Source organism: Engystomops pustulosus, chromosome 4, assembly GCF_040894005.1.
Source record: "Engystomops pustulosus chromosome 4, aEngPut4.maternal, whole genome shotgun sequence".
Lineage (NCBI taxonomy): Eukaryota > Metazoa > Chordata > Amphibia > Anura > Leptodactylidae > Engystomops > Engystomops pustulosus.
In genome coordinates this window covers 212,748,813-212,820,901 of record NC_092414.1, presented here as the reverse complement: position 1 = coordinate 212,820,901, position 72,089 = coordinate 212,748,813, and the positions used below count along the sequence as shown (strand labels likewise).

Below are 72,089 nucleotides of genomic sequence, written 5' to 3'. Positions count from 1 at the left end.
GAGCTACAGCCACAGTACACATCCATACATGGAGCTACAGCCACAGTACACAGCCATACATGGAACTACAGCCACAGTACACAGCCATACATGGAGCTACAGTTGTAGTACAAAGCCATACATGGAGCTACAGCCACAGTACACAGCCATACATGGAGCTACAGCCGCAGTACACAGCCATGAATGGAGCTACAGCCGCAGTAAACAGCCATACATGGAGCTACATCCACAGTACACAGCCATACATGGAGCTACAGCCACAGTACACAGCCATGAATGGAGCTACAGCCGCAGTACACAGCCATACATGGAGCTACATCCACAGTACACAGCCATACATGGAGCTACAGCAGCAGTACACAGCCATACATGGGGCTACAGCCACAGTATACAGTCATACATGGAGCTACAGCCACAGTACACAGCTATACATGGAGCTACAGCCACAGTACACAGCCATATATGGAGCTACAGCCACAGTACACTATCATACATGGAGTACAGGGGCAGAACACAGCCATACATGGAGCTACTGCCACAGTACACAGCCATACATGGAGCTACAGCCATAGTACACAGCCATACATTTAGCTACAGCAGCAATACACAGCTATACATGGAGCTACAGCAGCAGTACACAGCTATACATGGAGCTACAGCCACAGTACACAGCCATATATGGAGCTACAGCCACAGTACACAATCATACATGGAGTACAGGGGCAGAACACAGCCATACATGGAGCTACTGCCACAGTACACAGCCATACATGGATCTACAGTCACAGTACACAGCCATACATGGATCTACAGCCACAGTATACAGCCATACATGGAGCTACAGCTTGAGTACACAGCCATACATGGAGCTACAGCCATAGTACACAGCCATACATGGAGCTACAGCCATAGTACACAGCCATACATGGAGCTACAGCCGCAGTACACAGCCATACATGGAGCTACAGCCCCAGTACACAGCCATACCTGGAGCTACAGCAGCAGTACACAGCCATACATGGAGCTACAGCCGCAGTACACACTCATACATGGAGTACAGGGGCAGAACACAGCCATACCTGGAGCTACAGCCACAGTACACAGCCATACATGGAGCTACAGCCACAGTACACAGCCAGACATGGAGCTACTGCCACAGTACACAGCCATACATGGAGCTACAGCCACAGTACACAGCCATACATGGAGCTACAGCAACAGTACACAGCCATACACGGAGCTACAGCCGCAGTACACAGCCATACATGGAGCTACAGGCACAGTACACAGCCATACATGGAGCTACAGCCACAGTACGCAGCCATACATGGAGCTACAGCAACAGTACACAGCCATACATGGAGCTACAGCCACAGTACGCAGCCATATATGGAGCTACAGCCACAGTACACAATCATACATGGAGCTACACCCGCAGTACACAGCCATACATGGAGCTACTGCCACAGTACACAGCCATACATGGAGCTACAGCCGCAGTACACAGCCATACATGGAGCTACAGCCCCAGTACACAGCCATACCTGGAGCTACAGCAGCAGTACACAGCCATACATGGAGCTACAGCCACAGTACACAGCCAGACATGGAGCTACTGCCACAGTACACAGCCATACATGGAGCTACAGCCACAGTACACAGCCATACATGGAGCTACAGCAACAGTACACAGCCATACATGGAGCTACAGCCACAGTACACAGCCATACATGGAGCTACAGCCACAGTACGCAGCCATACATGGAGCTACAGCAACAGTACACAGCCATACATGGAGCTACAGCCACAGTACGCAGCCATATATGGAGCTACAGCCACAGTACACAATCATACATGGAGCTACACCCGCAGTACACAGCCATACATGGAGCTACTGCCACAGTACACAGCAATACATGGAGCTACAGCAGCAGTACACAGCCATACATGGGGCTACAGCAGCAGTACACAGCTATACATGGAGCTACAGCAGCAGTACACAGCTATACATGGAGCTACAGCCATAATACACAATCATACATGGAGTACAGGGGCAGAACACAGCCATACATGGAGCTACTGCCACAGTACACAGCCATACATGGAGCTACAACCACAGTACACAGCCATACATGGAGCTACTGCCACAGTACACAGCCATACATGGAGCTACAACCACAGTACACAGCCATACATGGAGCTACAGCCACAGTACACTGTCATACATGGAGCTACAGCCACAGTACACAGCCATACATGGATCTACAGCCACAGTACACAGCCATACATGGAGCTACAGCCATAGTAGACAGCCATACATGGGGCTACAACCACAGTACACAGCCATACATGGAGCTACAGCCACAGTACACAGCCATACATGGAGCTACAGCAGCAGTACACATCCATACATGGGGCTACAACCACAGTATACAGCCACACATGGAGCTACAGCCACAGTACACAGCCATACATGAAGCTCCAGCCACAGTGCACAGCCAAAGATGGAGCTACAGCTTGAGTACACAGCCATACATGGAGCTACATCCGCAGTACACAGCCATACATGGAGCTACAGCCGCAGTACACAGCCATACATGGAGCTACAGCCGCAGTACACAGCTATACATGGAGCTACAGCCATAGTACACAGCCATACATGGAGCTACAGCCGCAGAACACAGCCATACATGGAGCTACAGCCATAGTATACAGCTATACATGGAGCTACAGCCATAGTACACAGCCATACATGGAGCTACAGCCAAAATACACAGCCATACACCGTTCGCTTTTGGACAAAATCACCGGTGCGCCTGAGGTTGGACTTTGTCCTGATAGACCCTGAAATTTTTTTCACATATATTTTATGGCCTGGGGTTATAAGAGAAATGGGGTTGTTGCTTGTTAAGGTTCCCATAGAGCCCTATTACCTGACTGACACCCTTCTTTTAGCTAAAATTGTTTTCCTTGTTTACTGAAACAGGAACAGACGTGAAAATAATGGCTGTGCCTTATCTCTCCTATGTCAGGACATGTACAGACATACACAGCGCATGCTCTATGGTTCTGGTACCAAATCTATCTAGTAAGCTTGGTTCAGGTGCTGTTTTTATGTTAAGAAAGTAAAGAAATAAATGATACATCTCAACATCAAATAGTTTCCCTTGATATTACCAAAAAAAGCTTTTTGTCCACTTTGTGTAACTTTAACATTTGTTAATTTTGAACATTTTTTAACAATTCCAAGGCAACGCACAAAAAAAAAGTTGTGGCCTTCAAACCACCACGTCTGCAGATTTTCTAAAAATGCCGGGTTTTTATTATCTCAGTAACTGGTTTCAATTTGGTTTTTCTGTATTTACAAGTATAAAAGTGCGTAGGAGCTAGTCTGATGTATGGGGTATGTGTCAGGGTTGGTGGGAATGTGGACCCTCTGGACCACCGCGGGAGATGGTACTAGCTGACACCTGGGACCAGAGTCTAAGTAGCACCGGGTCTTCACAAAAGCCCACTGAAAAGTGGGATGGTCTTGCTGCGGTGGGGTGCCACAAGGTCGTTCCACAGGTGCAACTAGGCCATGGTGGCAACGAAGGTAGTGATGCAGGAGACAGTCCGAGCCTGGGATGACAGAGGGAGAACAGGGCTGGAAGGTACACTGGAACTCACGTCAGGAAAACAGGAGCTGGCACACGGAACAGGAACGGGAACACTGGAGACACAGGAGGGCTTTCACTTCACAAGAAATGGCTGAAGATCTGGTGGGGCAAGAAGGGAGCCACCGGATTATATAGCAGAACCGGATTGACCAGTGCAAATCAGCCGGACACTGGGCCTTTAAATCCTGAAGAGCCAGCGCGTGCGCGCCCTAGGGAGCATGGTGTCGCGCGCGCGGCCCAGTCGGATCCGGAGCAGGAGCGTGGAGAGGTAACTCCGGGCCCTGGGAGGGAGCAGCGGGGACAGCCGGAGAGGGGCACTGCGATCCGCGACATGGATGGCAGGGGCACCCGTGACAGTATGTACGTGGGAGTGTATGATAACACAAGTATATGGTACCTTGTAATCTATAAGTACAATATGTGTTGTATATTTCTTCTGTTTTATCTGCACTGGAGATTGTACCGTCGCTGTTTACAGATCTTTAGCGATGACTTGTTTTCCGGGGAACGATGGATATCATGACCTGTTGGACCTTGTTATAAGATAATGGACTTCGCCATAACGTGTTGATGTAAATCAGGCAATTATTCGTTATGTTGCAGGATTGTATATCTGCTGTGCTACATATTAATTAACGAGAGGGGGGGGGGGGCTACCTATTACTGTATATATGGTGGAACCTAAATGACATGAAAACTTTTTTATCTGTGTTAATACGTACACAGTGATACCAAACTCATACCTTGTGCAACATTGCCTTCTAGGAGTCATAACTTTACAATCTTTTTGTTAATTAAAGGGATCGCCCACTTTTTGTCCAGATTTCTGTCCACTAGAAGTAAACAGAGAAGCCTTCTATAGCAGGACAGCAAGCAGAGATCTAGAAAACCAAGAGGAAATGACACAGAAAGTATATTGGAAAATTCTATCATTTTTTCCCTACATTAACCATATCAAATATTTGCTGAAAGTGGAAAACCCCTTTAAGTTGTGTTGGGCTTGTTATTTGAATAAAGACTGTAGTTTTCATTTGCACAATCCTAGGAGTCCTGAAGATTTTTGATTTTGTTTGAAATATTTTTTTTTCGTGTGATGCGGATGAATATGTTTGTAGTTTCCTAGACTGAGTCAATATGGGTGTGTAAATACCAAAAAGTATGTTTATTTCTTTTTTGTGAGGGGAAAGGGGGAGGCATTTTTTGCTTATTAGTGGTTTTTTGGGGGGATTTTTATGACAAGGGGATACTGGCATAAGATGACTTGATCTCTTGTATAATACACTGCACTACACATATAGGGGCTCATTAACTAAGGGTCCCCGGACCACACAAATGTCAGCTATCCCGCCGATTACCGTTTTGCACCACATTTAAAAGGGGATTGTGGCGCACGCGATCAGATTTTGACACAGATATCGGGGGGCTGGTCTTGGGACGATCCGAAGGATTCGGTCTGAGTGCGGGATTTAACGTTTGAATTTGTGTTGCAAGGCATGCACTTACATGCACTGGGAAGAAGAAGGTGAACTCTTCAGGCGGACCTGATCGGGGAAGCGACACAAGCAGGAAATCGGGCGCATGATCTCGGTGAATCTCGGTGGAATCCATGATCATTGGACAACGCACAGCGGGGATCGCACAAGGGACGGGTAAGTAAGTGTGCCCCACAGTGCAGTGTATTATGCTATCAGTTGCTGACAGGTATTCTATTCAAAATATACCACAGGCAGCCCTGAGGTTCTTCCGAAGGACCCCCCAGCTGCTGTGCAATGTCATGGGCACCCTGAAATAGCAGCCATACACTCTGATCCACTTAGACATTGCGATCAATGTTTGACCACGTGTGTGTAAGGGGTTAAATACCCAGGATTTGAGCTTTTCCAATTCAGAGTGTAAGTGCCTGTCCTAAGAGGTGATAACATAACCCAGATCCAGTTCGTGCATCATCCAAGGTCCTGCAAAGTTCTTCTGAGGATTCACAGATGATGACAGCAGGTCTGTAGCAGAAGAACTGGACTGTGCCATCTGCCTGTAGAAAGATATAACCTGAGAGAAAACTAAGGCCAACGTGGCCAAAATGGAATTATCCCAATAGTTTCTCGTCTGGGAAACACATACACTAAATTAAATTCCTGTATTAGTTGATGGTCACTGGGTGATGTAGTGGGGACAATGAGCAGAATGGGGGTCATTTACTAAGGGCCCGAATCGCGCGATTCCGTCAGGTATCCCGGCGATTTCCGATTTACGCCGAATTCCGCCGGGATTTTGGCGTACATGATCGGATTTCCGTGCAATCGCGCCAGGTTGCAAATGACGGAAATTGGGGGCGTGGCCGTCGAAGAACCCAACAGATTCGGAAAAACCATGGAATGTAAAAAAAAAGTGTTGCTTGACACGCGCTTACCTGCACCAAGTAATAAAAGGTGAACTCCGACGGACTTCAGCGGACCTCGGCGCAACAGCGACACCTGGTGGATATAGGCGCACGGACCTTAGTGAATACCAGCCAGACCCGAATCAGGGTCGGAGAACCCGCCGCTGGATCGCGACTGGACCGGGTAAGTAAATCTGCCCCAATATCTCCTTCTTCCTATTGATTGTGGACTCCATCACATCCAGAGCTGATTCATCCCATTTGAGAGTAAACTTCTGGAGAATCTCCGGGTTCGGACTCCATTCTGACAAATTACGTAAATAATGATTTGCTTTATTTGAAGAACAGTGATGTTCTGGGGATTTTCCTCTAAGTATTTCAGCATTCTCTGGATAGAAGACTTTGGATACCACCCAATGTCGCTGTCAGTGCCACTAGGACTATGTTAATGTTCTTAGAATGGAGCTGTAGCCTAATGGTAGACACAGTAGACTAATAATGGAGGACTCTCGAATGAGTCTGAATCACTTTTCTGAGATGCTTGGCAATATGGGTACGTAAAGATACGAATCCATCCTATGGAGGTCATCAAGGTGTTCTGTTGGAGAATGGATTTTTTCCATCTTGAATTTCTTCTTTAAAAGAAATCTTGAGGAATCTGAGATCTTCAGAAATCATCATTTTTTTCTCTGGTTGGGGGACAGAAATATTTTTGAATAGACACCTTCCAATTGTTGGGTCTGAGGGACTTGTTAAGTATCCCCCTTGTCTCCTGAACTAAGTGCAGAAGAATTGAACTGTAATAATAAATGGCATACTTCTCTAAAGGTAAAACTTTGAATTCTAAAGCATATTCTATAGGTATTAAAGAGAACACCCATTCATCTGAGAAGGTTTCTAACCAATTTCACACAAGAAGACTTAGTTGTCCACCCCCAACCTTTGAAACTCAGCTGAACTTTTAAATGGCAGCAATCTTCTGTCCTGAAAGTGAAAGAATCTGAAATCAGAGGTTGTTTTCATTGGGTTAAGGATGGCAATTGTAGAAATCTTACTGGTTTTACTGCTAAATTACATAATGAGATAACACTAGGTATCATAGGAACTGTGGGCATCTTAAATTTTACTCAGCTTCAGGGCAGATGCAGACGCCAACTTCACTGCTGCTGAGAAAGATATTTGACAAGCAGCTTCAAAACAGAAAAGTCCATAACTCTAGAAAGAAAAGGGTGAGCAACACAATATGGGCATAATTTTGTTTTAAAAGGTGGAGTCACATAAGAAAATTTGTGAAAATCATTATAACTTTGGAGTTACATTTAACAAAAGGAGAAATTTCTTCCCTGAATACCCCATCTTTCAGATCTTGAGTAAGTTACATATATAGAGTGTCCTGGCTACTTGACCGGAAGTAAATGCTGCTTTGCAAACTGAAGCGGTTGCAACTTTCTTTGGGAATGCTCTCAAGGAAATACAATTGATAGCTTCTCCAACGTGTTTTACTTTTTGCAACACCATCCCATCGGTCAGACCCCAAGTTCGTTGATGGTCATCCTGCTGATGGGTGTTGCTAGAGGTACAACATTTTGTCATGTAGTCATCTTGTGCTTTGATTTTCTCATTTTTCTACTCTCTCTGGCTTGATTCAGTGACAGAATAAAAGGATACAATTTATATACATATAAAGAGGAATCCCAAACCAATAGTGGTCAATGCCATTTCGGGTCTACACCAGAAAAAGTGCTGCTCGTCACAGAGGAATTTGTTGCCGGGTAGAGAGAGTTAGTCCAGGATCCCTGGGCTTCAAAAAAGATAGAGGTTGTGATCTTATTAGACAGAAGGGGAACAACTTAAAGGGCACTAACAGTGGCAATAATGTATGGGCTCTCAAGAACCAGTGACATGTTCTAGCATATACATGAAGTCCTAGTATTATAGAACTACGGCATAACATATTAATGACCTATAGAGGAAGTTATCAGTTCATCAGTTCACATTGATCATTACAGGACATCCCACGTCATTATATGGATGAGGCCTTCATGATTGTTTTCATATCATTGTATAATGGATGTAGGTGAAGAGTCCACCATCGCTGGAGGAGAGGATCATCATTGTATAGGCAAAAAATGTCCCAACTAGAAAAGAAGTTTTTTCACACCTCCTAAATTTAAAAGATGATCACATGAAGAGTTTACAAATACCTAACAGTCCATACAACCTTCATGCAACTTGTGTCAAACACAAATAAAGACAAAAACTTCCACATACAATTCAAGTCAAAGCTGAGATTGACGCACCAATAGGCTAAGTAAGTAAAATATACAAAAATCTGTAAGATGCGAGGAGTTCATACATACCCAACAAGTCTATATTCGCAAGAATGTGCATCCCAGGGTCTAATCCGCAGGGTGTGCCAAACAATGTTTGCTGAAAATTGCACTGAACTTCAAACAGACTTATTATTTTTCACTAATTTACACAACTATAAACCCGATAAATAACTAAATATCCATAAAAAAGCTATTGGCTAACAGCGGTCATGTTTAGATACATGTAATATCTGCACCTATCAACCTCCTGCGGATCACAAGTATTTGAGGTAGATCGCCATAATGTAGGTATAAACAGGGCCGGATTAAAGGAGGGGCTTCTGGTGCTCGAGCCACCCACCATTTTCCGACAGTCAGCGACTCAGCTCAGCCAGTGGCTGTTCGCATCGCACATAGGGGTCTAGGATGTCAGCTGTGTCAGTGAGACACAGGTGCCATCGTTGGGGGAGATCGCTGATGCACTGTTTTGGCGGCAGCAGGTTGTGATGGGATGCCAGTGGTGAGTGATGACGTCAGCTGTGTCAGTGAGACACAGGTGCCATCGTTGGGGGAGATCGCTGATGCACTGTTTTGGCGGCAGCAGGTTGTGATGGGATGCCAGTGGTGATTGATGACGTCACGCTGTTGGCAGCTACATGCTGCCGCCAAAACAGTGCATCGGCGATCTCCCCCAGCAACGGCAGCTGTGTCTTCAGTGGGCGGCGGCTGCCTGAAGAGCAAGGAAGATCCTGCAGCATTGTGGGATCACTGGAAGGGAAGGTGAGGTAAGTATGAAGTTTATTATTTTGCTGCCATTTTCTACAGGGGACTGGCCGCTAAATTCTACAGGGGGCTGGTGGCTGTCTACTACCGGGGGCTGGTGGCGGCACACTACAGTGTCCTGGTGGCTGTATTCTACAGGGGGCTGGCAGGCTATATTCTACAGAGGGCTGCAGGGTATATACTACAGGGTCTGGCAAGCTATATACTACAGGGGGCTGGCAGGCTATATACTTCCAAAAACATTGTTGGAAGGGCCGCCACCAATTTGCGCCCAGGGGCCCCCACCACCCTTAATCCGGCCCTGGGTATAAATAATGGAGGGAAAAATGGGTGTAAAATAAAAAATGTATTCAGGAATGTGTTTTACGTATTACCTGCGACTTTTTGGACTGGGTCAGAGGGGCTTATTTACTAAGGGTCCGCGGATCGCATTTCCGTCAGACTTCCCGTCGTTTTCGGGGATCACGCCGCTGGGACAGGTATTTAGAAGGCGACTGTGTCGCACACGATTGGATTTTAGCCCAGCGGCGCCGGGTTTCATGCAACAGAAATCGGGGGTAAGGGGCATCGGACGATCCGACTGATTCGGACTGAGCCCAGGATTTAACTTTCAAATTATGTCGCAAGTCGATGCACTTACTTGCACCAGGAAGAAGATGGTGAACTCTGGCGGATCTTACTGGGGAAGCGACACATGCAGGATATCGGGCGCACGATCTTAGTGAATCGCGGCACAGGGCATTATACACGGACAATGCACATCGGGGAACACACCAGGGACGGGTAAGTAGATTTGCCCCACAGTGTTAAAATGCAGCCAGATGAGGCACGGAGGATAAAATGGAAATAAAAGATCACTCAATAAGACAGTCATAGAGTGAGTGTGTTCTCCGATTCTTCTGGCTGTAGCTGCTCCTTCCCTCACGTTTCTTAATCACAGGACAGACAATGCAAAGAATCAATCATCTCCTCATAGGACTTAAGATTATTAGGAGTTTAGGAGATTTGGTTTGTCTTGGACATTTCACTTACTTATCAACCAATGAGCGATTCTTATTATCTCCACATCCCAAAAGTTCTGGAGAAGGAATATGTTTGGTGGAACATGTTTCATCTATAGATACATAGTCAACCTTTCCATAGGCCTCACCACCATGGGCACTTACAGGCACTTACAGCCATGTGATTAGGGCTCAGTTACACACCCAGGCTAAATATAAGTATCAGCGCTCACATGACTTTGCACTGGAGGGAAATTATAGTCAATATCAAACACCTTTTTGCTACGAGAAACAATTATGACAGTATTATTATCTGCGTTTCCATTAGTTACAACATACACATTAGTTTTTCTACCTGCTTCATTATAAAATCTAGCGACACACTTAGGGTAACCCCCTCTCTTCTACCTTTGGCTGCACATCAATCAGCCCATTCACACTCTGCTTCTTCTTGAGAAGGCTTTGAGATACAATTGTGGGTTAAAGGCAATTTATGCACAACACACGACATATCAGTGTCAATATCACAAGTTATTGCCCGTAATTCCTTGTTATCACACAGTCCATTAGACGGTACAACTCCCAGATTTACGTCCCATCCTGGTCACAGTTCAGACTGCCTGATAGCGAGACACTGTACAACGTCACAGGGGCAGATTTGTCCCTCATCGATAACTGGACTGCACACGATGCAGGAGGTGTTTCCTATTTTGGTGTCACTTGGGACACTCTCCCACAGTTGCCAGAAATAGTAAAGTCTCTAGACAAGTCTTCACAAAGTTTGATGTTTGCTTGCAGTCTTGAGATATTCTCCAGATATACGGGCAATGGTCTTTTACCCTCCTCCAGGTCGCAGGTTTTCCTTGCCATATTCTCTGGCCTCCTGACATACGGCCATCCACACTTTTGCACCTCCAACATGGCTCTTTCCAATGTGGAGATTAGGAACTTGTTAAAACTTGGTATCAGGACATCAGAGCACACAACTCTCCACTCCTTAGCATCTACAGCTTGGCTCAGGTTGGTTGTCCTAATGCCGGAAATGTCACCGACACATTGATCCATTGCACATCAACCATTTGGCATGGACACAGCTAAACATCTTCCAAATCATGTTTCTTTTATGACCCAGTGTGGTGGCATCATCCAGAAAATCAACTTTTAAGTGCGATGTAAATTGGTTGTATAAAGTCAAGGAGGCGGAGATTTTAACGCTGAAGGCAAGCTCTCACTTCCTTAGAAAGCTCCCTTAACTGTAATTAAAGGTCAAAGCAATCACTAACCAGATCTCCTGCATGATGATCACAGAGGAGGAGGCGTTCAAAGCTCCCTTCCTTGACTTCAGTGCTCAACTCTCCTCCTCCTTGACTTTATACAACCAATTTACATGTGACTTCAAAGTTGATTTCCTGGATGATCCCACCACCATTGATTATGAAAGAAACAAAAACTAGGTTTTATGCTGCTGGACAATATACTGGTAGTGGTTTATAAGGCCAATTGCTGATGACAGGTTCCCTTTAAGACAGTCTCTCACATCAGGCATCAACCCTTTAAATTTGGCAGTAATGTACACATGCTATTTTATGCCCGTATCCTCCACCATATGTAAAGGATTACAACAGGGATCATCCTCTCTTGGGTGACACAGGCACTTGTCAGCATACAAGTAACTTTCCCGTCCACACCGTACAATTTTGGGGTGTAACTGATCTCATTCTGCTTTATCTACAGGATTATAAAAATAAACAAAACAAAAAAAATTCAATCTAAAGCCTCTAAAGCCCTGCCGAAACATATGTCTCCCACCTCACCAGGTGCCGGTCTGTGGGGAGTCTGCACCACCAATTTATGCAGCTCTATAATTTATATTATTTATATTTAAAAAACATAATATCATAAAGATGTAGCAATGTAGGTTAACATGATTGGCTTGTTAGTAAATACAGGGATCCGCCCCTTTTTCTGTGATAACTAATTAAGTCATATTTCAGTCATGTTAACCAGAGTTACATCTGTACATAATACATAACATCAGACGTAATTGCGTAATAAAGTTGTGACATGGATCGTAGCAGCTGCTTCCTTCCTCTTCTTGCTGATCTCCTCATATCCATCCGTAATAAAACAGCTGTCTAGACATCTGTTACACAAGGAACCGGTTCTCTGGCTGCGCTACCTACCTTGTATTCTTCATATTCATGACCATCTTGTGGGCACAATGGGGCACAATGGGGCTCGTTTACTAAGGGTCCACGGTCCACACTATCATCGGAATAACCAACGCAGCATTTTAGAAAGGGTTTTTGGCGCATGAGATCAGATTTTGGTGCATCGACGCCGGCTTTCACGGGAAGCGAATCGGGGTGCAGGCCATCGGATGATCTGGTGGATTCGGACAACGCGCGGGATTTAACAAAGCAATTTGTGTCGCAAGCCACGCACTTGCATGCACCGGGAGAAAGATGGTGAACTCTGGCGGACCTGATCGGGGAAGTGACACATGCAGGAACTCGGGCGCACGATCTTCATGAATCGCGGAAGATGTGGATTTGGGCGGACAATGCACCTCGGGGATTGCACAGGGACCAGGTAAGTAAATGTGCCCCATTATTCCTCATTAATCACATTGTTTGTGGTCTGTTACTCTGTGTCCTGCTGTCCCTGTGGCTTTGGGAACCTCCACCCTAGGGCACGACCCAATAACCAGACAGCAAATAGAAATGTGTACTCCCCTCTTTCTGTTGATTACATTTAAAAATCAATAAAAATAAACTGTAAAAATACAAAATACAAAAGTAATAATATTTATCCCTCAGGGTTGACTGTAACAGAAAAACGAATTTAATTAAATAGAATGTTTTATAAAAATTGATAAAAGGATTATATTTTTTTTATAATTTTCCATGTATAAGTATTCAAATGTTCTACTAAAAAAACTGCTTGTCAAATAGTCCTGTAAGTTTATGCATAAAAATAGCAAGAAGTATAGTGAGATCGCACTGTGCATACACACAGCAGCTTCTCTGACACTGTCTTCTGCTGACTGGACAGTATAAAAGAAAATGATCATAAAGCACACCCCCTGCTCATCTCCAGAACCTCCTCTCAGTGGAGAGCATTATGATGGTCAGCTACTGCGACTGATGAAGATCACATTTAAAAATAAATTACTTTAGAAACACTGTTGTCACAAATACAAACATAATAACATTTATCCTTTAGAATTAATTTTATAAAAATTGATAAAAAGGTTATAATTTTCATAAGATGCTATGAACAAAAATGTTTGTCAAAAAGTTCTGTAAGTGGATGCATAAAAAATAGTACGGAGTATAGTGAGATCACACCGTGCATACACACAGCAGCTTCTCTGACACTGTCTTCTGCTGATTGCACAGTATAAAAGAAAATGATCATAAAACACACCCCCTGCTCAGCCTGGGCACCTCCTCTCAGTGGAGAGGATCAAAATGGTCAGATACTGAGACTTATATATTAGCAACTGCGGGGGTAAAGTGCCCCTGAATCTGTGTATTGCACCTATGTTAATCACCACATACTGTATGTGGAGAGGTGAAAGGTCCTCTTTTGCTGCAATTGGACTTTATTTTAGCACCCCGGTACATTGAACAGAATATTAAATGTTGCCAATAGGAAGTACAATTCATATCAACAGAAAACAAGTCCTCATACTCCACAAGTCAGGGCTTATGGGTGGCAGGGGGTCGAAATCAAAAATGAATATTGGTCCGGGTAACCTAAAAGAAATCCATTCATGTCCCTTCTCTCAGACCAGTGACAGCTGTAAAAGCCTGACTAATGCTGACAACACGGATTACACCACCAGGGTATCAGGGTTATAGAGGTCTCTCCCAGGGAGGAGGAAGGAGATAATTCTTTATTAGTTCCATAGGTCCATCCTGACGTCAGAAAGGTTTCGTTTCATAGATACAGGTAAATATTATATAAAGAAAAGAGAAAAAAGATGTGTAATATTCTGAGCCTCAACACCAGCGTTAAAGGAAACCTACCACCACGGATCTACCTATTAAGGTAGATCCGGTGGCAGGGTCCTCTAATGTAGAGTAGTATAGCCCTTTTTTGGGATAATTCTTGCATGGCTGATAACTTTAATAAAATTTAAGGCTACTGGGGTGTGGAGTAGCCGGAGCTGAGGCTAAATGGTGCGGCTACTCAACGCCCCAGTTGCGTTGCGCCAACCTGAGATCTTCAGCGCGCAGCTCCTGGTAGCTGCACAAACTCGACTGTGAACTTCGGTTCTGCGCAGAGCTGAGACTGCGCAGTTAGCGGCCTGCATTCTGCGCATGTGCAGAACCAAAGTTCACAGACAGGTGCGTGCAGCTACCAGGAACTGCGCGCTGAGTATCTCGGGGTAGGCGCAACACAAGAGGCTAGTAGCCACACCGTGTAGCCTCAGATCCGGCTAATCCACGCCAGAGTAGCCTCATTAGATAATTAGCATATTGGGCGAATTAAAGTTTATTAAACTTATCGGCCACACAAGAATTAGGTCTAAAAAGGGCTATACAACTGTACATTAGAGGAACCAGCCACCGGATCTACCTCAATAGGTAGATCTGAGATGGTAGGTTCCCTTTAACCTCAAAAGGTAAGGAAATCATGTTACAAACCTGTGCACATACACACTTCAGGATGTTTCTATGGTAAGTGAAGTTGGTACTTCAGCTGGCCCCTTAATATCTGGGTTAGAGATAAATCTGGAAGCTGGAAGCCAGGACAAGGAAGCCATCGATGGGGAACCCTGGCTGTGTGTGGGCCAGTAATATCCTGCAGATGGAAGCCCGGCTATGAGAGGCGACTCATGGTATTGGACAGTCAACGCTAGTAGTAATAGGAGGATACACTGCACCCTGCTAGTGTGAAGAAGTGAGGGCCATGGCATAGGACAGTCAACCCTAGAATTTATAGGACACACTGCGCCTGCTGGTGTGATGATGTGGTGGCCATGGTATAGGAAAGTCCACCGTAGAAGTGATAGGAGGACACTGCCCCCTGCCGGTGTGATGATGTGGTGGCCATGGTATAGGAAAGTCCACCCTAGAAGTAATAGGAGGACACACTGCCCCCTGCTGGTGTCATGATGTGGTGGCCATGGTATAGGAAAGTTCATCCTAGAAGTGATAGGAGGACACACTGGTGTGTTGAATTGGTATACCATGGCATAATACAGTGAGTCACTCCTAGCAGTGATAAGAGGACACACAGATAGAAAAGCTGAGCACTAACTTCTATTAAAAACAAACAATTTATTAAAAGTACACAAAAAGTGATCATTTGGTGTATAAATTACAATATTTTACTATATATTTTGGGCACGTTTGGATATTTGCACCAAAATTTTCAATCTTTCCTGTTAGATGTACAATTATTTTTTAAATACATATATATTTTAAAATACAGATATTGATGTATAAAAAGTGTGCAATTTTGGCGCAAAATGCAGTAAAATGGCTTAATTTGGCCGTTAATCATGGTTAAAGAGTAAATAAACCCCAGTCCCGATCAGGTGTAGAAAAAACTTCAGAAGGAAAAGTTGCAAAAATCCCAAAGGCTCAGCTGCCTGATATATCAACCTCCAAAAAAGTCCAAAACCCAGAAAACCCAAGGAAAGACCCACAAATGTCCTGAATAAACATAAACGACTCCCATGGAAGAGTCAGACATGTAAGGAAATCTCAGCACTTGCTCTACCAGAGATATCTGCTGGGCTGTGCCGAGGATGACATGCACTGGAAAGGGCAACGTTCACATTATTAGGGACCTCACCCTCATCTTAAGTGTTTAGCTTCCTTTATGAAGGTCATGGTTAAACCTTTAGAGAGCAAATGCCCAAACTGTGACCCAAAACTCTCTTTTTTTCTATTGCACAGTGCCAAAAGCAACAGGAAGAATTGCAGGGACCGGAGCAGGATCTCCAATGATAATCTGACCAGTCTGCCTCTACTCACTCTTCCTGAAGCCACGCGAAGCCCAGGATGTGGTAATATAAAATAGTCCTGGGGTGTGAGAAGATGCCTTGACTGGTGAAAATTGTATTGGGGAAACAGTCCACATGTCCACTGAGAGGGTTCTCAGTGCCGTAACAAATTACTGAGGTCTAGCAGAGCTCCTGCGTACAATCCGGCCACAATACTCTTAGGTTTTGTCTGCTGCATGGTCTCTTCAATGGTCCTGCTTTCTCCAGTGCTAGAATCACTGCATCCTGACAGCCCCGCCCACATAGCAGCTTCCTATACACTGTCTGGTGCTGGGCTGCAGATGATGAGCCTGCACCCTCCCTGCTGTATAATGTTGTCAGAACTATGCTGTAGTCAGAGGAGGGAGAGAGAGCAAGAACAGGAAGGCAAGGAAAGCAACAGGACAGGGTGGCCTCTGCCCCACAGTCGGTGAATTTCATGTTTCCTCAGCTCAGTTATGTTTAGTTTCCTTCCCTTCCTCCCATTCCTAGTCAGAGTAGTTTTCGTGTTTGTTATGTTATGAGCATATGTCATTGTGATTGTATAGTGAAGTTATTAAAACGTGTACAAAGATATATTCATTTCTGGTTTTTGGACATGTCCGGTGTGTACACCAAGAAGGTTCCCCATGAATATCCATAGACATATACAGGCAGAGAGAAGCCTCACCAATGTCGTTGACAGATGCCAGTTTATGGCATCCATCTCCCGGGCTTGGTTGTTCCCTCGGTGATTTAATTGTCCACATAAGGAGATATTCTGTACATCAGCAAATTACTGGCTCCTCCCAATGTTTGTTGCTCCTCCCGCTTACAATGGAAGGGGCTGAACCAGAGGACATATCCTACTATTTGCTCATACAATGGGAAAGGGTCGGGAAGTAACAGCTCTCCTTACAAAGACTTATAAATGCCGCCTTGCCGACATGTGGAGACTTCCAGCCATTGAGGTTCCACTGGGGGATTCTGGGAAATGTGTAAATACAATTTACAGAATGTGATAAGATAAATATTGCCTCTATACCTTACCTTTCAAGAAGCCAAATGACATGATGTGGTGTTAAAGCCAAATCAGTCCATATATTCCATAAGGAACAGATTCCCAATGGTAGACAGCACTGTGTCCACATGATTGTATCTCGTCAGTACAGTGTAGGGAACAGGTTTAGTTGAGTGACACACTGCTGCCCTCTGTTGTTGTGAGTTCACTTCATTGAAAATGGGTAACATTCATTTAATATAAATGCTTAAAATGTCACTTTTATCAATAATGTATTAAAATAAAGGCCCCATAAATGAAGCATCAACAATAGAAGTAATAAGAAGTAATACTCCATAAATTTTACATATTGAAATACATAAAAAAGACTGAAATATGAACACTGGACTCCAGCAACAGACAAGACAGTGAAACCTAGAACTCCATCTTCCCAACAGCCCTGCCTACTTGCCTCAATGTATCCGAGGCAATAGTGGACAACCAGGAAGACAGTCCCTCCGTGCGCCAAAGTGTGGACACGAAACAAGACAAACATACAAATAACACAAAAGGAGTGAGAACACTCTGGGTCAGAGCAAATAAAGCCCAAAATTGCAAATACAAAGAATAGTAATCAGGGCTGGACTAAGGGTGTTGGGGGCCCCTGGGCGCAATCTGGTGGGAGCCCTTCCAACAATGTTTTTGGAAGTATATAGCCTGCCAGCCCCGTGTAGTATGTAGCCTGGCAGCCCCCTGTAGTATGTAGCCTGCCAACTGGTGGGGGCCCCTTAAAAAGTGAAAGTGGTGGGGGCCCCGGGGCTCAAGCCCCATGAGCCCCTCCTTTAATCTGGCCCTGATAGTAATAGTACAAGAGCCAAATATTGGAAGCCCAAAGTTCAAAAGTATAGTAAATGAAGCGGGGACAATAGAGCTTGCAAGAAAGTATCACCAGCAAAGAATATAACACACATTATTAGAGTATGAAATCTGCTTCGGGTGAAAGGGGCAGAGCTCAGAGAGTCTGAGCATGTTAACCCTTGCTGGACCAGGGCAAAGCTATCAGTTACTTGTGGTAGATTCAATAAGCAGCCCAGTTACTAGAGCACTGTTCAGACTGAGTGTACAAACAGAGGAAGATTCTGACTTAGATGTGGCAATTATATTTTATTTTACCAGTGTCCCTTGTGGTAATGATAAAAAAGCTTTAACCCCTCACTTTAACCCCTACACTTTCGCTGTTCTCAACTTAGAAGTACGGTTAGTGATATTCACCATATCTTTAAGGTTACAATACAAGATCACATGGGTCAGTGCAATGTATTTATTTTATTTCCCCAACACCCAGTCACATTTTACTCGATTATTGATTGTGAATCAGTTTAAAGACAAAAAGGTACAAGTATTGGGTTACAATCGCCCTTGGCAGAAGTACTGATACCAACCGGGAATATTACACATCGTCTCATGTAGAGCAATCAAGATCCATCCAGATTTCTATAGTATACAGTATGGTGCATTGTATATCCCAAAATAACACTCATAGGAAATAAAATACCATGACGGCTCTTAAATGTTATCTCATATTTTTATTTTTTGTGTGTTTTTTTTGTGATTTTATATCCATATATCCTACATACAGATATTTAATGTGAGTTAAAGGTAATAGGTTGCACTATGAAACGTCCAACGCATTTCTGTACCTTTCTTTAATATAAAGAATATAAAATTTGTTATAAATGATAAGTCAACGTCATCATAATATATATATATATATATAATATTAAAAATCTAATATAATAAATGTCTAAGTCATTATAATGTATTATAAATAAATGGGGGTAAAGTGATGGTGGCAGAAGGGGTCAGGACAAGACAGGACAGAGCTAGAGAGGCTCAGGAAGTAAAATATTCATCGAAGACGGTACTCTATGCTTTGTCTTCGGCAGACCTTGGTCTTGGTGGCTACCAACCTGCCTCCATTATAAAACCATAATTCAGTCCTGTAGATAAAAGAGTGGCTTGAACCATGTTTTATTTGCCCAAAGAAAAGGCATGTCTGGTGGAAAGCTCCAGCAAAACAACATATTTCAGGACACTGATCGACTGATTTCTCTAACATTCACAAATGACTATATAGGAGAAGACATTTTGGTTCATGTGTCCAGACCATGACTGGCAAAGTCTTCATCTGCTTTAATTTCACCATGTTGTTTCGGGTTCCTTGGCTCTACCAAAAGAAGGTGATTGTGAGTTCATCCATTTCTGGAGCAACTTCTTATAAATAAACCCTATGGCAAGTGATTGGCTCCAAGGTCAACTCCAAATCCGATGGTATTCTGGGTACGTTTTAGGCCTATCATTGTGTAAGAGCCTGAAGATTGTTTCAGTCCAGTCCCATTTACTTCAATGTAATATAGTCCATGAGGAATGTTCATGATATCCATATAAACGTTCCTTTATACTCTGTTTCCATCCGTCCTGTCCTGATGGTTATTTATTAGGCATAAGAGACCTCTGGTCTTTGGATCTTGACCTAGATATTGAATGACAAATTCAGATTAGAATTCAAGTAGATTCATGAAACATTCCACACACTGCATGCAAAATTCAAGCAAAGGCATTGACCAATGGACTTACCTGAAGTGTGGTATCAACATTTTCTAAGTTGGCCTTAAACCTTTCTCTGCCGGATGCAAAGCTGCCACTGGAAGAATCTATCGAAGAGAAGAAGAATATATAGACATGATGAGACGACTTAATCGTATCCATCCATCCATCCATCCAACTTTAATTTTGATGTTCAGCCTAAAATTGTAAAATGTTCCCATCTTAACTCCAGTATGACCACTGAATACTCATGTTTTGGGACTGAAGTCATTGCTAGAAGCTATAGAGCTAACGTCTTAAAGATAACCAAGATGTTCTTGTTCTTGTCTAGTTTTGGCAAGATTCTGGAAACTCATACAGGCATAAAAACATTCATTTCTACTCTCGTCATGTTTTGGATAGAATGAGATTATGAGATGACTATACCTGGATCATCGTTATCGAAAGCATTGGTCAGATTGACGATACCGCGATCAACATGCCATTCGTTTTCTACTTCATCGCACCAATTGACTTCATCGCTGGTTACAAATGGATCCCTAAAATCATGAAACAAACCCAAGATATAAAAATTAATTTAGTTTACAAAACACACTAATATATATATATATATATTATTATTATTATTATTATTATTATTATTATTATTATTATTATTATTATAATATTGGGTCTCCTCTTATTCAGGGTTCTTATCTCTAGGCCAAAGTGGAATGTATATCTTAACCCCTTAAGGACCCTGCAGGGTATTTTCGCTAATTTCTCGCTCTGCATCTTCAAAAATCCATAACACTATAGAGCTGTGTGAGGGCTTATTTTGTGCGTAAAAATTTTTACTTTCCCATGATGTTATTTATTATTCCATGCCATGTAGTGGGAAGCCGCAAAAAAATTCCAAATGTGGAAAAATTGAAAAAAAACTGCATGTGCGTCATGTTCTTGTGGGCTCAGTTTTTACGACTTTCACTCTGCGCTCCAAATAACACCTCTACTTTATTCTTTGGTTCGGTGCGATCGCGGTGATACCAAATTTCTACCGGTTTTATTGCGTTTTAATACATTTTCAAAAATTAAACGAATGTGTACAAAAAAAGAAAAAAAGTATTTTGCCATCTTCTGACACTGATAACTTTTTCATACTTTGGCGCACGGAGATGTGTGAGGTGTCATTTTTTGCGAAATGAAGCGACGTTCTCATTGCTACCATTTTGAGGACTGTGCAACATTTTGATCATTTTTTATTAAATTTTTTATGTCATCTAAAAAGGTGTAAAAGTCGCGCTTTGAACATTTGGGCGCCATTTGCCGTTCCGGAGGTCACCGCCGTCAATATCCGTTTTTATATTTTGATAGATCGGGCATTTTGGGACGCGGCAATACCTAATCTGTCTGTGATTTTTACTATTTATTATATTTTATATCAGTTCTAGGGAAAGGGGGGTGATTTAAACTTTTAATATTTTATTATTTTTTTACATTTTTTAAACTTTGTTTTTTCTTTTTTTTTCCCACTATTTCTTAGACCCACTAGGGTAGATTAACCCTAGTTGGTCTGATCGCTCCTGCCATATACTGCAATACTACTGTATCGCAGTATATGGCATTTCTGCTCACTATACATTACAATGAGCCACAGGGATCCTGTGAGCTGATTTGTTTTTCTGAGAGGAAAACAAATTGATTTATTGAAGAGCAGAATAAATACTGAAAAATCACTTTTGGTATAACTTCAGATGAAACTATACTTAAGGAAAACTTAGAAAATGGAAAGAAGTGACTTGAGACATCTTTGCGACATTTGTAACAAATGTCTCAAAAAGAGATATGAAAAAACAAACCATTTAACACAAGGAAAAAGTGAGTTTGATAAATTACCAAAGAAGCAGACAGAAAAAAGGCAACCAAAAAGACGCCAAAACATATAGAGATAAAATAAATGACCCCCGTTGAATGGATTTATAGTCTCCCCGGGTTCCATACTAACCAGGATTTGTCACTCTTGTTTCTGATGACGAGGAAGAATATAATACAAATTATAACCAGCAGAATTGCGATGGATGCTCCGACGCCTCCGTAGACTCCTGACTTTAATATCTTCCCATTACAGTTAGGTGATGTGTACATGTAAAGATCAGTTCTTGGGCATCTAGAAATAAAAATTTATATTAGCAAACAACATAGAAATCTACAAAAATGTAACTTCAAGTTAAAAGGGTTTTCGAGTTTAACTGGGACCCTCTAGGTCTAGGGGACCGGTGTGCAGCTATCTCTCTCTCTGTGTAGATGGTGACATTACCACTGCAGCCAATCAGGAGCAGGACCAGGACCAGTGATGTCACAGTTTAACGGTAGCCATTGGGATGAGTTATGTACAATTTTTTATTTTTTCCTTACCCCTACCCTAACCCCTATGGATTTTCTGGCACGTGCACCACAATGTTGACCCACAACATAAACATAATTCGGGTTATTTAGCACTGGTTTTGCAGGGCTTTTTTGGCATAAAAAAAGTCTCCAAAAAGTTGCATTGAGGGTTTTTGGGGACTTTTCACTGCTAAAATGTCTCACTGGGCTATTTCCGCCTCTTCATTAATCTGGTGTAAACATGGAACTACTGCTGGTGCAAAGCCAGATTCACGACTTGAGACTTATGCATTTTGAGACTTTTCTGGGACTATTTGAATAAAAATTCCCAGACACAAAGTAGACCATGAGAACATTTATTAGAGGGTCAAAGCCACTTTAATATATCTGATGGGCACCGGAGCTCCATAATAGACATAGAACTGCCCCAAGGAGCCGCCTAATAATAAACAACCTCCAATATGTGAATATGATAAATTGTATCACTGCATAAGCATGAGTATTTGTATCTCAGCTTGGAAGACAATTTTGACCCAGCCAAGAAAGTCAGCAAACAAATGGATCCAGGAGAACAGTGAGAATGGGTTGACATATGAGAGAACAGTGAACATAGTGGACCTCTTGTGGTCATTTAGTGAATCATACAGAATGGGGGTCATTTACTAAGGGCCCGATTCGCGTTTTCCTGACGTGTTACCCGAATATTTCCGATTTGCGCCGATTTTCCCTGTATTGCCCCGGGATTTTGGCGAACGCGATCGGATTGTGGCGCATCGGCGCCGGCATGCACGCGACGGAAATCGGGGGGCGTGGCCGAGCGAAAACCCCGACGGATTCGGAAAAACCGCCGCATTTAAAACAATAAAAGTGTCGCTTGGGACGCACTTACCTTCACTTGGTCCAGCTCTGTGAATTCCAGTGCGTTCAGATGCTTTTCAGCGCAGCAGCGCCACCTGGTGGACGGCGGAGGAACTGCCTTGATGAATCCCGGCCGGACTTGAATCCACCGCAGAGAACACGCCGCTGGATCGTGAACGGACCGGGTAAGTAAATCTGCCCCATCGTCTTATGAGGATAAACAATTCCTTTAAGAGGTTACTTACAGGCAATGTGGGCCAGTAATGTTCTTCAGTTGACAACTTCCGCCATTGCAGTCAAATTTTGTCTCGCACTGAGATACACAGACCAACCCTATATTGGTAACCACTGGATCATAGAAGTCTTGGAAACCAAGTGGGACTCTCATTGAGCACAGTTCTGTAAAGTAAATGCAAGAGTTTAGAAGTGGATAGGTGCAGCATGTGACTTATTTTTTTCATGTGGTACCTCGTTCTTCAAGCAGGGTGATCATACACTTCCCAAAACTTATTTCCAGAACCTGCTGGAAACTTCCACAAATTAGGTGATTGAAAGTCCCCTTTATTTGTCTTATCCACCATCCTTTGAAGTATTGTATAGGTCCTACAGAAATCAGTGGAGCTCAGGATGAGTTTACAGGTCTTATGGTCAGACTTATATGGAGTTTTTTATCATTAGGAGGCTTCTTGGGACAGATCTATGTCTAATTGTGCAGCCCCGCTACCCTTCAGATTCATTAACTCTATTCGGACCGCCCACTGACTCTAGACGTTAGCGGGCGCCAATCACGAGTCTGCAGCGACATCTTTAGTTTTCTACTGCTCCTGCGCTAGCTGCGGGAGCAGGATCGGGTCTCCGGGTGTCAGAGACACACGGAGACCCTAGGGAGAAGGGACTTGGGGTTCGTTACAGCTTCTCCCTTCTCTTCTCCCAACCGCCTTGCACTGAATGAGCACGATGCACAGAGGAGCCGGCGCTGTCACCGGCTCCATAGACTCGGCGGTCACGTGACCATTGGGTCTAGAGGGTTTAAACAGAGCTGCTGGGTTTAATTAGACCCCGTCCAGCTCTGATTAGAATCCCCAGTCACAGGAGGTCATTTCTCAGTTACCGGGGAAAACTTGCAAAAGAGAAAAAATAAAGTAAATTTAAAAAAAAAGAAGTGAAAATGTCTTCCAGGGGTCTTTTATGACCTCATGGGGGACATATAGAAGTAAAAAAACACACAAAAAATATTAATAAAAATACATTCACATTTCCCCATGTAATACAAAAAAAAAAAAAAAAATCCCCTGCTACACTACAAAAAGCATCGCCATAGTCGCCCCGTTTGCCTGAGGCTATACATATGATATATCAAAACGACTGAAACAAAATAGGAAATTCATTAATAATGCTCATTTTGAGTTAATTTTAATATTTAAAAAAGTACTATCAATTGTTTTTTTTCAAAAAGTCTAAAAATGCATAAAAAGTCACATAAACCAGCAGGAGACTGGAGTGACTATGAGACTTTTTATGAGACTTTTTGCAAAAGTCATGAATCAGGTTTTGCACGGCGTAGCACTAGCTGCAGTTCTATGTTTAGGCCAGATTAATGAAGAGGTGTTTTTAGTCTTGTGAGACTTTTTAGCAGTGAAAAGTCTCAAAAACCCTTGATGTGACAACTTTGAGACTTTTTTACACCAAAAATCCCATAGTGTGGTATCCTGTTCTGCGGATTCGATGGTTAGAGATTCAATTCATTTTATGAAACAGCCCTTTAAGTTGTTTCCTAGTAGATGATTGAAGGCTTCCTACTTTAGTGCATGGAACATGGTTACGACAGCTCTCTTTGCCACGCAATTGTCCTCTCCGATCTATCATTAGGCCTCACTTTTGGCTAGCGAGGTCCATTAAAAGTAATCTCTTCAAAAATACATGTCTTACCATATTCAGTTGGTAGAGTTTCGTTCCTATCAACAATATAATCTTCAGCAATGCATTTCTCATCATTCTTCTGGGCTGTAAAGGTTACGACAAATTCATTACATATTGAAGATCTGTACAACAACCCCATGAAACCAACACAACCTTCTCATTATGGTCCTGCCGTATTTGTGCTCTACATGTAATGCTGGGTTCACATCAAGTTTAATGTACAGACTCATAGGAAAAGCTCCTGAGGGATATGCTGAGCATAAACATTGACATATGCCGGTGCACGAGCACCGGTGTATGATACCCCCCCCCCCCCGCTGCATTATGGCAACGCGAGAGGCTTCAGGGCCTGGCGTAGAAATAAACATAGCAGCAGCGAGTGTGCAAGGCGCCGGGACAATAATCCCCTGCACCAGCCCACTCCCAACCAGCCATGCCCCCCCTTCAGGCCCCTTCACTGACGTGGCGCAGGGGCCCTGATAAATATGCCCCACAGTGTCAGACGGAGGGCTGGTTGTTGCCCCGTTTGACCAATATATATCAGATCCGCCGAAAAAGTCAGGATAGAAGGACGCAGCAAGCTACGTCTTTTCAAGCTGTTCCCTCCTGCTAAGCAGCATATGGCCACAGCGGAGGCAACAGAAGGCTATGAGGAGGGGATGCAGCATATTGCATCACTCCCCCAAGCCTTGACCAGCGGATACGTCTCTCAGCAGGAGGAGAAGACGCGGTGATGTCACTGCACACCATACATCAGCAGTCCTCCTCCCCACCTCATAAGTCCATGATTGTAAAGAAAAGGACTACCGGCTGTGTGTGGTATTACAACTTAGATCCACACACCGGTCTTGTTCTTCTCTATGCTAGAGAGAGGCGTCCAATTTATTTCCTTAAAAGCTAGGTCTTCTCCAGCCCTACATAAGGCAGAAACTCAAATCTTTACCACCTAGAAGCTGGCAAAAGTTGTTGTGTCGAATTACAGTATTTTGCTATTCCATGGAAATCGACAACCCCTTCCCACCCATGAAACCCGGAAAAGTGCCATGGGCTGTGTACAATCAGTAGTACGTTGGGGGAGGGGAATAAATTCTACACATGGTCATGCTTTTACTTACCGGTTGCGTTGCATACAATCTTGTTCAGCTCTTTCTCTACACTTTGTATAATCTCTTCAAATTGTTCAGTTACATTGATATCTGGCTTGTATGCTATCTCAACAATCACGTTATGGTCCACTACAATGCTTCCGTTTCTGCGGGTGAGAGGTGTGACAGGTTACCGATGCACTTCATGGAGAGACACTGCGCATAGATCCCTAAAATTCATCCCATTTAAATCCATTGTTTCCTTAACCTCTGTAGCTCCATATTAGTAGGTCAAATCTTGTTTAATCTGGCCAATATGGACACAAATCAGATGTACACAGTGTTAGAGTTCCATGGGCACCCTCATAGAAGATTATTCTGGGGAACCACCCTCACCTAGAAATTACACCCAGGTAGTCTCGATGGTCACAAGTGGGCAAAACGAACTTTGATTCTCTGCCTGGTAACCAGGCAGAGAATCCAGCGAGTCGGACTGGGCATATACTCACCCTTGAGTCTAGCACCACCTCCCCAGGACGTCATCAGTTACTCCTCAATCCACTCCCCCTTTCCGATATGTCACTAAGCCATCTCGCCAAAATCTTGCGCATGTGCATAAGCCGCTCGCCGTTGTCATGCGCACCATCCTCCGCCTCCCTGCGCATGCGCGGCTTTTCCCCTACCTCATGCGCAGTGCGGTGGTGGAGGGCGAGGACTGCGGCAAGCAGCCTATGAGCGTGCATGAGATTTCGGCAAGACGGCCAAGTGACATATCGGAATGTGGGTGTGGATTGAGGAGTAACTGATGAAGTGCTGAGGAGGCGGCTGCTAGACTCAAGGGTGAGTATACGCCCAGTCCGACTCGCTGGATTCTTTGCCTGGTTACCAGGCAGAGAATCAAAGTTCATTTTCTCCACTTGTGACCATCAATCAAGTTAGTTTAAAAAAAAACGTGCCCTTAGGCAAATAAAGCTCTATGGGAACCTGTCTAATTCTCATTTTTTTCAAACAGCCGTGACAGGTTCCCTGTAAGGACTGAGGTAAGTATCAGCTCTTCATTATTTTACACTACCTGGGACTCCTAGCTAAAACATTTATGAACCTTAACAATTCTTTTAAAGGACATATACCAGCAGGATTACTGGTGTGTGCCCCCTCTGGCAGGATCTGCTCTTATTTTAGCTTCTTATGCTCTGTTTTTTTTAAATGCTTTTAAAATTATGCAAATAAGCCTGAGGGGCTCCGAGCTCCATTGGTGTTAATGGAGCCTGGAGCTCCTTGGCTCATTTGCATAATTTTAAAAGCATTTTTTTTCTTAAAAACAAGGCCATAGGAAGCTTAAAAAAAGAGCAGATCAGGCCAGAGGGGGCACACACCAGTATGTCAGTGTGCTTGGTTTACTACCCTTTAGACTGTTGGTAGATGTCCTTTAAAGCTTGGGCCCACCAGAGGATCCTCTGTTACTGTGTTGGACTAGTCCGACCATCATGCATACAGTATATTTTTTGGTAAGTTGACAATTTAGTTATCAATCTGTTATAGATTTTGTTATCCAAGCAACTCTTTGTAGACTTATTGGGGAATATTTATCAGGGCCTTTTTTTGCCGCGTCATTATCATGGAGGCCCTGAAATAATCTTATCCTGCATCATGTGAATAGGAAATAAATCCATTAGGGCAGATTTACTTACCCGGTCCATTCGCGATCCAGCGGCGCGTTCTCTGCGGTGGATTCGGGTCCGGCCAGGATTCATTAAGGCAGTTCTTCCGACGTCCACCAGATGGCGCTGCTGTGCTGAAGAGCATAGGAACACACTCAAGTTCATCGGCCTATTCCTAGTGAAGGTAAGTGCAAGCTCCACACCATTTTTTTAAAAAAATGTGCCGGTTTTTCCGAATCCTTCGGGTTTTCGTTCGGCCACGCCCCCCGATTTCCGTCGCGTGCATGCCGGCGCCGATGCGCCACAATCCGATTGCGTGCGCCAAAATCCCGGGGCAATACAGTGGAAATCGGCGCAAATCGGAAATATTCAGGTAACACGTCGGGAAACCGCGAATCGGGCCCTTAGTAAATGACCCCCAATGTCTGGAAAGGATCAATTCATTTGTTAAATAAAAATTCCATTTTTATATTAGAATTAGAGTTAAGTAATTATTTACCTGATTTTCAGGATTTCCACATCTTGGTAACCTGGAACATCTTTATAGACATCTTTCATCTGTAGGTGGATGGAAGAAAAATGGGAAAATTACAATCTTTCCGATAAAATTAGTTGATGTAACAGAGGTGCCAAGTGAACCCATAACATAGATAGAACCATATATAAAAATAAGCAATATTTTCCATATTTTACACGGCACTTATTTACGCCATAGTCTTGAACTGCTCCGCACAGGAAGTTAGATGTAAATTATACTTATTTTGCAGTTCCAGCGTCGCAGCAATTGCCGGTTCTCGAAGTGCGGAGCTGGAAGTCACCAAGGTCTGATATGGCCACAACGTGCTCCAACACTGGAAGAGCTTGGGTACAGCTTATCTATAGTGGACGTTGATACCCAACACTTGGCTCCCAAACTCATCCATTGTTCAGAACTTTTAGAAAGTCTAATTAAAGTTACATTTTAAATCTTTTGTTCATACTTATCATATAATGATATTGATATTGATCCACTCACATCTGCTTTAAAATTTTCCTCAAATATTTTATAATCTTCGGATTGCTGGTCCTCCAACTTTTCTGTGAATTCCAAGTTAACGAATCGTACCTCCACTGGAACGTTTGCCACAGCGGTTGTCCCTGTGTAAAGAATATGTAGTACATAGTGAAGTTAAGAGCGGAGATATGCTACATGTCGTTTGGCACATGCCTCTGCTGAAATCTTGTATGCCCCTGAAAGGGTTCTGGTCCTCCCACAGTCTATGACCTCCCACATTTTTTCATAGTCTTGTCACTTTGTGACAGTTTTCAGGTTACATATAACCAGTTCTGCACCATCCAGGAGGCGAGGTGAGCACTTTGCCTCAGACAGCAGCTTCCTTGTGTCTGCAGATGGCAGCAGTTTTCGAGTGATACAGTCAGCTCAGCATTTAAGAGACATTCAAGCTTCCCCCAGCAGCAGTCAGGAGTGGTATGGAAATTTATGGCAGGAAAGAGGTACTCTGGTACCGGTCAGTGGCAGTGACCTTATTTCACAAAGCCCCTCAAACCTTCATATGCAAATACACTGGGGGTCATTTACTAAGGGCCGATTCGCGTTTTCCCGATGTGTTACAATGTGTGTCTTGTCGAAGGAACCATCATTACAACAAGTACAGTGAAATTGCTCCAAAACACCATCTCTTTGAGGTGAACCCCTCTTATAAACGGACGGGATTTCCAGTGACTTATTTTTGGTTTCTCTGTGATAAGACCCCCCGCCCCCACTTCTAGTATTCTAATGCAAAGTGAAGTGTTTAAGAGGTTGATCCTAAAAAGGTTTTATTGCTCCCCCCCCCCTGGCAAAGTAAAAAAAAAGAAGCTAAAGCCTGGTTCCAATATACTGGATTCACACACATTTTTGTGCACCCCGCTATCCAAAAATGTAACCAAAAATGGTTCCTATTAATACTGAATGTAATTTATCTTGTTATTTGCTACATATGGTGAGTGCTGATAAAGTTTTAACAAAAAAGCAAATGACTTCACTTAATCAACCCCCCTAAATAATGTCATATTTACCCTAAAAATGAATACATTGAAAAATACAACTTCAGCAAAAAACAAGCGAGCCCTCATAGGCCTGATAAAACGGATCTCTTTTGGATGGTGAAGATTTGGTTGAGGATTTCAGGGCTGAGACTATAAAGCAGCCCTGGCAACAACCACCTCCGGCCCACATACAATCCACATAAAAACATTTTACTTTGTCTCCATTTCACTTCTGTGTATTATGCCAGCTAAGCCTCATGCACACGGATGTATTCTACGCCAGAGCTGGGGACCCAGGTGTAGCATACAGCTGGCTGGAGAAGAGAAGGGTGGAGTGCTCCTCACCCCTCCCCTCTCCATAGGGAGCCGTGCAACCTCAACATATATTTAGCAGAAGATAAAGCATTTTACAGGTGATGGCAAACATTGTGCTCACCGTTCCATGTCATGCACAATGCATTTCTTTGATGACCGTGTGCTAGATGCCGTTCCTATGGCTAGCTTACAACCGCCCTACATGTTCGGGTATATGGGGCCTTAGTTAGCTTTGTTTCTGATTGTTGTAACGTTGAGTCACCATATACATTGGGGCACATTTACTTAGCCGGTCCCAGCGCGATCCCCAAGGTGCGTTGTCCGACGAGGATGAAGTCTGTCCGAGATCCTGCATGTGTCGCTTCCCCGCTCAGGTCCGCCGGAGTTCACCTTCTTCTTCCCGGTGTATGTGAGTGCATGTCTTGCTACACAATTTGAATTTTAAATCCCGCGCTTTGTCTGAATCAGTCGGGTTTTCCGACGGCCACACCCCCCAATTTGTGTTGCATGAAAGTCATCGCAATTGCGCTAAAAACCCCTGTTAAATATGGCGCAAAACGGAAATAGTCGGGAAACCCAATGGAAATGTGCCCCGATGGGGCAGATTTACTTACCCGGTCCATTCGCGATCCAGCAGCGCGTTCTCTGCGGTGGATTCGGGTCTTCTGGCGATTCACTAAGGTAGTTCCTCCGCCGTCCACCAGATGTCGCTGCTGCGCTGAAGAGCATCGGAACGCGCTGGAGTACACCGAGCCGGGCTGAGTGAAGGTAAGCGTGTGCCGAGCGACAATTTTTTTTTTTAAATGCGGCGGTTTTTCCGAATCCGTCGGGTTTTCGTTCAGCCATGCCCCCCAATTTCCGGGGCAATACAGGGAAAATCGCCGCAAATTGGAAATATTCGGGTAACACGTCGGGAAAGCGCGAATCGGGCCCTTAGTAAATGACCCCCAATGTCTTTAATGTTTGTATCTTGAGACTTGTAAAAGCATTGCGGAATGGGAGGGAGGGGGCTATATCCCTGATTGCCCTTACATGTAACCCCACCATCACTAATGTCATTAGATGCATAGATAGCTAATCTCTCGTAGAAAACCTGTCCTATCTCTCCTAAAATACTTGCGAATACTTAGAATTTCTGCTTGTCTCGTTCTATCATCTCAATGACCCTATTGGAAAAAAAAATCTAACAGAATCAAAGAAACTTCAACCATTTTTACATCGATTACCTCCTCACACAAAATTTTCCCATTTTACATAAAATTCTTAAAATCTGAAATGAGGGATCCATATGAGGGTCTTACCAATTTCAACTCTGTCTATGACGTATTCACACAAGGGTCCATAAAAATTCTCATAACATATGCACTTTATGCCATCGTACGTGCCGCCGTTTTTACATTGTACTGTAAGAGAGAGGTATTCTGTTACAACGCACTCATCTTATCCAACAAGAGCAAATATGTTATGTTAGTAGAAACCAATATAAATGTCTTGAAAAGTAAAGTGTATCAGATAAGACTAAGCCACAGCCTTTAAAGGAAATCAACCACATGGAGCTAATGGTTTCAACCCACTGGCGTGTGCTCCCTGAAGCAGATCCATTCATCATTCTGCTGTTTATGGTTTATTTTTTTTATGGAAAAGGACTTTGAGAAATATAAAAATGAGCCTCAGGGGCTCCTGTGTACATCTTAGAAGCCCCTTCTTGCTCCATTGGCTGTCACCAGTTCTCTGGCATGGGAGCAGAGGAAGGAAGATGTGAATAATTTCTAGCCGATGGAGACAGACGGGATTTCTGTGATGTACACATGTAGCTGCTAAGACTCAATTTTATATAAACCATAAACAGGATGAAAGAGTCATGTTTCATGGTAATGTAAGCATGCTGGGGTTAAAACCACTAAATCCATGTGGTTAACGTCCTTGAAATTACGTTAAGCCTTGTCCACTTACACCAGCCTTGACCCCTTATAGCAGAAGTCATCCAACTTTTTGCATTTTTCATCTGTTTCCACATATTGAAAGTGAGTGACCCATATGATAATCTTACCTTTCCCTCTGTCTAAAGGGATTTCACACAGAATTCCATAATATTCTGGTTCACATATGCACTTTGTGCCATCGTACGTGCCGCCATTCTCACACGGTACTGTGGATGAGAGTGTCATACCGTTATTTATTGATAACCAGATGTTCATGTACAACCACTTAAGATCAGGACCACAAGGACCATCCTGAGTCTTCCTTTCCTTACTGAGTTACTGTACTATTCACTTTATGTCCTCAACATAGAAGACGTGCTAATTTAATGAAATGGGTATCAACCACATGGAGTCCATATTTTTGATGTCGATTATTTTTTTGAAGTTCCTTACATTGGCCATCAGTGACTTACTGTACCCGAACCAGAGCAACGTCGTTTATGTAAAGTGTGCCATAGTCTCCTACTGTATTAGGGCTTTTACAGAGAATTGAGGAGCCAAGCGTCAGTGAGAACTACCCAGCACCAACACACTTGTCTGAGGGGAAGGTCTTCCAACAAGTTAAGCAAACAACCAGGTTCCTTAGAGTTACAGGGGCACATTTATTAACGGCCCGATTCGCGTTTTTCCGCCGGGTTTTGGTATTTTTTTCCGTTTTGCGGCGAATTCCGCCGGGATTTTGGCGCACGCGATCAGATTTCGGCCGGGTTGTATGCAACGGAAATCGGGGGGCCTGGCCGTCGGAAAACCCGACGGATTCGGAAAGACCGCCGTATTTAAAAAAAAAATTGGTTGCACGCGCCATACTTACATGCACCAGGAAGAGATCAGTGAACTCCGATGCAACTCGGCGGACCTCGGTGCAGCAGCGACACCTGGTTTGACATCGGGCGCAGGACCTTCATGAATCGCCGGAAGACCCTAACGCTCGTTGGAGAAGCCGCCGCTGGAACGCGAATGGACCGGGTAAGTAAATGTGCCCCACACTGTCTAGACTCCGAAAAAGATTCTAGAGAGCTTTATGGCAACTTCTATTTTAGGGATTTCAAGTGCCAGTCATTGCATTGAATGGATCTGAAGCAAGGATTACTTTTGGTTACCGGCATTATGGGCCATAATAGGGATTATGAGCCGTATAAGGATCATGGGCCGTATACCTAAATGAATTGTGTTGGTAAGACGACATACATAACATTATTTCACTTCATTACCTGTAAATATTCATATTCTATATAAATGTTTTTAAGTCTAAAAACAAAATAAATAATAAAATAGTACTTACGTGGTGTAGTTACAGATGTCGTTTTGGTGGTGGTTGCAGGTGGAGTTGTGATTGTAGTTGTTGTTTGAGATGAAGTTGTGATTGTAGATGTTGGAGTTGTGGTTGTAGATGTTTGAGATGGAGTTGCAGTCGTAGATGTTTGAGCTGGAGTTGCAGTCGTAGATGTTTGAGCTGGAGTTGCAGTCGTAGATGTTTGAGCTGGAGTTGCAGTCGTAGATGTTTGAGCTGGAGTTGCGGTCGTAGATGTTTGAGCTGGAGTTGCGGTCGTAGATGTTTGAGCTGGAGTTGCGGTCGTAGATGTTTGAGCTGGAGTTGCGGTCGTAGAAGTTTGAGCTGGAGTTGTGGTCGTAGATGTTTGAGCTGGAGTTGCGGTCGTAGAAGTTTGAGCTGGAGTTGTGGTCGTAGATGTTGGAGCTGGAGTTGCGGTCGTAGGTGTTTGAGCTGGAGTTGCGGTCGTAGATGTTTGAGCTGGAGTTGCGGTCGTAGATGTTTGAGCTGGAGTTGCGGTCGTAGATGTTTGAGCAGGAGTTGCGGTCGTAGATGTTTGAGCAGGAGTTGCGATCGTAGATGTTTGAGCTGGAGTTGTGATTGTTGTTGATGGAGTTGGAGTTCCAATGTCAGTTGATGAAGACAATGTTATGATTTCAGATGGTGAGAAAGATGAAGGGGGTGTTGTTTTTTCAGAAGTTTCCAAGGGTGCAATAGGAGTTGTTCTGGTCACTCCAGAAACTTCAGCAGTTAAAATTTCAGCTTCAGAGGTTGGTGATGTGGTTTCAGTATCTCCAGAACCTTCAGGAGTGGTGAATATTTTAGTGAATGTGGCTGATGTGGTTTCAATTTCACCAGACCCTTCAGGTGCGGAGGTTTCAATAGGTGCAGTTGGAGATGTTTCTGTGCCTCCAGAACCCTTAGGTGTGGTTAATATTTCAGTAACAGATATTGAAGTGGTTTCAATTTCTCCAGACCCCTCAGGTGTAGAGATTTCAGATATTATAGCTGTAGTTGTATCAGTGTCTCCAGTTGTGAACATTTCTGTTGCAGGGGTTGGAGTTGTTTCAATTTCTTCAGACCCTTCAGGTGTTGAGGTTTTAATCGGTGCAGTTGGAAATGTTTCTGTGTCTCCTGATCCTTCAGGTGTTGTTAATATGTCAGTTACAAAGGTTGGTGTTGTTTCAATCTCTGCAGACCCCTCTGGTGTAGAGATATTGGGTAGAGCAGTTGGAGTGGTTTCAGTGGCTCCAGATCCTTCAGGTGTTGTGAATATTTCTGTTGCAGGGGTTGGAGCTGTTTCAATTTCTCCAGACCCTTCAGGTGTTGAGGTTTCAATGGGTAAAGTTGGAGATGTTTCTGTATTTCCTTCAAGTGTTGTTAATACTTCCGTTACAAAGGTTGGTGTTGTTTCAATCACTCCAGAACCTTCAGGTGTGGTGATATTGGGTTCAGCAGTTGGAGTGGTTTCAGTATCTCCAGAACCTTCAGGTGTGGTGAATATTTCAGTAACAGAGGCTGTTGTGGTTTGAATTTCTCCAGATCCCTCAGGTGTTGAGACTTCAGTTGTTATAGTTGGAGTCGTGTCACTGTCTGCAGATCCTTCAGATGTTGTAAATATTTCTGTTGCAGGGGTTGGAGTTGTTTCAATTACTCCAGACCCTTCAGGTGTTGAGGTTTCAATCTTTGCAGTTGGAGATGTTTCTGTGTCTCCTGATCCTTCAGGAGTTGTTAATATTTCAGTTACAAAGGTTGGTGTTGTTTCAATCTCTCCAGACCCCTCAGGTGTGGACATATTGGGTACAGCAGTTGGAGTGGTTTCAGTGTCTCCAGAAGCTTCAGGTGTGGTGAAAATTTCAGTAACCGAGGCTGATGTGGTTTCAATTTCTCCAGAACCCTCAGGTGTTGAGACTTCAGTTGCTATAGTTGGAGTTGTGTCACTGTCTCCAGATCCTTCAGGTGTTGAGGTTTCAATCTTTGCAGTTGGAGATGTTCCTGTGTCTCCTGATCCTTCAGGTGTTGTTAATACTTCCGTTACAAAGGATGGTGTTGTTTCAATCTCTCCAGACCCCTCAGGTGTGGAGATATTGGGTACAGCAGTTGGAGTGGTTTCAGTGTCTCCAGAACCTTCAGGTGTGGTGAATATTTCAGTAACCGAGGCTGATGTGGTTTCGATTTCTCCAGAACCCTCAGGTGATGAGACTTCAGTTGTTATAGTTGGAGTTGTGTCACTGTCTCCAGATCCTTCAGGTGTTGTGAATATTTCTGTTGCAGGGGTTGGAGTTGTTTCAATTTCTCCAGACCCTTCAGGTGTTGAGGTTTCAATCGTTGCAGTTGGAGATGTTTCTGTGTCTCCTGATCCTTCAGGTGTTGTTAATATTTCAGTTCCAAAGGTTGGTGTTGTTTCAATCTCTCCAGATCCCTCAGGTGTGGAGATATTGGGTACAGCAGTTGGAGTGGTTTCAGTGTCTCCAGAGGCTTCAGGTGTTGTGAATATTTCGGTAATAGAGGCTGATGTGGTTTTAATTTCCCCAGATCCCTCAGGTGTTGAGACTTCAGTTGTTATAGTTTGAGTTGTGTCACTGTCTCCAGATCCTTCCGGTGTTGTGAATATTTCTGTTGCAGGGGTTGGAGTTGTTTCAATTTCTCCGGACCCTTCCGGTGCTGAGGTTTCAATCTTTGCAGTTGGAGATGTTTCTGTGTCTCCTGATCCTTCAGGTGTTGTTAATACTTCCGTTACAAAGGTTGGTGTTGTTTCAATCTCTCCAGACCCCTCAGGTGTGGAGATATTGGGTACAGCAGTTGGAGTGGTTTCAGTGTCCCCAGAAGCTTCAGGTGTGGTGAATATTTCAGTAACAGAGGCTGATGTGGTTTCGATTTCTCCAGAACCCTCAGGTGTTGAGACTTCAGTTGTTATAGTTGGAGTTGTGTCACTGTCTCCAGATCCTTCAGGTGTTGTGAATATTTCTGTTGCAGAGGATGGAGTTGTTTCAATTTCTCCAGACCCTTCAGGTGCCGAGGTTTCAATCTTTGCAGTTGGAGATGTTTCTGTGTCTCCTGATCCTTCAGGTGTTGTTAATATTTCCGTTACAAAGCTTGGTGTTGTTTCAATCTCTCCAGACCCCTCAGGTGTGCTGATATTGGGTTCAGCAGTTGGAGTGGTTTCAGTATCTTCAGAACCTTCAGGTGTGGTGAATATTTCAGTAACAGAGGCTGATGTGGTTTTGATTTCTCCAGAACCCTCAGGTGTTGAGACTTCAGTTGTTATAGTTGGAGTTGTGTCACTGTCTCCAGATCCTTCCGGTGTTGTGAATATTTCTGTTGCAGGGGTTAGAGTTGTTTCAATTTCTCCAGACCCTTCAGGTGTTGAGGTTTCAATCGTTGCAGTTGGAGATGTTTCTGTGTCTCCTGATCCTTCAGGAGTTGTTAATATTTCAGTTATAAACGTTTGTGTTGTTTCAATCTCTCCAGACCCCTCAGGTGTGGAGATATTGGGTACAGCAGTTGGAGTGGTTTCAGTGTCCCCAGAACCTTCAGGTGAGGTGAATATTTCAGTAACCGAGGCTGTTGTGGTTTCAATTTCTCCAGAACCCTCAGGTGTTGAGACTTCAGTTGTTATAGTTGGAGTTGTGTCACTGTCTCCAGATCCTTCCGGTGTTGTGAATATTTCTGTTGCAGGGGTTGGAGTTGTTTCAATTTCTCCAGACCCTTCAGGTGCTGAGGTTTCAATCATTGCAGTTGGAGATGTTTCTGTGTCTCCTGATCCTTCTGGTGTTGTTAAAACTTCCGTTACAAAGGTTGGTGTTGTTTCAATCACTCCAGACCCCTCAGGTGTGGAGATATTGGGTACAGCAGTTGGAGTGGTTTCAGTGTCTCCAGAAGCTCCAGGTGTGGTGAATATTTCGGTAATAGAGGCTGTTGTGGTTTCAATTTCTCCAGATTCCTCAGGAGTTGAGACTTCAGTTGTTATAGTTGGAGTCGTGTCACTGTCTCCAGATCCTTCAGGTGTTGTGAATATTTCTGTTGCAGGGGTTGGAGTTGTTTCAATTTCTCCAGACCCTTCAGGTGTTGAGGTTTCAATCGTTGCAGTTGGAGATGCTTCTGTGTCTCCTGATCCTTCAGGTGATGTTAATACTTCTGTTACAAAGGTTGGTGTTGTGTCAATAGCTCCAGACCCCTCAGGTGTGCTGATATTGGGTTCAGCAGTTGGAGTGGTTTCAGTGTCTCCAGAAGCTTCAGGTGTTGTGAATATTTCGGTAATAGAGGCTGATGTGGTTTCAATTTCCCCAGATCCCTCAGGTGTTGAGACTTCAGTTGTTATAGTTGGAGTCGTGTCACTGTCTCCAGATCCTTCCGGTGTTGTGAATATTTCTGTTGCAGGGGTTGGAGTTGTTTCAATTTCTCCAGACCCTTCAGGTGTTGAGGTTTCAATCATTGCAGTTGGAGATGTTTCTGTGTCTCCAGATCCTTCAGGTTTTGTTAAAATTTCAGTTCCAAAGGTTGGTGTTGTTTCAATCTCTCCAGACCCCTCAGGTGTGGAGATATTGGGTACTGCAGTTGGAGTGGTTTCAGTATCTCCAAAAGCTTCAGTTGTGCTGAATATTTCAGTAAAAGAGGCTGTTGTGGTTTCAATTTCTCCAGAACCCTCAGGTGTTGAGACTTCAGTTGTTATAGTTGGAGTTGTGTCACTGTCTCCAGAACCTTCAGGTGTTGTGAATATTTCTGTTGCAGGGCTTGGTGTTGTTTCAATTTCTCCAGACCCTTCAGGTGTTGAGGTTTCAATCGTTGCAGTTGGAGATGTTTCTGTGTCTCCTGATCCTTCAGGAGTTGTTAATATTTCAGTTATAAACGTTTGTGTTGTTTCAATCTCTCCAGACCCCTCAGGTGTGGAGATATTGGGTACAGCAGTTGGAGTGGTTTCAGTGTCCCCAGAACCTTCAGGTGAGGTGAATATTTCAGTAACCGAGGCTGTTGTGGTTTCAATTTCTCCAGAACCCTCAGGTGTTGAGACTTCAGTTGTTATAGTTGGAGTTGTGTCACTGTCTCCAGATCCTTCCGGTGTTGTGAATATTTCTGTTGCAGGGGTTGGAGTTGTTTCAATTTCTCCAGACCCTTCAGGTGCTGAGGTTTCAATCATTGCAGTTGGAGATGTTTCTGTGTCTCCTGATCCTTCTGGTGTTGTTAAAACTTCCGTTACAAAGGTTGGTGTTGTTTCAATCACTCCAGACCCCTCAGGTGTGGAGATATTGGGTACAGCAGTTGGAGTGGTTTCAGTGTCTCCAGAAGCTCCAGGTGTGGTGAATATTTCGGTAATAGAGGCTGTTGTGGTTTCAATTTCTCCAGATTCCTCAGGAGTTGAGACTTCAGTTGTTATAGTTGGAGTCGTGTCACTGTCTCCAGATCCTTCAGGTGTTGTGAATATTTCTGTTGCAGGGGTTGGAGTTGTTTCAATTTCTCCAGACCCTTCAGGTGTTGAGGTTTCAATCGTTGCAGTTGGAGATGCTTCTGTGTCTCCTGATCCTTCAGGTGATGTTAATACTTCTGTTACAAAGGTTGGTGTTGTGTCAATAGCTCCAGACCCCTCAGGTGTGCTGATATTGGGTTCAGCAGTTGGAGTGGTTTCAGTGTCTCCAGAAGCTTCAGGTGTTGTGAATATTTCGGTAATAGAGGCTGATGTGGTTTCAATTTCCCCAGATCCCTCAGGTGTTGAGACTTCAGTTGTTATAGTTGGAGTCGTGTCACTGTCTCCAGATCCTTCCGGTGTTGTGAATATTTCTGTTGCAGGGGTTGGAGTTGTTTCAATTTCTCCAGACCCTTCAGGTGTTGAGGTTTCAATCATTGCAGTTGGAGATGTTTCTGTGTCTCCAGATCCTTCAGGTTTTGTTAAAATTTCAGTTCCAAAGGTTGGTGTTGTTTCAATCTCTCCAGACCCCTCAGGTGTGGAGATATTGGGTACTGCAGTTGGAGTGGTTTCAGTATCTCCAAAAGCTTCAGTTGTGCTGAATATTTCAGTAAAAGAGGCTGTTGTGGTTTCAATTTCTCCAGAACCCTCAGGTGTTGAGACTTCAGTTGTTATAGTTGGAGTTGTGTCACTGTCTCCAGAACCTTCAGGTGTTGTGAATATTTCTGTTGCAGGGCTTGGTGTTGTTTCAATTTCTCCAGACCCTTCAGGTGTTGTGGTTTCAATCGTTGCAGTTGGAGATGTTTCTGTGTCTCCTGATCCTTCAGGTGTTGTTACTACTTGTGTTACAAAGGTTGGTGTTGTTTCAATCACTCCAGACCCTTCAGGTGTAGATATGTAGGGTAGAGCAGTTGCAGTGGTTTCAGTGTCTGCAGAAGCTTCAGGTGTGGTGAATATTTCGGTAATAGAGGCTGATGTGGTTTCAATTTCCCCAGATCCCTCAGGTGTTGAGACTTCAGTTGTTATAGTTGGAGTTGTGCCACTGTCTCCAGATCCCTCAGGTGTTGAGACTTCAGCTGCTATAGTTGGAGTTGTGCCACTGTCTCCAGATCCTTCAGGTGTTGTGAATATTTCTGTTGCAGGGCTTGGTGTTGTTTCAATTTCTCCAGACCCTTCAGGTGCTGAGGTTTCAATCATTGCAGTTGGAGATGTTTCTGTATCTCCTGATCCTTCCGGTGTTGTTAATACTTCAGTTACAAAGGTTGGTGTTGTTTCAATCTCTCCAGACCCCTCAGGTGTGGAGATATTGGGTAGAGCAGTTGGAGTGGTTTCAGTGTCTCCAGAAGCTTTAGTTGTGGTGAATATTTCGGTAATAGAGGCTGATGTGGTTTCAATTTCCCCAGATCCCTCAGGTGTTGAGACTTCAGTTGTTATAGTTGGAGTCGTGTCACTGTCTCCAGATCCTTTCGATGTTGTGAATATTTCGGTTGCAGGGCTTGGAGTTGTTTCTACTTCCCCAGATCCTTCAGGTGTTGAGGTTTCAATGGGTGCAGTTGGAGATGTTTCTGTGTCTCCAGATCCTCCAGGTGTTGTGAATATTTGGGTAATAGAGGCTGATGTGGTTTCAATTTCCCCAGATCCTTCAGGTGTTGAGACTTCAGTTGTTATAGTTTGAGTTGTGTCAGTGTCTCCATATCCTTCAGGTGTTGTGAATATTTCTGTTGCAGTGGTTGGAGTTGTTTCAATTTCTCCAGACCCCTCAGGTGTTGAGGTTTCAATGGGTACAGTTGGTAATGTTTCCATGTCTCCTGATCCGTCAGGTGTTGTTAATATTTCAGTTACAAAGGTTGGTGTTGTTTCAATCTCTCCAGACCCCTCAGGTGTGGAGATATTGGGTACAGCAGTTGGAATGGTTTCAGTGTCTCTAGAAGCTTCAGGTGTGGTGAATATTTTAGTAACAGAGGCTGATGTGGTTTCAATTTCTCCAGAATCCTCAGGAGTTGAGACTTCAGTTGATACATTTGTAGTTGTGTCACTGTCTCCAGATCCTTCCGGTGTTGTGAATATTTCTGTTGCAGGGGTTGGAGTTGTTTCAATTTCTCCAGTACCTTCAGGTGTTGTGGTTTCAATCGGTGCAGTTGGAGATGTTTCTATGTCTCCTGATCCTTCAGGTGTTGTTAATACTTCCGTTACAAAGGTTGGTGTAGAGATATTGGGTACAGCAGTTGGAGTGGTTTCAGTGTCTCCAGAACCTTCAGGTGTGGTGAAGATTTCAGTAACCGAGGCTGATGTGGTTTTAGTTTCTTCAGAACCCTCAGGTGTTGAGACTTCAGTTGTTATAGTTGGAGTTGTGTTACCATCTCCAGATCCATCAGTTGTTGTAGTTGGAGTTGTGTCACCGTCTCCAGATCCATCAGTTGTTGTAGTTGGAGTTGTGTCACCATCTGCAGATCCTTCAGTTGTTGTAGTTGGAGTTGTGTCACCGTTTCCAGATCCTTCAGTTGTTATAGTTGGAGTTGTGCTACCATCTCCAGATCCTTCAGCTGTTGTGGTTTCTCCAGCTTTAATTCTCTCTAAGTTTGTTGACCTTTTATTTACATGTAGGAGACTGAAATTGGAATCTTTGTATAATAATTGTTTTTGAAATTTCTCACCACCATTTTCTGAGAACAATGGTTGATTTCCTCTTGCATATATTATAGAATATCCATTTTTGTGTAGTTTTTGATTTTTTGCTTCTTCTGAATTTAATGTACTCTCTAAGATGTGAACCTTTTCTGCACCAGGTTCTGGCAATTTGATCTCATTTTGATGTGTAGCATCAGTACTATCTGATTCATCTAGATCTTGGTCCAGCCAGCTATGAGGACTCCAGTGGGCCTCTATGAAAACAAAAATTATAACATTTTTTAATAAATGTCAGTTTTTTGTATATCACATTTATATTAAGAAAGGCTTAATCATAATACATAAAGAATCATCCCCATGAGCTTGTTTTTGGTGACAACTTTATGGACAGAATTGACCTTATTATTGATACTGAAAAGAGATGACAGCTTTGAAGGGTCATATTTCTAATATCACCTACATTCTGGATTATGGATTCCCTATTTAGGACCTTAATTATTTTTCCAGAACAAACATTGGCCCACATTTATTAAGATTAGTGCAAACTGTATTAGGTGCCGTTTCTCTTTTCAGTGTGCATGGGGCGCCAGATTCCGGAAATTTGGCTCACGCTCTTAATGAGTATGGAGCCTCCCATGGCCTGCACTGCTCGGGAGGTGTGCACCAACTTTTTTAGGTGCAACTTCAACATAGAGAGTACAACTCAATTCTGTAAAAAATGGTTGCTGTCAAAAATGTGGCGCACCTTCAGACTGTGCCCCTTTATGTGCATCCTTTTGTGACGTGCCGAGCATAGTGCAGCTGCGCCATGGGGGCTTATTTTGTCAGTATTTGTACTGGTGGGCTGCTGGGGCTGTGTTATGGCTGCCGCAGACACCAGGTGATGCAACGTCCATCTAAAATAGGGTCACTGTGAAGAGGTTATTGGGCTTATGCAGTTTCATCAAAATGTATCTTTGATTTCGTATGCATAAATGTAGACTCAATTTACAGCTAAAATTAATGATCAATCAATGTAGTTGTACCATATTCACCTCTAAAGACTAATATAAAATAGCAATTGTCAGGCGGTAACGTGCGTAGCTTTATCAAAATGATTTATATATTTATATTTACACTCAGTCACAGCTAATTCTAATTCACCTGGGATTACCCACATCAGACCATGTCACGAGGCTTATGAAGGTCATGGAGACCCCAGACCTGACCTATTATAACTTCCAACCACAAATCTAAAATATAATTAAAATCAGTCCAGACCCCAATTTATACTAAATCAGACTCTGAAATACCAGTTGGGACCCCAGTAAACCCTAATATTTTGGTTCCCCACCATGGATTTCCTAGACCCTGGCATGACCCACCACTCATTCTTATACATCAACAAGGCTTCCTATTCCATTTCCTTCCTATACCCTTCACTTCTAAATATTAACTTCTGTGTCTTAAACTAAAAGTTATGAAGCAGCCATAGGCAATATGTACCATAAGGTAATTAGTAGTTTGAGCAGATATCCCTATGGCACCTCCCACTGTAGATTCATACTGATCCTGTACAGTAGGTCATGGTTTGCGATTCCATTATACCTATAGTGGGCGCTGTGCGACAGCTTTCTGGCCATGAGAGAGTTTGTTGAATTGTCTCAGATCACCATTGTAAAGGAGAGGTCTCCACTTAGGACTACAATAAATTAATGGAGGGTAAAAAGAGCATACCCAAAGCATTGCTATCACCTGTTCTCCATTTTCACAAGGCTCATTTACATTAGCTAAAAAAAAGAAGTCTTAGAGGGCTGATGAGGCCAGTGCTATTATCCACAAATTATTTTTGGTGGCCTGGTACCGATTTTGCATTGGGCTCCAGCAGCTTTCATCCCCCGTGTAATGGAAGCCGCCACCACCCTATAGTTTTATTATGCCACTGCAGTAATAATAGGTTATCGCTTTTTTCCTGTGTGGGCTGTAAAACCTATCTTGATTACAGTTCTAGTTTATCAGTCATCTCGTTACACCTCTACCTGCAGATTACTAACTCAGCACAAAGATTACGAGATAAAAAGGATCATTTCTTTTTCCCGACATCACGGGGTGGGAGCAATGGCTCTCAGGGAACAGACCGTGAACAGACCGAAGACTTGTAAACTAAATAAATGTGGACAATGCCAAAGCTCAGTCCTTTCCCAATATGTGTGGTTGTTTTTGGGAAAAATCATTGATGATCAGAGGGGGGGGGGGGTAATAATGTTTTTCAACATTTTCGAGGAGCCATTATTTCCTTACGAAAGCTTTAGTCATAAAAAGTGTCCTAACCCTTTCATACGATGATACATGAGAGGTACCTGACCTTATGTTACATTTAACAGGGCTTAACACACCAAAAAACACAGAAAAAAAGTGTCTGACCCTACTGCTTGATGATAAACTACACTCACTGACCTTGTTGAACGATGATCTTCTATGGAAACTTGACTGACCATGGTAAATGATGATAAACCACATGAGAAGTGAAAATAAATGAAAAGTGACCGACTATGGGAACTTATAAAAAACCACATGTAAAGGGAAGATACATGAAAAGTGACTGACCCCGGTGCTTGATGATTTGATGAGTCGCTGACCCTGTTGAAGGGTGATTTATCATAAGTGGGCAACCATCAGTCATGAAAACGTCTGAGAAAAACCTCATGATGAACCTCATGAGAAATGACTGACCCCGATGCACGATGATAGATGACATTATAAATGGCTGATCATGTTATAGTTGGATTCATTAGAAGTGTATGACCATCATCTATCGAGGTAAAGTTTAGCCGGAAGAGTGGCTGACTCTGGTGCATCAGAAATCCACGAGGTGTCGTCCTGGTCGTACAGGCGCTGCTTCACTCAAGGATATGGCCACAGTGTTTTTCATAAAAGTGATTTTTATTTTTATTAATAGGCACAACGCGTTTCGGCAACTGACGAAGGCTCCCGCCCAGAGCCGAAACGCGTTGTGCCTATTAATAATAAAATCACTTTTATAAAAAACACTGTGGCCATATCCTTGAGTGAAGCAGCGTCTGTACGACCGGGATGACACCTCGTGGATTTCTGCTTTACCGCCGGGTCCGTCACTCTGGATGAACAGACCTTTCGTCCCGTGGGCAGCAGCTCCTCCATCTTACAACACGTATACTTTATGCTTTCCATATAGCTACACCAGGTGAGAGTCACTCCCTAAGCTATTTTCTCCTGTGTAAAAGATCTTACTTGAGTTCTCTGCACTCTCTTTTTCTTTTCTCTATATTGGCTGAGTTGTCGTATGTCCGCGGAACCCCACGGTCCTCTGCTCAACACCAGTCCCTCTGACTCTGGTGCATGATAACATATGGGGACTTATCAAGCAATGATTTATTGGGATCGGTTGTCTTCCTCCAAGCATAGACCATGGATCGGTCTTATAAGTATATAGTGTATTATAAGTACACAGCTCTCTTTTACCGTACATAACACATGAAGACATGAGAAATGGCTGACCCTTCCACATAATACATCAGTAGTATCCGACTCCCTTCCATGATGGGACATGATACATGACTTATCCTCTACTGTCAAAACTGTCAAGATACTGTTAGGATTTGTGTGTCCGGCTCAACATTACCCAGAATACACATGGCAAACAAGAAGCCTTGAGGGTCAGGTAATATCAAAATCATATTCACCTTTCAGAAAAATAATTACTCATAATCGTTACAGAATAAAGAAAAAAATGTATAGAACAAGTGAAAAGAAGAACATAGGACCATATAAGTCCAAAATCAAAGGCAAATAAAAAACAACTCTCATTTCTCCTTATACCCCAACCTTTACTTCTCATCCAGGGATCACTCCAGAACCTATACATAAAATGTAAATCAAGTAGCCCCAAGACATGTCCTAATTCCCTTATCGGGGGAGATCAATTCTACCATTTGTATCAATTTCATACATCTCTGTGATCTTGGGTCTTTTCGCAATTCTTATACAGACAGACACCCGGTTACGTACAAGATAGGTTTGTTCTTAAGTTGAATTTCTATGTAAGTCGGAACTGTATATATTATAATTGTATATCCAGACAAATTTTTTTATTTGCACCAGTGACAATTGGAGTTTCAAATTTTTTAGCTGTAATGGGCCCAAGGATTATCAATAAAGCTTCATTACAGACACCTTGCAGCTGATCATTGCAGTCTGGGGCTATAGTAACATCCAGAGAGCTTCACCAGAGGTCGGAGTGGGCAGAGGGGTCCGTATTTAACTAGGGGCCGTCTGTAAGTCGGGTGTCCTTAAGTAGGGGACCGCCTGTATAAAACTTTTACCTCCTTTCACCAAATATTTGAGAACAAGTTCTGTCCCTGCCCTTTCATGAGACTCAAAATGAGCCTGGCCATCCCTTCCATGATGATTCTTAAAAATTAGTTGTCCAGACCTTCCGACAACAAGTTCATACCACCTCCAAGGTGGTCAAAGCAGGTGTCCCTACTAGATGGTAGCAGTAGGACTTGCACCTGATAGCAGGACATGTATCCGTTTAGCACCAATTTAACCATAATCTTCATAAATTATATGAAAATTATTTTTATTGTTATTATTTAATGTATACTAAACAATTATAATAGAAATATAGATATAATAGTTTTGGAATTGTACTATAATTATAGTAGTATACTGAAGTATTAAACTTTGTAAATACCTAACATAAAAGAAAAAAAAATATCAAAAAATTCACATTCATCACTCACCTGCCGCCAGAAGACTGACTCCAAGTACAATAAATAAAGCTTTTCTCCAGTCTATATCCATCTCTTTCTCATAGCGTCCACCATCAATAAACAAGTTTTGTCCAGAGAAAAAAAAATCACATCCAACCGAGCTTCCAACTTGAAATGACGAGAGCTGGAAAGAGTAAGACAATTTATCTTTACGACAAAATAACTACATGATCTTTGATGCCAATAGCCAATAGTCACGGTGGACAATAAACTCCTCTAAAGCTGTAAAATAAGGTGATATGCAGATTCCCAAATGAATGCGTCATAAAGAACATTAACTTATTTCCCAAGGCCAAGGAAGGGGTCATTGTGAAATATTCCTGATAAAGCATCTACTGAAGACCTCATAGGACATTGCATAAAGCAAATTATTAACTCGAAGAAAACGTGGACTCTATGATCACTCATAATGAGAGAGGACCCTGCCCAAAGGGAGGCAAAAGAGAGAGATACCTTTCCATAGTTTACAAATTTTAATAGGACTCTGCCCCTAAGAGCTTTACAGAAGTGATCTCCCTTTCATCAAGGGCTTATACTGTACACAAGGGAAATTCCTGCCCATAAGAGCTTATACTCTACAGGAGAGTGGTACCTGTCCATAAGAGCTTACACTCTACAGGAGAGAGGACTTGCCCATAAGAGCTTACACTCTACCGGAGAGAGGACCCTGCCAATAAGAGCTCACACTCTATAGGAGAGAGGACCCTGCCCATAAGAGCTTACACTTTACAGGAGAGAGGACCTACCTATAAGAGCTTACACTCTACAGGAGAGAGTTCACTGTCCATAAGAGCTTATACTCTACAGGAGAGAGGATCCTGCCCATAAGAACTTCCACTCTACAGGAGAGAGGACCCTGCGCATAAGAGCTTACGCTGTACAGGAGAGAGGACCCTGCCCATAAGAACTCACACTCTACAGGAGAGAGGACCCTGCCCATAAGAGCTTACACTCTACAGGAGAGAGTTCACTGTTCATAAGAGCTTATACTCTACAGGGGAAAGGACCCTGCCTAAAAGAGCTTACACTCTACAGAGGGCCCTGCCCATAAGAGCTTACGCTCTACAGTAGAGAGGACCTGTCCATAAGAGCTTATACTCTTGAGGAGAGAGGTCCCTGCCCATAAGAGCTTAAACTATACAGGAGAAAGGGCCCTGCCCATAAGAGCTTGCACTCTGCAGGAGAGAGGACCTGCCCATAAGAGCTTATACTCTACAGGAGAGAGGACCCTGCCCAATAGTGCTTACGCTGTACAGGAGAGAGGACCCTGCCCATAAGAACTCACACTCTACAGGAGAGAGGACCCTGTCCATAAGAGCTTACACTCTACAGGAGAGAGGACCCTGCCCATAAGAGCTTACACTCTACAGGAGAGAGGACCCTGCCCATAAGAGCTTACACTCTACAGGACAGAGGGCCCTGCCCATAAGAGCTTATGCTCTACAGGAGAGAGGACCTGCCCATAAGAGCTTATACTCTTGAGGAGAGAGGTCCCTGCCCATAAGAGCTTAAACTCTACAGGAGAGAGGGCCCTGCCCATAAGAGCTTACACTCTACAGGAGAGAGGACCCTGCCCAATAGTGCTTACGCTGTACAGGAGAGAGGACCCTGCCCATAAGAACTCACACTCTACAGGAGAGAGGACCCTGTCCATAAGAGCTTACACTCTACAGGAGAGAGGACCCTGCCCATAAGAGCTTACACTCTACAGGAGAGAGGACCCTGCCCATAAGAGCTTACACTCTACAGGAAAGAGGACCTGCACATAAGAGATTACACTCTACAGGAGAGAGGACCTGCCCATAAAAGCTTACACTCTACAGGAGAGAGGACCCTGCCCATAAGAGCTTAAACTCTACAGGAGAGAGGGCCCTGCCCATAAGAGCTTACACTCTACAGGAGAGAGGACCTGCCCATAAGAGCTTATACTCTTGAGGAGAGAGGCCACTGCCCATAAGAGCTTAACCTCTACAGGAGAGAGGTCCCTGCCCATAAGAGCTTAACCTCTACAGGAGAGAGGTCCCTGCCCATAAGAGCTTACACTCCACAGGAGAGAGGACCTGCCCATAAGAGCTTACACTCTACAGGAGAGAGGACCCTACCCATAAGAGCTTACACTATACAGGAGAGAGGACCCTGCCCATAAGAGCTTACGCTGTAGAGGAGAGAGGATCCTGCCCATAAGAACTCACACTCTACAGGAGAGAGGACCCTGTCCATAAGAGCTTACACTCTACAGGAGAGAGGACCCTGCCCATAAGAGCTTACACTCTACAGGACAGAGGGCCCTGCCCATAAGAGCTTATACTCTACAGGAGAGAGGACCCTGCCCATAAGAGCTTACGCTGTACAGGAGAGAGGACCCTGCCCATAAGAACTCACACTCTACAGGAGCGAGGACCCTGTCCATAAGAGCTTACACTCTACAGGAGCGAGGACCCTGTCCATAAGAGCTTACACTCTGCAGGAGAGAGGACCCTGCCCATAAGAGCTTACACTCTACAGGACAGAGCGCCCTGCCCATAAGAGCTTATGCTCTACAGGAGAGAGGACCTGCCCATAAGAGCTTATACTCTACAGGAGAGAGGGCCCTGCCCATAAGAGCTTGCACTCTACAGGAGAGAGGACCTGCCCATAAGAGCTTATACTCTTGAGGAGAGAGGTCACTGGCGATAAGAGCTTATACTCTACAGGAGAGAGGTCCCTGCCCATAATAACTTAAACTCTACAGGAGAGAGGTCCCTGCCCATAAGAGCTTACACTCTACAGGAGAGAGGACCTGCCCATAAGAGCTTACACTTTACAGGAGAGAGGACCCTGCCCATAAGAGCTTACACTCTACAGGGGAAAGGACCTTGCCCATAAAAGCTTACACTCTACAGGACAGAGGGTCCTGCCCAGAAGAGCCTACACTCTACAGGAGAGAGGACTCTGCCCGTAAGAGCTTATACTCTACAGGAGAGAGTTCCCTGACCATAAGAACTTACATTTTACAAAAGAGAGATCCCAGGCTACAGGAGATTACACTCTACGCAAAAGAAAACCTGCCCATAAGAGCTTACACTCTACAGTAGAGAGGACCCTGCCCATAAGAGCTTACACTCTACAGGAGAGAGGAACATGCCCATAAGGGATCACATTGTACAAGAGGGAAAACCATGCCCATAAGATCTAATTTGATAAAAGACACAAGTTTGTCCAAGGGCATAAACCTGATGGGTATATAAAAAAGCTGCATGAACCTCTCCCATACAATTATCCAATAATATTCTGAAAATCATGGCACTTTAAAAAATGATGCCAATAAGGTTCTATTCTTTGTAGCTGTCCAAAATTGATATCTAAATATATGGCCAAAATTTCGGTCCCAGTGGTGGTCAAGCCAATGGACACAAGTAGCTCTGTTTTAAGAACATAATAATAGTACCTTAGTACAGTGCTGTTTAATATATCTGGGCACCACTTCTCAGGAATATACAACACTGGGCAGGTTAAAGGAAATCTACCATCAAAATCTATCATGATAAACCAGGGACACTTACTCATAGATCCAGGCACCATGACTGCAGTAATCCATGGCCTTTTTCCATCTAAAATCAACTTTACAATTATTTTTTATAAAATAAAGTTTGGACAGTCTACCATAAGTAAATCTGATGGTAGATGTCCTTTGACACTAATCTTCAACACTCTTAATGCTATATAGGTTTCTAACCATACGATAGGTAGTTGGGGACAAAAGCAAAAAAGGCTTGGAGCCACCCATCTGACTCTCATCTATAGAGATCCAAAAATAATGGCAAAAATTACTTGGAATTGGCGGGGGCCAGAGAGGAAATTACACGTATTTCAGAATCAGTAGAACTGTGCTTATTATAAGCTGCAAGGTGCGTGCACACATATTTGCTGACTGGCTTATACAGCTTTATGTAATAAATTTTAATAACTGTACCAATATTATCAGGATTCAGGGGTATTGGACCCACTGAACCACTGGGGACGATGATGTAAGCCGACACATGGGAGCGGAGTTTAAGTGGTACCCGGTTTTCATCAGAGCCTGCCGCAAAGCGGGCTGGACTTGCTGCGGTGTGGTACCACCTGGTTGCTCCACAGGCGCCACTTTGCTCTTGGTGGTAGCCAAGGCAAGGTACAGAATTGTGAGGCAGAGACGGAATTGTGGACAGGCAGGTGGTCAGGACAGGCAGCACGGGCATCACTATAAAAGCACAGGACCAATGGAACAAGCTTTTCTAAGGCACAAGGCTTAAAGATCCGGCAGGGTACACAGGAAGGGGCTGGGAATTTAACAGGAAAGGCGGCCGGCCAGCACCAATTATCGGCACGCTGATAAATTTCCCATATTAATAATGAAGAATATGTTTGGAATATGTTGCAGGTTAGAATTTTTTAATTATTATTATTATCTTTCGTTGATGAATCCTAATTGTGCCAACGACAAAACCATCAACGATCACAGCATGACCAAGCGATGACCAATTTAAGACCCAACCTGTAACTTTCATGTTTTTTCTTCCGGCTACAGTCTGTTTCAGAAAAACTAGAAAAAAACACCAGTACACTGGGTAAATATTACACGGAGATAAGTAGGAGTTAATAAGCCACTAAATTATCATATATTTCATGTCACAAAGGCTACAATTGCAATGAAGCTTTATTATGGTGAACTTTAGACTTTTTTTTAAAGCATGCCGTTCCCGTAAGTGCTGACCCGTAGTGTTGTGAGAATCAGGTGTGAGAGATTTCATTCTGGTAGATAAAAACTAAATTCTAACAAAATCGACATGACTCTTCTTGATCATCTGCTGATACATATATACTATATATTTTTATCAGACGCTCAGGGAGTTAACCTTAACAGAACCCATAAAGATACTTAGGGTATGCAGATTTTGGCAGTGGGACCACACATTATTTTATTCAACTAGATGTAACAAAAATTTATGGATACCACCTTCCTTCAGATATAACTTTGCTTGGTGTCCAAAATCATGCTAAATCTACCCAGAAGACAACACTAATCTTAACCCTTGATACTTCATGACGGCTTCTCTCAAGTTGTTTACTACGGTCTCTTTAAAGAAGAATTGTACACGTGTACACGCCACTATGACTAAGGAGTAACTTCCGAAACGCGTCAATGGCTTTTCCCCTCTCCATGTGCACATGGCTTTTTAATCGAATGATTAAAAGTTAGGTTTTAACATGTCTTTCCCAAACATTTTTTGATATTTCCATTTTTCCCCCTCGCTGGAGTGCCTGCTTACTTTTCCTATATAGACTCGGAGCGGCCCGACTTCCCAACTCCGCGCGACTGGTGATATACGGCAGCTTTTTCAATGTTTGGTGAGCTGAAAAAATCGCTTTTTCTTTTGTCAATGTTTAACTTCCTTAGCTGAAGTCTTTGTGACTCAACCATCTAATGTTAAAATAGTGAAAAGACGAGCCCTTAGAGCCCTGTGGTCATTGTTTGAAAAGTTTTTAAGAGTGTCTACATTAACCTTGGCTTAAAGGAAACCTACCATTTCAAATGGTAGGTGTAAGCTGTAAACACAGAGCACCAGCTCAGGGTGAGCTGGTGCCGATGCTTAGTTTCGTTAGTGTTAAAACCACGGTATCGCGGTATTAACACTTTTTAAACTTTATAGCAGAAACTGCTTCGGCGCTGCGTGCGCGCGATCGTGCGCGCGCCTACATAGGAAATAAGTGTTAAAACCGCGATACCGCGGTTTTAACACTAACGAAACTAAACACCGGCACCAGCTCACCCTGAGCTGGTGCTCGGTGTTTACAGCTTACACCGACCATTTGAAATGGTAGGTTTCCTTTAAATGTTATACCTTACCAACCGGGATCAGCTACGTTATGACCATGGCATGCATTCCCACCAAGAAAGATAACATGGTAGCACAGGCACCAACATCCTTCCTCTGCCCCATTCCCACCTGCTGCCGGCCTCTGCTCCTAGGTCCTCAATGTGCTGCCCCTGGTCATTCACTGTAAATCCCCTGTGAAGGTGCCTGAGTTTCATAGTTCCTGTTCTACTTTTCCAATCTGTTACTGTCTGATCTCCATGTTTCCGATATCTCCATGTGTATGACTCTGGTGACCACCTTGCCTTAATCTATCCCTGTATCTGTGATGCCCTTCCGGATATCTAACCTGCACCATGACTCCAATAGAGCATTCCCAACTTCAACTTGTTCCTGACCGTTTCTGCCTGCTAGCGGTACGGGCCTTGTAGGGAGGTGAAATGATGATAATTTGAATCTTTAGGATTTAGAATCTTATCCCAAACAAGAAGAGTATCTGGAACTGAACAGTAAACCGGTCTTGTTGAAGACTGCCTAGTCTTTACATTGGTTGGTTTAGTTCTTTGCCAAAAAATGTGAAAACATTTTGGAACAAAGATGCATTTCTGCCTCATACTATGTCCCACCTTATCGCACACCCATATTTCTAATTGTAGAATGGATGCAAATGTCTCAGCTACTAGTTATGGTGCATATTGCTTACATAATCTCCCTACCTTGGATGCGGTCTCCTATGCGTTAGATCTTTAAACAAGGACAGCCGTAGTGTGGCTAAGCAGTCAAAATAGTAACCATCAGAATAACTAAAATAGGCTGTCACAGGTGGCCACTAGTCACTGTGGCCATTAACTTTCCTTTGTGATGGCCCTAAAATAAGTGAATACCTAAAGCAGAATATGGGCAGTGTTGTGGGACGTCCAATGGATGCTCTACATGGATGCTGTTTGGCACCATAATCAGATGACTATGACTTGTGTCGTATTATCGGTGGATCTCACTAGTAGCGCGTTGTCATGTATCTTCTTATTGCTTCGTATTGCTTTGAGTTTATGGTTTTAAAACGGAAATAGGTAGCTTTGTGGCTATAAATCTACATATACTATACTTACAGTATGTACAGTAGATGAATGAAAAGCACATCATAAAAATTGTTATATATCATAAAAAACATTTTTCGCCATATGATTTACATTGAATGCTATCTGCACTGTAGTTTCCTCATAGCTATACGCTGCTAGATAGTAAACTGATAGACAAAGATAGTAGATAGTATAGCAGATAGACAAGATAGTAAGTGTAGTAACGTGTAGTAAAAGTATACGGTACATGACTAGAACCCTGGGAGTGGATGCACATTTTGTAGGTCGCCTGATCCGGCTGTAAGAGGCTTCTCCTGTCCTAGTGAGAGATTCCCTACAAATGAGCTTGGAACTAGACGACTTAGACAATAAATCCCAAGCCAATCACTATAAGATCCCTTTTACACCCCTAGGCTACATTCACACGATGTATGCCCGCCATACTGTAGAAGAGCAGGCATACATTGGCACCGGGGAGCGGAGGAAGGGATGAGCGCGCTCACCCCGCCCCTTTCCATAGTGAGCATGGCGCCGTATTCCGGCGAAAGATAGGACATGCCCTATCTTTCTCCCGGCTACGGAATGGTATGGTGCTGCAACGTACCACTCCCGTAGGGCGGCGTGAGACCATTGCCAAGTATGGGGGACGTATATATACATCCCCCATACGTTCATACAAATGTAGCCTTATAGAGGCAGTGAATAATAGAGATCCAGCAGATCTACAGAAATGTAAAATAAAAAATGAAGAAAGTTGCAAAATAATAAAAAAAAAATTACAATTCTTCTTATTTTCATCCCTATAATGCATAATAAATTTATCAAGTATTTCCTTGGGGAAAAAAAAAGCTACCGTAATTCTACATATTATTGACAAATTTAAAGGCTGTTCACAGATCCACAAAGTGCTCCCTTAAAGCACCTAGCAGTGTTCTAATCCATTTACACTTACATGATGGTGTGTGCCTCCTGAAACATGTTCCAGTCTTCTTTTTGGTTCTAACAGCTTAGTTTTTAAGAAAACCATCTTTTAAAATTATGCAAATGAGCCTCAGGGGCTCGTGGCTACATCACAAAAGTCCCTTCTGGCTCAGTCGTCTGCCTCCATTATGCTCTCTGGCTGGGGAGAAAGGAGACGGCATAAACGCCCTATGGAGGCGTGAATAACTAGCAGACCGTGGATGAGTCAGAAGGGGTTTCTGTGAAGTAGCCAGGAGCCCCTGAGTCTCATTTGCATAATTTTAAAAGACACTTTTCTCAAAAACTAAGCAACTAAAAGCAAAAAGAGGAATGGATCCTGTTTCAAGAGGTACACGCCAGCAGGTAGGTGTGCTTGGTTTCAAGGGGCTGCATCCATGTGGTAGATTCCCTTTAATTCCAGGGTCCATGTAGCACACATGGGATGTTTTCAAAAACTACAGAATAACACAAAATAACAGATTTTTTCATTTCTAAACTAAACATTTGAAAAAAAATATCTAAATTGTGAATTCGAATGTTTAAAGCTGAGCTTACTTTTTTGTAAAACACTTCCAGTCTATTATAGCGACCGCTCATAATACAGAACTGAATTTCTCCTTTGAGGTTTTGAAATTTCTCTCATCAATTAAAAATAAACCTGTTAAACTATCCATTAAAAAAAAGAAAAAAAAAAAGTTTGCACAGCTTCCGACCAACATCATATATAAGTATATATTAAACAAATTAATTAAAATTTGATACCAAATGAGGCAGAGGACATATTGGGGCACATTTACTTACCTGTCTGACGGAAAGTATAGTGTCCGATGATAATGCCCTTTGCCGCAATTCACTTAGATCGTGCACCCGATATCCTGCACGATATCCTGTGAAAGTTAAATCCCGGTCACAGTCCGAATCAGTCAGATCGTCCGATGGCACCCCCTCTCCCCCCCGGTTTCAGTTGCATGAAAGCAGCGCAGCCACGCCAAAATCCGATGCATGCCACACAATCCCACCGCAGACCCCTGATAAATACCTGTCTAAGCCGGATTGGAGACAATGGGGCACATTTACTTACCCAGTCCCTGCACGATCCCCAAGGTGCATTGTCCGACGAAGATGAAGTCTGCCGCGATTCACCAAGATCGTGCGCCCGATATCCTGCATGTGTTGCTTCCCCGCTCAGGTCCGCCGGAGTTCACCTTCTTCTTCCTGGTGCATGTAAGTGCTTGGCTTGTGACACAATTTGAATGTTAAATCCCGCGCTTAGTCTGAATCAGTTGGGTTGTCTGACGGCCACGCCCCCTGATTTGTGCCGCATGAAAATCGCCACGATTGCGCCAAAATCGGATTGTGTGCGCCAAAAACCCCTTTTAAATGCGGCGCAAAATGGAAATAGTCAGGAAACCCACCGGAAATGCGGTCCGCGGACCCTTAGTAAATGTGCCCCAATGTGCTCTTTCTTAAACTTTGAACAACATCCAAGCCAAAGTCTGACGAAAGTGCAGCACGCGATCCTCAGTAAATGAGCCCCATTGTGAAGTTCTTCTATAGTTATAGGCAGAATAGGGAATATTTATCAGGATCTCTGCGCCACGTCAGTGGCGTAGAAGCCCTGAAATAATCGCAAATGCTATCTTGTTGATAACACTTGCGATTATTTTCCCCAATCTGCCATCTTCACGCCAGTGGAGGGGGGGGCTCGGGCAGGCGAACGGTGTGTGTAGCCGGCCGGGAGTGGGCCGGTGCGGGGCGTTACTGTCCCCATGCCTGTGCGCTCGCTGCAGCCAGGGACTTTTCAGGATACATCAAGAGGCCAAAGCCACAAGATGAATGAACAGCATATACAGGCAAGGAGTAATAAGGACATAGAGAAGTACCTGCAGCCCGTGAGTCCACTCCGGCCATGACTGTTCCAACAAAGGCTTTTATCTCAGACACCTCCTTCCTGATCATAATAAATAATCTATATGAACTAATGACTATTACAATTTTATTATATGCTATTGTTTGTAGCACATGTTTCTGCAACATCTCAAGGTCCTAACTGATATAAGATTTAGTTCCTGAAACTATAACTAAACCAACCCCGAAATTACCCTGTAATGTAATGTATTGATGTCAATGGAAAATCACCTCAACTTTCCTGGCCTCATGCCATCTAACTCCACAACTATCTTGGGAGCAAAGGTCTACCAACCCCCTAACCAGCTGGGCTTATTGTAGGGGGTTCCCCATAATATTACAACAATTGCCAAGACAAGTTAGGACCTGCATCTATCATTTATGACCTATGCTATGGCTATGTCATAGATAGTGTGGATTGGAATACCCCTTTAATCCCATCTACTATCCTATTAATGCTAATCCCTGAAAGCTGGTAATCCAACAACATGTGCCCCAACCCATTTTCTTTCAATATTTTTATTTTACTTTTGCATGATGACAATGGGGCACATTTACTTACCCAGTCCCTGCGCAATGCCTGGAATGTCCATCTGCTGCAATTCATGAAGATCGTGCGCACAATTTCCTGCATGTGTCGCTTCCCCTATCAGTTCCGCCGGAGTTCACCATCTTCATCCCGGTGTATGTGAGTGTATTGGATGCAACACAAATTGAATTGTTAAATCCCGCGCGTAGTCAGAATCTGTCGGATCGTCCGCCGGCCCTCCTCCCGATTTGTGTCGCGTGAAAGCTGGAGCGATTGTGACACAAAACGATCACGTGCCACACAATCCCTGGTGCAGTCCCTGAAAAGTCGGGAAACTCGACGAAAATGTGGCTGCGGGATCCTTAGTAAATAAGCCCCAATATGTTTTTATGTAACCATGTTTCTAGCTTTGGGCTTGATTTTTTTTGGTGGGACAAGTTGTAGTTTGTATTGCTACCATTTTTGGAGTTAATCTTTTTTGTGCACTCTTAACACAACATGTTGTGATTTTTAACTCCTTGCCGCAAGCCAACGGGGGAAGTGGTTATGGAGAGGACTTTTGAGCTGAGCCCTCTCCATAGAGACTGGGTGTCTGTATCGAGATCGGTGCCAGCCCTTTACATTCCAAAGTCAAAGAAGCCAACGGCATGTAACAGCTGCCTGTGCATGGACCACCTTGGCTGTGATCATTACTCCCCATGACGTCATTGGGGAGCAATGATCCGTTACTATGACAGCTTTGTGCATTTATAAGACTCAAACACTTGTTATTTCTGAAGATCTGTTAGAAGGTGCCAGTGGCACAATGTAACAGATATAAATTAAAAATTATATATACCATGTGACTAATGAATTGCTATCTGTCTAGTTATAGATTAACATGTTTGTCCAGGAATTGTTCTGTGTTGTAGCTGCTTAATAAAGGATAGTTGCAAATTAAAGGGTTACTGTCTATTACTTCTCATCCACACTCTATGGCTGGTAGAAGTAAACTATCAGTCTCCAAAAATATCTTGACATTTATTGTTCAACATTATTTATGTACAATAGTGACCCACACTTCTATGATTGGTCATATTATCAGCAAAATCCCAAAGGGCGAAATTTTTGTCCGTCATAGATAGAAATGAGCAGACCCAGGGTTCTCGTTTGGAGAACATTGGACATTTTGCCGGATTGGAGACTGTAAAAATGTCCTCTTTCTTAAACTTTGAACAACATTCGCCATATGTCTGCTTTACGTTGACAACATTTTTTAAAATTCTGTTGTATCTGTGGTATTATAGAAAGCTTTTATGTTTAGTAGCTATTTTCAAGAAAATTTCCTAATTCATTTTAAGGGAAATTTTATTTCTCAAGTAATTCTAATAAAAAAAATAATAATGATAATTCTTTCTTTATATGGCGCAGACAGATTACACAGTGCTGTACAAAGCATATTAACTAGATCCCTGTCCCCATGGGGCTCACAATCTAAACAACCTAACAGTATGTTTTGGAGTGTAGGAGGAAACCGGAGGACCCGGAGGAAACCCACGCAAACTCAGAGACAACATACAAACTCTTTGCAGATGTTGACCTGGATGGGACTGGAGCTAAACAACAGAAAACACACAAACATTACCCCATTTAAGAAACGATGCCCCTTAAATTTTTCAAAATAGCTTTAGTAGGTTTAGAGGGGAGAGTTATGCAGCTGGGCAGTGAAGGGGTTAATTGTATACGATGTGGTGTGATAACAGGCCGGGAAAAGCCTGCTATCTGTTGTGATTTGTCAGTCTGTGCTAACTGACCAATCACATCATTCGCTTAAAGGGGGGGGGGGGTCTTGTTTTTTGTGTTTTTCCTCACGACAACCCTGAATGCGTGCAGATACCATTACTGGACCCCATCCATAACCCAGGTGAGATGTGCTTCAAAGACACACGTGTGTTTGGTAACATCATCACAGGAGATCAGGAGAAGTCGGGGTATGGAAATTTATGTATTAACAAAGTTTAAGTAAAAAAACTTTTAACAACCTCACCATAAACATTTAGTGTGTTTGTAGTTAGTAATTCTTGAGATGTACTATATGTTGGCAATTGTAGTACTCTACATATATATGACACTGTAGTTGTGCCCTCGCTGACATCTACGAGTAGAGATGAGTGGACCCAACGTTCTCATTCGCCACGCGACTGGGACATATTGCCGGATTGGCGACTGAACAGCCAATCTGGTAAAGTGATGCCCCCCTGGCCAATCATAGCCAGGGCTAGTTGCTAGGAGCATCAATTGGTCTCCAATCCGGCAATATGTCCAGGTAGACCGGCGGAACCCAAATGAGAACACTGGGTCTGCTCCTCTCTATCCGCCCGTGGACCAATCATAGACGTATGGGTCACTATTATACACATATAATGTTGAACAAGATAATGTCAAGATATTTTTGGAGACTGATACTGTACTTCTACCAGCCATGGAGCGAGGATGAGAAGTAATGGTCAGTAACCCTTTAATTTGCAACTATCCTTTATCTTCCAGCAGCTACAACACAGAACAATTCCTGGACTCACGTGTTAATCTATATCTAGATAGATAGCAATAAATTAGTCACATGGTACATATAGTTTTTAATTTACGTCACAAAAGCAGGGATCGTCCTTGCAGTAGTGCCCATGCAGATATTATTTCTTCCTTGGAGCTGACTCCAAGAAACTTGGCGGTGAGAAACGTAAATCAGTATTTTCTTTTTACATGGACAGAAGATAAAAAATGCAACGTCTGCACGTCCAATCTTTCCTGTAACCTCCTGCCCAGTTCAAAAACAATCAAGATAATTGGTAGGAACCTCAAAAATCAACTTGTTTTTAATGGTTATCTCGTTTCACACCTAAGGGGCTGACAATGTGATTGGTGGGGTCACGACTATCGATAACGAGAATGGGGGTTCTGTTCCCCCGATTGATAGGAAGGAGGTTGAGCATGTATCTTGCTACATCATTCTAAATTGGCAGGCCTATAGACATGGATTGGAGCAGCAAGATGTCAGGATCAGTGGATCCTCTGGACCACTGCGGGAGATGGAACTAGCCGACACCTGGGACTGGAGTCTATGTGGCACCTGGTATTCACCAGAGCCCGCCACAAAGCGGGATGGACTTGCTGCGGCAGGATACCACCAGGTCGTTCCCCGGTGCAACTAGCCCGCGGTGGCAGCCGAGATCGAGGTACCTTAGCAGAAGACAATATCGTAGTCAGGTCCAGGCACAGGATCAGGGCATGCGGCAGAGATGTAATGTCAAGTCCAAACCAGGGTCAGCAACTGGAGGTCCAGGCAGGTGGGAACGGGAACACAGGGAATTCCGGTAACATGGCAACACAGGGACTCAGGAGCGGGGACACACAGGAACGCAGGAATACACAGGAACGCAGGAATACTCGCTTGGAAGCTTTTTCTTAGGCTATGAGGCACAAAGATCCGGCAGGGGAGACAGGAAGAGGCAGGATTCTTAAAGGTGAGGTGTTCAGCCAGTGCACCAATTAGCGGTGCGCTGGTCCTTTAAATTTTCGGCAGGAGCTGCGCACGTGCCCTAGGAGGTGGGGACGCGTGCGCACAGTAGTCCGGGGAAGAGCAGGATCTGGGAGAGGCAAGAGAACTGGCAGGGCTGCAGCGGGGGTACACGGAGGAGCGCGGGTGCACCCGTGACACAAGATACATGCTAGTCTTTATCTTCTTTCACAACTAGGGGGATGATAATCTGATTGGTGGGGTCAGGACCATCGATAACTAGACTGGGGGTTCTGTTCCCCCAATTGATAGGAAGGAGGTTGAGCTTGCATCCTGCTACATCATTCTAATTCGTCAGCCCTGCAGACATGGATTGGAACAGCAAGATACATGCTAGTCCTCGATCTACATCAATTATCAGAAACACTACCCCCTTTAAGTTTTGGAGCAGCACAAGAGAGTGAAGAGTGTAACAGATCTCGAGCTGCAAAATTAAGTTTACTCAGATCTGGGCCTGGATGTAACAATGTGTCTCAGGATCCGCCAATCTCCAGATGGAAAAGATTTGTCGGTTCCTACTTTAGACCTACTTTTAGTTAGTCTAAACTGTGTGCCAGAATTTTGGGCACACAGACGATTTCCCACAAGCTAAGCCCCTTTCTCTTAAGGCCACACCCATCTCCCGGAGGCCATGTACCTTAATTGGACAAATCGGAAAAGTGTCTACAAGCCTTGATAACTGTGGTGGAAGGCATTTTAGACAGCGTTTTTGGTGCAAAACCACCAGAATTGTGGCACAAGTGTGTTTATAAATCCCCCCACTATGTAAGCCACCATATAACAACTATGTTAGTTTTTTTCCTAAAAGTTTGTTCACGTAAAAGGATTTTCTCATGGAAACAAACTGCCTCTCATTTATTTCAATAAGAGTCTGTTTCTGGACAGACCTATCTTCATGTGGAATATACCCTAAACTCCTCATAAATGCAATGGAATATCAAAATCCACTTTAAAAACTCCGGAAAAAAATCTAGAAATTGATTTTTTTAAAATTCTGTTTAAACATAAAGTAACCCAAGTGACAGGTGGCTCACAGAATAAAGAAGTGGCATGCAATATATATGGACTATAGGGCATGTTGGTCAAAATTAGCAGCTCTGTATTAGGAGAGCAGAAGATCAGATTAGTTGAGCTTTACAGGCGGCCCCCTACTTAAGGACACCCGACTTACAGACGACCCGTAGTTAAAGACGGACCCCTCTGTCCCCTGTGACCTCTGGTGAAGCTCTCTGGATGCTTTACAACAGTCCCAGACTGCAATGACCAGCTGTAAGGTGTCTGTAATTAAGTTTTATTGATGATCTTTGGTCCAATTACAGCAAAAAATTATGAAACTCTGATTGTCACCGGAGATTTTTTTTTTGTCTAGATCTACAATTATAAAATATACAGTTTCGACTTACATACAAATTCAACTTAAGAACAAACCTATGGACCCTATCTTGTACATAACCCGGGGACTGCCTGTATTATGTATCCTATGTATTATGGATTTTCTGATGTGTTTCTTTCCATACAGTCATTTGACTATGGCTGGTAGATGCCACTTGACAATGAGGGTTAAAAAACATTTTTGGTTTCACTGCTTACTTATAGTTATCAGAAACTGAATCCTTATATATATGCAGAGAAGCAATACAGACATGGATTCATCTAGCGGGACCTTGACCTTGATACGTGTAGTAGTGTAGTGGGGTTTGTGGACTTTTCGACATATGTGCTACTCTACTCAAAACACCTTGCCCTTTGGTCTTTGACACCATAGTTCACAGACAATAAGATAGAATATGTACTTGACTTCTATTTGTCTGTTCTTTACAGATAAAATGAACAGCGTGAATGCTTGCGCATGGCTCCATTCTAATGAGTAAGGGGTATTAGGAGGCTCCTTCTTATCATTGTGTGTGTCCCTCACTGGCCAGATACCTACCCCTTATCCTTTCTCTAGGATATAAATTGCCTCTGAAATTCTGTATTCAGAGTTTAGGTCCTAGGCTACATTCACACAAACGAGTGCCCGCCATGCCGTAGCACAGTGGGCACACGTTGGCGCACTTAGAGGAGAAGGGAGTGAGCGTTGCTCGTTTCCGCCCCTCTCCATAGAGATATATGGCACACGGCACAGTAATACGGAAAAAGATAGGACATGTCCTAACTGTTCCCTGGGTACGGAGCGGTGCTGTGCGGCACATGTGCGGCACCATACTGCTCTGTAACATTCCGTGTGCCCATTGCCGGCCTATGGGGGACATATATATGGCCCCAAGCTTGCAGTATGTACGTCCCCTAACAGTCGTGTGAATGTAGTCTTACAGTACAATACTGATGATATAGGATATTTAGCAATCCAGCTTAATGTTACAATTCTGTCTACCTACAGCCATCACTAGAGGGAGCCACAAGTAAATTTGTGTTAGTGCTTTTGTGCTCAGTCATAGATGTCATCACAATCTTTTATTGTGTTTACTCAGACAGGCATGTGGTAATTCTGTTGTTTTTGAGAACAGACAATGAGATTAAAGACGCCTCAACCAAGACCCATCCAGTTGTCCCTACTAAATGGGAACTGGGCAGACCATCCTCTTCTGAGAGTCACAGTCAAGAGAGTGATTGGACCAACCCCTGACATCCAGACTAGCAGGGTATGAATGTGAGTGGAGGAGGCATCTATCCATCTCTGTTAGCATCTAGTTAGCATCCTAGAAGAGTCACCAGGAGACAGACGGTTGTGGTGGAAATCATTTACGATAGTGAAATAAGGCAGTGTTCACTGCAGCACTGAATGAAACAAAGTATCCAGACATGGATATGCACTGCCTACAGGACCTGCAGTGATGTCAGTATCATGTGACTGATCACATGCTTCCTATATCACCACAGGTCCTGATTAGAGATGAGCGAACATACTCGTCCGAGCTTGATGCTCGATCGAGCATTAGCGTACTCGTAACTGCTCGTTGCTCGGACGAGTATTTCGCCCGCTCGAGAAAATGGCAGCTCCCGCCGTTTTGCTTTTTGGCGGCCAGAAACAGAGCCAATCACAAGCCAGGAGACTCTGCACTCCACCCAGCATGACGTGGTACCCTTACACGTAGATAGCAGTGGTTGGCTGGCCAGATCAGGTGACCCTGGGATAGACTAGCCGCTGCCCGCGCTGCTCGGATCATTCTCTGTCTGGATGCCGCTAGGGAGAGAGCTGCTGCTGGTCAGGGAAAGCGTTAGGGTGTTCTATTAGCTTACTGTTAGGCAGGAGTGATTCTTAAAGAACCCAACAGCCCTTCTTATGGCTACAATAACGTTATAATTTTTTTTTTTATTTATTTGCAGCTAGTACCATATTGTGAGGAATTAGCAGGGGGACTTGCTACCGTTGTGTTTAGCTCTTAGTGACACACATATCCACCTCAAACACCAAAGTGGGAAAATTTATTAGGGGTTTGAGTAGAATTAGGCACAGTCTGCCAGTTTCTTTTTATTTTACGTTTATTTTTTTCATAACTCAGCGTCATCTCATCTGGCATAGTAGTGTGCTGTAATACTTGGCTAGAAAATAGCCATAGGAGAATACAAACGTCTTAATTACGCCTGCAGTAGCGTTATATATATTTGATTTCTGGTTGATCTGCTGGTGGCTGTACTTGCTGCAGTGCATCTACTATCAAATTGGGAGCAATTTGGAGTCAGACTTGCGACCACTGTGTTTTAGTGACGCACATATCCATCGCAAAGACCGAAGTGGGAAAATTTATTAGGGCCCGGGGTTGTATTTCAATTAGGCACAGTCTGCCAGTTTCTTTTTATTTTACGTTTATTTTTACATAACTCAGCGTCATCTCATCTGGCATAGTAGTGTGCTGTAATACTTGGCTAGAAAATAGCCATAGGAGAATACAAACGTCTTAATTACGCCTACAGTAGCGTTATATATATTTGATTTCTGGTTGATCTGCTGGTGGCTGTACTTGCTGCAGTGCATCTACTATCAAATTGGGAGCAATTTGGAGTCAGACTTGCGACCACTGTGTTTTAGTGACGCACATATCCATCGCAAAGACCGAAGTGGGAAAATTTATTAGGGCCTGGGGTTGTATTTCAACTAGGCACAGTCTGCCATTTCCTTTTTTATTTTACGTTTATTTTTTTCATAACTCAGCGTCATCTCATCTGGCATAGTAGTGTGCTGTAATACTTGGCTAGAAAATAGCCATAGGAGAATACAAACGTCTTAATTACGCCTACAGTAGCGTTATATATATTTGATTTCTGGTTGATCTGCTGGTGGCTGTACTTGCTGCAGTGCATCTACTATCAAATTGGGAGCAATTTGGAGTCAGACTTGCGACCACTGTGTTTTAGTGACGCACATATCCATCGCAAAGACCGAAGTGGGAAAATTTATTAGGGCCCGGGGTTGTATTTCAACTAGGCACAGTCTGCCATTTCCTTTTTTATTTTACGTTTATTTTTTTCATAACTCAGCGTCATCTCATCTGGCATAGTAGTGTCCTGTAATACTTGGCTAGAAAATAGCCATAGCAATAGGATAGCATCGTTTGGTTTTAAAAACTAAAAAACACAAAAAAAAAAAAAAAAAAAAAAAAAGTTAAAAAAAAAATACAAGTTATAACTCTCATTTTCAAAATGTTTAACCCGAGGGCTAGGGGTAGAGGACGAGGGCGGGGACGTGGGCGTCCAACTACTGCAGGGGTCAGAGGCCGTGGTCCTGGGCGGGGTGAGACACCACCTGCTTATGAGGGAGCAGGGGAACGCCGCAGAGCTACACTCCCTAGGTTCATGTCTGAAGTTACTGGGACTCGTGGTAGAGCACTGTTGAGGCCAGAACAGTGCGAACAGGTGATGTCGTGGATTGCCGACAATGCTTCGAGCAATTTGTCCACCAGTCAGTCTTCCACGCAGTCCACCCATGTCACCGAAATCGGCACTCCTCCAGCTCCTGCACCTCAGCCTCCTCCCCCCCAGTCTGCCCCCTCCCAGCAAAATTTGCCATTTGAACCGGCATACTCTGAGGAACTGTTTTCTGGACCCTTCCCACAGTCACAAACCAATTGTCCGGTTGCTGATGAGCAATTTTCTGATGCCCAGGTTTTCCACCAGTCGCAGTCTGTGGGTGATGATGACCTTGTTGACGTAGTGGAAGAAGTGTGTAAAGAGGTGTCCGACGATGAGGAGACACGGTTGTCAGACAGTGGGGAAGTTGTTGTCAGGGCAGGAAGTCCGAGGGGGGAGCAGACTGAGGGATCGGAGGATGATGAGGTGACAGACCCAAGCTGGGTTGAGAGGCCGGGTGAACACAGTGCTTCTGAGACGGAGGAGAGTCCTCGACCAGAACAGGTTGGAAGAGGCAGTGGTGGGGCCAGACGGAGAGGCAGGGCCAGAGCTGGTGCATCAGCGCCAAATGTGTCAACTAGTGAAGCTCCCGTGGCGAGGGCTCCTGCGGCGAGGGCTAGATTTTCAGAAGTCTGGAGGTTCTTTAAGGAAACACCGGATGACCGACGGACTGTGGTGTGCCACATTTGCCAAACCAGGATCAGCAGGGGTTCCACCACTACTAGCTTAACTACCACCAGTATGCGCAGGCATATGAATGCTAAACACCCCACTCAGTGGCAACAAGCGCGTTCACCTCCGGCCGTGCACACCACTGCTCCTTCCCCTGTGTCAGCTGATAGTCAGCCCCCTGCCCAGGACCCTGCCACAAAAACTCCATCGTCACCTCCACGATCCTCCACAGCATCCACCAGCGTTCAGCTCTCCATACCCCAGACGCTGGAGCGGAAACGCAAATATAGTGCAACCCACCCGCACGCCCAAGCCCTTAATGTGCACATTTCCAGATTGCTAAGCCTGGAGATGCTGCCCTATAGGCTAGTAGAGACCGAGGCCTTTCGCAGCCTCATGGCGGCGGCCGCCCCTCGGTATTCGGTCCCCAGCCGCCACTACTTTTCCCGATGTGCCGTCCCAGCCCTGCACCAGCACGTGTCAGACAACATAATCCGTGCCCTGACCAACGCCGTTTCTGACAAGGTCCACCTGACCACGGACACGTGGACGAGTGCTGCCGGGCAGGGCCACTATATATCTCTGACGGCACATTGGGTTAACTTGGTGGAGGCTGGGACCGAGTGTGACCCTGCGGCTGGTCATTTACTGCCGACGCCGAGGATTGCGGGGCCTACCTCGGTCCAGGTGTTTGAGGCCTACTATGCCTCCTCCTCCTCCCACCCCTCCTCCACCTCCTCCTCCGAACGACCATCCGTGGGCATGGCGCCATCAGTCGGTAGCTCTAGGCACAGCAGCAGTGCCGTCGCTAAGCGACAGCAGGCGGTGCTCAAACTGCTGAGCCTAGGCGATAAAAGGCACACCGCCCAAGAACTATTACAGGGCATCACGGCGCAGACTGATCTGTGGCTGGCACCGCTGAACCTGAAGCCAGGCATGGTTGTGTGTGACAACGGCCGTAACCTGGTGGCGGCTCTGCAACTCGGCAGACTGACACATGTGCCATGCCTGGCCCATGTGTTAAATCTGATAGTTCAGCGTTTCCTCAAGACATACCCCAATCTGTCTGATTTGCTCACGAAGGTGCGCCGCATCTGTGCGCATTTCAGGAAGTCCAGCACAGATGCTGCCACTCTCAGGGCAGCGCAGCGCCGCCTCCAACTGCCCGCTCACCGACTGTTGTGCGACGTGCCCACGAGGTGGAATTCAACACTGACCATGTTATCCAGAGTTTACCAGCAGCGCCGAGCGATTGTAGACTGCCAGATGTCAACTTCCACCAGAACTGGTAGTCAGGTCAGTCAGCTTCCTCAAGTCTACAATGAGGAGTGGACGTGGATGTCTGATATCTGTCAGGTGCTGAGTAACTTTGAGGAGTCAACACAGATGGTCAGTGGCGATGCCGCCATCATCAGCCTCACCATCCCGCTGCTTGGCCTGTTGAAAAACTCTCTGGTCAGCATGAAGTCGGAAGCTTTGCGCTCCTCACAAGAGACAGGGGAAGAAGATTCCCTTGTTGATAGCCAAAGCACCCTTAGGTCTGTTTCTCAGCGCATATCGGAGGAGGTGGAGGTGGAGGAGGATGAGGAGGAAGAGGAGGAGAATGTTGGCGAGACACAAGAGGGGACCATTGTTGAGTCCTACACTGTTGAGCGTGTATGGGCAGAAGAAGAGGAGTTGGAGGAGTTGGAGGAGGAGGAAATGGACAGTCAGGCCAGTGAGGGGAGTGAATTCTTACGCGTTGGTACTCTGGCGCATATGGCAGATTTCATGCTAGGCTGCCTATCCCGTGACCCTCGCGTTCAAAGAATTTATTCCAGCACCGATTACTGGGTGTTCACTCTCCTGGACCCACGGTACAAGCAAAATCTTTCCACTCTCATCCCTGGAGAGGAAAGGAGTGTGAGAATGCATGAATACCAGCAGGCCCTGGTGCACAAGCTGAAACAGTATTTCCCTTCTGACAGCGCTAGCGGCAGAGTGCGTAGTTCTGCGGGACAAGTAGCGAGGGAGAGTAGGCGAGCAGGCAGCTTGTCCAGCACTGGCAAGGGTACGCTTTACAAGGCTTTTGCCAGCTTTATGTCACCCCAGCAAGACACTGTCACCTGTCCCCAGTCTCGGCAGAGTAGGGCTGATCTTTACAGAAAGATGGTGAGGGAGTACGTAGCTGACCATACCATCGTCCTAAATGATCACACAGCTCCCTACAACTACTGGGTTTCAAAGCTGGACATGTGGCACGAACTGGCGCTCTACGCCTTGGAGGTTCTTGCCTGCCCTGCCGCTAGCGTCTTGTCAGAGCGGGTTTTCAGTGCAGCTGGTGGCATCATCACCGATAAGCGTACACGCCTGTCGACTGACAGCGCTGACAGGCTGACGCTTATCAAGATGAATAAAGCATGGATTTCTCCTAATTTCAAATCTCCAGCAGGTGAAGGAAGCTCAACCTGAATAATTTATCCACTCCTCCTCCTCCTCATTTTCCTCCTTCTCCTCCTCTTTCTACAGTAAAGCAGAGGAAACTGGCTGTTTTTTGACAGGGCCCACTGGCTCTAGGTATAGTACTTTATGCATTTAATTTTTCTGGAGGGCCACCGACACGGTCCTCTGTTTTAAACAATTTTTGGGAGTGCCACATACAGGCACTCAATCTATTCAATTTTTCTGGAGGGCCACCTTTCCGGTCCTCTGTTTTAAACAATTTTTTGGGACTGCCACATACAGGCACTCAATCTATTCCATTTTTCTGGAGGGCCACCTACCTGCTCCTCTGGTTTAAAAACTTTTTTGGACTGCCACATACAGGCACTCAATCTATTCCATTTTTCTGGAGGGCCACCTACCTGCTCCTCTGGTTTAAAAACTTTTTTGGACTGCCACATACAGGCACTCAATCTATTCCATTTTTCTGGAGGGCCACCTACCTGCTCCTCTGGTTTGAAAACTTTTTTGGACTGCCACATACAGGCACTCAATCTATTCCATTTTTCTGGAGGGCCACCTACCTGCTCCTCTGGTTTGAAAAATTTTTTGGACTGCCACATACAGGCACTCAATCTATTCCATTTTTCTGGAGGGCCACCTACCTGTTCCTCTGGTTTGAAAAATTTTTTGGACTGCCACATACAGGCACTATCCAAATTGAATTGTCTCCATAGCAGCCTCCACACGTTGTCTCCATTGCTACCTCCAAAAGTCGTCCATATAGCTGCCTCCATACATCGTCCCTTTATCAAACGAGGTTTGTCAGGCCGAAATTTGGGTTGTTTTCATGGATTCCACATCAAAGTTGTTAACTTTGTCGCCACCCTGCTGTGTTATCCACAAAATACACTGGCAAACTTTTACCATTTACGGATATTATTTCAGCGCTTCTTGCGCATCTGTTTACATTCCCCTCACCCGCCATATCCTAAACTTATAAGAACGCTACTACACTTGATCTTATACAAAAGGTTCTTAGAAGTGCTGTTTGGGGAGTAGCCTAGAGACAGGGGCTTGGATTGGCGAAAGCTCGCCTAGCAGCGGAGCGCCAGCTCCATGCGCATCATGCGCTTCTTGCGCATCTGTTTACATTCCCCTCACCCGCCATATCCTAAACTTATAAGAACGCTACTACACTTGATCTTATACAAAAGGTTCTTAGAAGTGCTGTTTGGGGAGTAGCCTAGAGACAGGGGCTTGGATTGGCGAAAGCTCGCCTAGCAGCGGAGCGCCAGCTCCATGCGCATCATGCGCTTCTTGCGCATCTGTTTACATTCCCCTCACCCGCCATATTCCAAACTTATAAGAACGCTACTACACTTAACTTGGTGCAGGCTGGGACCGAGTCTGACCCTGGGGCTGGTCATATACTGCCGACGCAGAGGATTGCGGGGCCTACCTCGGTCCAGGTCTCAAAGGCCTACTATACCTCCAAATCCTCCCACCCCTCCTCCACCTCCTCCTCCTCCGAATTACCATCCGTGGGCATGGCGCCATCAGTCGGTAGCTCTAGGCACAGCAGCAGTGCCGTTGCTAAGCGACAGCAGGCGGTGCTCAAACTGCTGAGCCTAGGTGATAAAAGGCACACCGCCCAAGAGCTATTACAGGGCATTCCACATCAAACTTGTTAACTTTGTCGCCACCCTGCTGTGTAAGCCACAAAATATACTGGAAAACTTTTTTCATTTACGGATATTATTTCAGCGCTTCTTGCGCAGATGTTTACATTCCCCTCACCCGCCATATCCCAAACTTATAAGAACGCTACTACACTTGATCTTATCCGAAAGGTTCTTAGAAGTGCTGTTTGGGGAGTAGCCTAGAGACAGGGGCTTGGATTGGCGAAAGCTCGCCTGGCAGCGGAGCGCCAGCTCCATGCCAAGAACCAACTAACATAGTTTTAACTGCAGTACCTTTAATCTACTACTAGTTCACTGCCTCCATACATCGTCCCCTTATCAAACGAGCTGTGTCAGGCAGAATTTTGGATTGTTTTCATGGCTTCCATGTTAACTTTGTCGCCACCCTGCTGTGTAATCCACAAAATATACTGGCAAACTTTTATCATGTACCAATATTATTTGAGCGCTTCTTGCTCACCTTCTTTGGTTCCTCTCTGCTACCCATTGGTTTGAAGCCTGAGTCCATTTAGGGTATGTCGCCATGCCACTCTCTAGCCTTCCGCTGCTGCCGCTGCCTCTGCATGCCGTCCCCTATAGTGTCAGGGTCAATTATTGGATGTTTTAGATGCTATCTAGCTTCATTCTGTCACTCTGTCATGGCCATGCTGTTGCCCATAATTTTGGCATAATGGTGCGATTAAGCAGCCTCAGAGGCATCCATGCATGCTGCCCCTGCTGTTTCCTGTCCATTTCCGTGGTGTTTCCATCCTTTTCTGAGGTTCCCAGGTGTTTGGCCAAGCTTCCCTGTGCAGAGCCTTGGTCCCCTTGAAAAATGCTCGAGTCTCCCATTGACTTCAATGGGGCTCGTTACTCGAAACGAGCACTCGAGCATCGGGAAAAGTTCGTCTCGAATAACGAGTACCCGAGCATTTTAGTGCTCGCTCATCTCTAGTCCTGATACTGCGAAGAATGGGGACATGCTGCGCTGGGACAGGGTAAGAAGAATAATAAGAGGGGAAGTGTCTGTCTGTATTCATGAGTAGGGTAGTTCCTTGTGTGTTCCTTATGTATGTGTATAGTAGAGCTGTGTGTGTATTCATGTGTAGAGTAGTTCCCTGTATGTTCCTGTTATGTGCATAGTAGAGTAGTGTGTGTGTGTGTGTGTATTTATGTGCATAGTAGAGCTGTGTGTGTGTATTTATGTGTATAGTAGAGCTGTGTGTCTGTATTTATGTGTATAGTAACGCCCGATCAGTGTGTGTGTAATCGTGTATGTTGCAGTGCCCACTGTGTATAGTAGTGAACAGTGTATGCAGCAGTGATGAGTGTGTTCCTATTTTTGTGAGTGTGTTCCTATTTCTGTTTGTGTGTATAGCTGATCTGTGCATGTAAATGTATGGATAAGGCAGAGCTGTGTGTGTAAATGTATGGATGATGCAGAGCTGTGTGTGTAACTGTATGGATGATGTAGAGCTGTGTGTGTAAATGTATGGATAAGGCAGAGCTGTGTGTGTAACTGTATGGATGATGTAGAGCTGTGTGTGTAAATGTATGGATGAAGCAGAGCTGTGTGTGTAAATGTATGGATAAGGCAGAGCTGTGTGTGTAAATGTATGGATGATGCAGAGCTGTGTGTGTAACTGTATGGATGATGCAGAGCTGTGTGTGTAACTGTATGGATGATGCAGAGCTGTGTGTGTAAATGTATGGATGATGCAGAGCTGTGTGTGTAACTGTATGGATGATGCAGAGCTGTGTGTGTAAATGTATGGATGATGCAGAGCTGTGTGTGTAAATGTATGGATGAAGCAGAGCTGTGTGTGTAAATGTATGGATAAGGCAGAGCTGTGTGTGTAAATGTATGGATAAGGCAGGGCTGTGTGTGTAACTGTATGGATGATGCAGAGTTGTGTGTGTAAATGTATGGATGTGGCAGATCTTTGTGTGCTGCGCTTTAGTGAGACCAACAGGGATATTTAATTGGTTTAAAATATATTTTCCCTTTCTTTGAAGCTTAAATCTTGGGTGTGTCCTATAGGAAGAAATACGGTACTTCTCCATAGGCCGCTGATCTATTGAAAAAAAGTAAATGAGAATAAACACAGGGAGAGAGGGAGAGATTTATGTTTTAATAAGTTTTTACTGTGGAGTTATGGTTTGATGACTAATTCTTTGCCCTTATGGCTGTATCCCTAAGTAATATTTTCTTTCATATGTTTTCTTTGGATGTACCTCTTACATACTGTACATAACGGTATCACAGTACAGTTACTCTGCATGTAACGCTCTTCCTTGTATCACTTTATGCTATGACTCGCGTGTAAGCTTTGCTTGTGTTATTGTAATACATATAAATGTTTCCTGTAAAGATTTTATAATTGAGAACAATAAAGTAATTCACCTTTTTATAGCTTGGCTTATACCTCCAATTTATTTAATGATCCAATAAAACCCTGCGACAATCTGTGAAAGCTTCAAAAATCCACGTGTCAGAACTTAGTGAGAGGTTTCAAAATCAGGCACTAGAAATCAATATTGAAATGTGGACATTTTCTAATATACATCTCCGCTCGTTT

General features: G+C 44.0%; 1 protein-coding gene across 1 annotated transcript; it reads right to left on the bottom strand.

Annotated features, from left to right (window-relative positions):
- Positions 1-18,520: 18,520 nt before the first annotated feature.
- On the bottom strand, positions 18,521-46,132 carry LOC140128267 (uncharacterized). The gene is made up of 13 exons (XM_072149842.1): positions 45,995-46,132; positions 33,215-41,485; positions 32,001-32,099; positions 31,252-31,353; positions 28,623-28,744; positions 28,107-28,165; positions 25,977-26,113; positions 24,871-24,945; positions 23,187-23,340; positions 21,704-21,865; positions 20,146-20,258; positions 19,750-19,826; positions 18,521-19,645 (listed from the first exon to the last, which is right to left on the bottom strand). The coding sequence occupies exons 1-13, from the start codon at positions 46,053-46,055 to the stop codon at positions 19,610-19,612; spliced, it is 9,468 nt and encodes a 3,155-aa protein (XP_072005943.1). The 5' UTR covers positions 46,056-46,132; the 3' UTR covers positions 18,521-19,609.
- Positions 46,133-72,089: the final 25,957 nt, after the last annotated feature.

Excerpts from the sequence above, each read along its gene's own strand:
- LOC140128267 (XM_072149842.1), bottom strand. The coding sequence starts at position 46,055 with ATGGATATAGACTGGAGAAAAGCTTTATTTATTGTACTTGGAGTCAGT. Across the intron at positions 31,354-32,000 it reads CCCTTTAGACAGAGGGAAAG|TACAATGTAAAAACGGCGGC; the intron begins GTAAGATTATCA and ends TCTCTCTTACAG. Across the intron at positions 24,946-25,976 it reads GATTGTATGCAACGCAACCG|CCCAGAAGAATGATGAGAAA; the intron begins GTAAGTAAAAGC and ends TAACCTTTACAG.